At 44.9% G+C, this 71838-nt stretch overlaps 2 protein-coding genes across 4 annotated transcripts; both read right to left on the bottom strand.

Annotated features, from left to right (window-relative positions):
* Positions 1 to 18361: 18361 nt before the first annotated feature.
* Positions 18362 to 22389, bottom strand: RPL37A (ribosomal protein L37a). Its single transcript, XM_054829559.1, has 4 exons — positions 22256 to 22389; positions 21058 to 21186; positions 19760 to 19842; positions 18362 to 18508 (listed from the first exon to the last, which is right to left on the bottom strand). Exons 1-4 carry the CDS (start codon positions 22256 to 22258, stop codon positions 18445 to 18447), a joined length of 279 nt encoding a protein of 92 aa, XP_054685534.1. The 5' UTR covers positions 22259 to 22389; the 3' UTR covers positions 18362 to 18444.
* SMARCAL1 (SWI/SNF related, matrix associated, actin dependent regulator of chromatin, subfamily a like 1) lies at positions 21058 to 66743 on the bottom strand. Of its 3 annotated transcripts, XM_054829555.1 has the most exons (18): positions 66668 to 66743; positions 64790 to 65748; positions 64054 to 64104; positions 61080 to 61340; positions 59870 to 59920; positions 55867 to 56047; positions 54819 to 54969; positions 51443 to 51601; positions 49588 to 49653; positions 40046 to 40186; positions 34378 to 34596; positions 33523 to 33593; positions 31240 to 31342; positions 29961 to 30143; positions 29351 to 29451; positions 27723 to 27819; positions 22186 to 27355; positions 21058 to 21186 (listed from the first exon to the last, which is right to left on the bottom strand). In XM_054829555.1, the coding sequence occupies exons 2-17, from the start codon at positions 65658 to 65660 to the stop codon at positions 27155 to 27157; spliced, it is 2907 nt and encodes a 968-aa protein (XP_054685530.1). In that variant the 5' UTR covers positions 65661 to 65748; positions 66668 to 66743; the 3' UTR covers positions 21058 to 21186; positions 22186 to 27154. The 3 variants fall into 3 exon arrangements, with proteins under 3 accessions (XP_054685530.1, XP_054685532.1, XP_054685533.1); XM_054829557.1 differs by lacking the exons at positions 21058 to 21186; positions 29961 to 30143 and having other exon boundaries at positions 26819 to 27355; XM_054829558.1 differs by lacking the exons at positions 21058 to 21186; positions 29351 to 29451; positions 29961 to 30143; positions 31240 to 31342 and having other exon boundaries at positions 26819 to 27355.
* Between the last annotated feature and the right edge of the window lie 5095 nt (positions 66744 to 71838).

Here is a 71838-nt window from a genome sequence, read left to right as displayed (position 1 = left end):
AAGCCCTGGAGGCCCATGCATGGGACTGCTGGCCTCCATCCCTGGCTCGCTGCAGCCCGGGCACCCCTTTTACCCTTTCCATCCCTCTGAAACTAACAGAGAAAACCCGGCGGTGGCAGGGTGACCTGGCTCATGATGTTTGTGGAAGCGGGAATTACCTGTGCATGGGTGCATCTAACATTCTTGCTTCTTCACTGATAACCCAAAACGTCATGGCAGCAGTGAGGCCAGGCACAACACCAGCTCAGCTAGCCACATCCAACACTTGTGAAGCTTTACTGCAAGACCTGAAAGGCAGAGAGATCAGGCTATTTTGTCCAATAAATGAAGGGATAAATGCAGCTTTTGACACAATTCTAATTATTTAAAGATGGCCACAGGCCCAAATGGAGCTTTGTCTTTAAGTTCTAAAAGAGGAAAGACCTAAGAGTCTTTTTCACGGGACTTGTCTGGATCTTTCTTTGTGGAAACTGTTTGGTCCAAGGGTGAGAGACACACTGCAAGCAGAGCCAGAGATAGCAAACCCAAGACCATGTGCTCAACAAAAACCAAGCCCTGATAAGTGGGCATGGCAATGACCTTCTCCTTCTATAGGAGCAAGATGCACAGAGCAGATGAGGACCAGAATCCAGTCCCTGCTCCATGCGCACCTGGTGACTTCCTTGCCCATCTCCCAGGACAGCCATCCCCACCCCCTTTCCCTTAGAAGTACAGAAAAACTGGAACTCAAGTGCAACCTGGGGTTTCTCACCCCTGTGTACATGAATCTCACTGGGGCCAAAACCCCGAGGCTTGGGTCACAGGAGCTGGCATCTAAACGGGTCGGGCTGGTCAGCTTGGACTGGCAAGGTTTTGGCACCATCACCAGGCTCTTTGAGAGGAACCTTCCAGGCAGCTGGGTCTGGTGCCACCTAAGCTTGGAGGTTTTGTTCCTCTTTAAGGATTTTAACAGTGGCTTAATGAAAAATTAGCCAAGCTGGTCAGGAAGAAAGGTTGTTAAAATGTTGTTGCTTTTCCCTGCTAAAAAATGTCATTATCCTTGACCTCTTTTTAACATGTTTCTCAGGTTCAGGATGAAGAAATAAAACCTCCAAGGCTTTCAGCAAAGGCCCATAAATCTATTTTAAAAGCAAATAACCTCAGAGTTAGGGTTATTTGGTCAGTTTCCCATGAAGAATCTAGGAAAAAAATTCTCAGAGAGATGTGCCCTGTTGAAGTGCTCAGTTTCACAAAAAAAGACTGGTTTTCATCATAGAAAAACAATTTCTGTAAGAAAATTAGAAGCATGACTGATGAGATAGTTCATACAGGTTTGGTTCAATAGGAGCTAGTGGATCTGGTATTCTTATGTTTTTACCCTGTCACATTCTTTTTGAAACCATCAGTAAAGAAACCTGCATCCTATAACCAGGTAACTAAACAAGATTGACACGTCTTTGCTCTTTTCATTATAGACAGGGATTTGTTGTTCTTGAAGGCCTTAATTTGCAGCATTCAACAGCTTAACAATTTCCCCATGCCTTCTGCTCATTAATTGAATCAAAGAAAGGAATGTGTTTGATTTATATCTATCTACGTCAAAAACCATCATGAGTGATTATTCCTTTTTAATAGGAATAATGTATTCAGCAATAAGAGAAATGTCACAGTGCTTTCCAGGATGACAATTAACTTATAGATCTTGGAGTTTTTAAAGCAGGGATAATTATTATTTGGATTGTTCCTCCTGGTGCCAAGTCTGAAGCTGATGCCTTGCCAAATCTACTACGGAAGTGCAAGTTGGTGAGGAAAAGCAATAAAAGATATGAATTTGTCACTTACTTTCCTGTTGCTCCACTTTCTCCAAAACAGCTGGCTCTATGGCATACACATCCTACCCAAAGAGAAAGTCTTCCATGATGGTCCAGCTGAACACCCCTTTTTTCCTCAGCTCCCTTCAAGGGAGCGAGTATGAGTCTCTCCTGAGCCTGAGCTGCAGGTGATGACTTCAAGGACCTTACCTATGGGTAGGAGAGCAAGGAAGGAGGAACTGGAAAGGATATTGACACTTCTGCAGGCCCACTGAAACCTTTCACAAGGCCAGAGGTGCAGATAAAGTGACTTACTGCTATCCAAAATGTACAGCACCCCACATTTGAGGAAGGGACCAGAGGTTGCATTAGGCAAACAACGTCTGGTTCAAAAGAACTATCTGACCATGCTTTTACCTCTTAGCAAGCCCACAAGATAGCCAGATCTGCTTGCCTTTCTTCCCAGAAATATTGTTGTGCAGGTCTGATCACTGCAAACAGTTCCACACTGGTGGCCCTGGAAACTTCATCCATTTGTGCCTAGAGAAGAAGCTAGCCAGCTGAGCCAGCACAAGCTTCAGTCCAGCCAGGAACGGAGAAAGAGGAGCCTGTCTTTTACCAGTGCCCTCTGCAGACATGTTTGTTGAGCTGAGTTTTGGAGCTGAAATACATGGGCAAGAAAATGACTGACAACAAAAGATGGAGGGGGAGGACAGGGTCAGAGATGTAACTTCAAATCTGAAAGTGTGACATGAACCAGTCAGCCCGTCAATGACACAATCCCAGTTGTTGAGGCAATAATTATGCACATGGAGAAAAGAACAGATAGATGGGGACTCTGCAGCCCGACAGACTGCACCATAACGCAATCCATGGTGTAGCAGCAAAACTGGCCAAATTCAGCCTAGAAATAAGCTTGGCTTCTCCATTACTGATAGTTAAGAACAGCAGATGGATATTTCCCTGTGACATATGCTCTTGCAGTCCTGAAAACTTCTAGCACAAGGGCTATTCAGGAGACTGGATGATCAATGTCCCCTTCATCTTACCTGAGCCGCTGCTCAGCCAGCTGCTGTGGACCACTTGAGATGACCAAGACAATCAGTTCATCAAAATGAACTGATGACCTACATTTCAATGAAGGACTCTCTGTTTCAGCACCAGTCTCCTGAACAATGCAGCTCGCTGGCCAGGTAATTTCTCTCCCTCTGCCTAACCCATGAGCTCAGAAACCAGCCAGAAGAGACAAAACGATCGCTCAGTCCGAACTCTTGCACAAAACAGACCACAGAACCCGCCCCAGTAATTCCTGCATGAATACACTGCAGTCCTCTGGAGCCACTGGGAATACAGGGCTGGAAACAATAGCTTCGAAAGGGAAAAAATCTAACAACTTATAAAACAAAAATAAAAGGGGGGAGAGGGCAATAAAAGTCATGATGAGTCAAGGAGGTAATTATGTGTGATAGCAGGGTTTCTTTGGCTGGGGACCAGCAAGAGACACTGACTCCAGCCCTCAGGATGAGCATGACAGAGCAGTTCGTGCTGCAGAGAAGTAAAAAGTCTTCAGACAGGAGAAAGGTGAGGGAAAAGGCAGCAATCTGAGATGGGGGTGGGCCTAACTCAGACACGCACAAGTCATTAAGCTAATGTCTCTTGGCTAATTGCACACACAGAGACATATCCTGCAAGGAAAACAGCCTGAGAAACAGCCTCATGGAACGGGCATTAAACAAACGCATTAAGCAGGGGAACAGTAATCCTTTCTCGATGCCAGCAGGGTGTGAGGCATTTCTCATCCACAGGACCACAGCCATTCAGTCACACTCAGCCCACGGGAATCCCACAGAAGCAAGAAACTGCAAGAAGCTACAGGCCCCCCATCATTGCTTCATGTACAAAGGCTCAGGGCAAAGAGGAAGAGATCTGGCTGATGATACGTCATGATGTTAAACATACCTCCCCAGGTTTAGATTTAGTAATAAAATCATGAAATGAGAGCGGAGGAAGGAGGCCAAGACTTCTGGGTATTGTTTGCAGCTCTGCTCATGTTTGCTCAGTGATTCAACGCAGCGTTATTGGGTCTTTTAGAAACAGGCCATGAGTCATCCACACCATTGGTTCCTTCCCTCTCTAGAAAACCCCCAACCCAGGAGGGTGAACATGGGGAAACAGAGTTTTTCTTGATGAAACCACTCAGGTTCCCCTATCTTTTCTGATGCCAGGTATCTGTAAGCCTCAAGCTCCTCCAAGCAGAAACGGAGGATGCATAGCCTGATGCCCTCAGATGTCAGTGCTTGAAAAGTAGGACCTGTTGTTTTTTAAAGCCAAAGCCAGAAGGCTCAGGAGCACAGTCTGCTTTCACTCCTCCAAACAGTGCCAGCTCTACCCAAGCCACTTCTGACAAGCATTTGACTAATCTCCAACTTGAAACTTCCAGAGATGACATTACTATCACCTCACTTCATCACTACATGGCCTTCCTTATTGTGGGGAAGTTGTTTCTATCACAGAATTGTAGAATTTTGAAGCTGGAGAGGACTTCTGGAGGTGTCTTCTCCAACCCCTACGCAAAGTAAGGCCAGCAGATCAACTTGCCTCGATGCCGGCCACCAACATCTAACCTGTATCTCTCTTGCTGCAGTTTCAACCATCACTTCTTGTCAGGTCTGCCATGGACACAGAAAACCAACGAGGCTCTTTCACCTTACAGCAAACTCTTTTTTTGTAGTGAAAAAAAAGTTTTCAAAAAGCCTTTCCTTCTTCAGATCCTTCAGCCATTTCTCATAGGTCGTGGTTTTGAGACTGCTGATCTTTTATGCCTGCCTCCCACAGACAATTGCTAGTCTCCAGCCACACAGATCCTGGAGCTGCCAACCTCATGAAGGCTACTGCAGCTGTAAATGAGAAGAGTTAGAAGCACATGCCTCTACAGTCTTCCTCCGTGAAGAGGAGAAGACAGAAGAAAGGCAGGCAAAGCAGAAACAGCTCATCAGATGCTCTGAACACCAGCCTTCCTTCGGGCCCCTTCTCCTCACATCTCTGACAACCTTAGGCACGAAGCAGCATAAAAAGCCCAAGCGCTCAGTTCAGCTGTTGATAGCTGTGGTACTTCTTACTACGCCAACAATGTTGCATGCCCCAGCTCTTCCCCGGGCTAGCAGCATAAAAGAGTGGAAAACCTAACTCATGAGACATTGCTATTATTGTTTTCTAACAGGGCCGCGCTAAAAAACCCTCCACCCAGAGGAAAGCCCTTTTGTGCCACGAACAGGCCAAACACAGTCCAACTGCTGACCAGCAGGAGGAGAGACACATGGCAAGATGTGTTCCTCAAGATCCAGAAAAGTTAGGACCAGGTCTCCCTTGACTGTAAGCCCACTCTTGGATATCCTCTGCTGTGCAAATCACTTAGCTGCATCACCCCATCATCTTCCTGGCCCTGTTGTGGGAGCTCTGCTTCACCATCCTTCCTTGCCTGTTGTCCCCATCCCCCAGAGCATTTGTCCCCTCCCCAATCACAAGAAAACCCCTCATTCAACTTCTCTTCAACCTGCCCTAGTCCTGCATTCTCCCCACGTCCTCCCCCTCCCCAAACACATGTGCATTTTAGCGCTGAGAAACTCCAGTCAAACAGGAGGTGCTTTAGGAGAGCAGAGCTTTGAAGAGAAAGGTCCTTGCCATGTTAACTAGAGGCGCCTGCCAGCCAACAGCCCAGCCCCTGAACATGCAAGGAATTTTGACCTCACATAGTGAAATTTCCTAGAACTTTAAACCTTTGTTGTTGTTGTTGTTGTTGTTGTCACTGTTTCTTTGGCTCTCTCTTGCTTTTCAATTTTCCACTTGGCAACCGCATTGAAATGATGCAAGGAAGTAGTCGCTGCTTAACTGCAAATTATTAATTAGATGCCAAGGAGTCTGTGCATGACTGCACGCAGGGCAAGGGGGGCTGTGTCCTACATTACAAAATCAACGGACTGGCTTGGTGTCGCTTTTCTGCCCTGAGATACGATTTAGTGGCAAGTCTCTGTTTGCTGCAGAACTGATTCCTAAAAGAGAAGGCACTTGCACTTTTGCACTTGCACTTATTGAGGGTGAGAAGGGGAGGGAAAAACAAAAAACCCACCACCCCTGGTGACCAAGGGCTGATCCTTTAGCTGTTGAAACTCTTTCCTAAGAGCCTGAATTGGTGTTAAAACAAATACTAATTGTTCTTAGCTAGGGGCTGGCTAGAAATAGTCTGACTGAAGACATTCTGCTGTGAAATACCAATCCAATGAAATTGAGAAAGACTTCAAGCACTCAGGGCTACCCAGCTCTCCAGGTTTTCCTAAGACTGACTGCCACCCCAGCAGGAGATGACACCCCTCTGCTGAGACAGCGTGTCTGGCCACACGCGTCCTTCACAGACTGCTGCAGTGCAACTGAAAGTAGGTTTGCACAAGCCACGGCTGAAGGCGCTGCGGTTTTCGGTGCTGTACGTACACTTTGCCCTAGAGATGTCTCTGCTCAGAGGACCTCATAGTTTAAATACTCAAGACCAACAAACATCCCAGGGGGGAACTGTTCCAATGGGTAATTACCCTCATTGTTAAAAATTAACAAGAAAACAATAATAGTAGACAGCTGGGCCTTTCGTGCCTTTTATAGCAACATTCCCACAGCTCCACAAGAGACATTGTTTGGGATTCACAAATAAATTTTCACCCCAATTCAGGATAAATCCTTAGTCAACTGTTTCAGATGCTTTCCCAAGAGGGAATGGCCACTTCCCATGTGGCTCAGCCATGGTGTATCTTCCTGGCATGCATATCCCAGGCAGCAGGGCTGGGGGGGCTTCAATGCTTGTAGGAGCCGAACTCCAGATTGTGCTTGTGCACCCAGAATTGCTGCAACCCTCATTTTCTGCGTGTTTTAACTCACAGCATTGCCTGGCCTTGGCACTGACAGAGACTTGGGAGCCTTTGGTTGCCTCCTCCCCTCCAAGAGGTTGGCTGGCGGCAGATGGCCCAGGGCAAAGGGATGCTCAAGGAGAAGCACAAGCACGTAAAAGCTGTGGCCAGCTCATCTTCAAGGGAGTAGGCAGAGGTAACCAGGAGATGGACTTAAACTGAGCAGAGAAACAACCCCAGCTCCTGCAAGCTAAGCTGATAACCTAGGTTAAGACTGGCAGAGGCCTGACGGGAAGGGTGGAGGGAAGCTGGCCAGCTGTGATGAGGTTCATCCTACAGAGCCAAAAGAGCATGCTTGGCTTGGAGTTCTCTGAGTGCCAAATCCTGAGTGGTCTTGGGACTGCCATGTGAAGGCAGATTTCAGCTGCACCCTGCTCATCTCAGGCTCGAGTGTCCCCTCCCTTTACCACCTGTAACAATTCATAATTCCGTATGCCAGGAAGTGCTAACTGAGATCAAGGCTTGCAAGTGGCAAGAAAAACCTTCTGCGCTTCCCCTAGACACTGCAGCTGATCGCTGCCGCTCTGCAGCCTGACACAAAAGCGGAGCAGGATGATGTAAATCATCACATAGACCCTGTCAGGGTTAGTAGGAACAGCTAGTGCTCAGTCCCAGCCTTGAGAATCAGAAAGTCTCGGTAGTCCAGACCAAGAAACATCCCTGGGGAATCTGCTCCACTGGTTAATCACCATCGCCCTTAAAAATTAATAACAAAACAATAATAGTAGACAGCTGTGCCTTCCCTGCCTTTTATAGCAACGTTCCCATAGCACAGTAAGGGACATTGTTTTGGGTTCACAAACAGCTTTTGGGCCATGTTCATGCCTTCATCTCTTTTTCTGTGGTCTACCTCTCACCTGCTGGACTCCGCTCACCAGAAGGCAGCCAGGCTGCCACTTCCGCTGCAATAAAACCAACCAGTCAGCAGAAAAGCACACAAACGCACACAAGCTTGGTCCTAGCCTGGGAGAAGCTTAGCATTCCTTCACATTCTGGGTTGTGGAAAGAGTTGTTCAAACCAGGCTCATAGCAACCTTTTAGACGTCGCACTCAGAGTTATGTAAAATATTTTCCCTGCTTTGGTAGTTGGCAAACTTTGTTTTAAGACAAGTGGAATTTATTAATGCAAAATATTTATCAAGTCTTTGTATTTTTTTTCCAAGGGAGTAGAGAAGTTGACCAGGAGTCTTTCATCTTTGTTGGCTTCTGAATGTTAAAAATGCAGCTGATTTAGAGCAAGACCACACGCCAGAGTCTCTCTCATTTCCATGCAACCCCTTTTTCTGCAAGTGATGTCAAGTTCTCCCTTTGACAAAGGTACCACCTTCCTGCAGCGATGGCAGGGAATGTTCCTGAAACGTAGTCTCAAAAGTTTGGGTGATCTCCATCCTACAGATGAACAACAGAGGTAAAAGGCAGAGGGCAGGGTCCTCTGTGCTCAGCTCTCCACAGATAGGCAAAGCAAAAAGATATTCCATGCCTCAAGGATCTCACATGCTCCAGGAAGGTGCAGATAAGGTGAGAACACACAGAAAAAGGAAACAGTGGAAAGGGGGAGGACAGTACATTGGCCAAATGAAGTAGTCTGATCTCCACCCTTTGGAAATAAAAGAAGTAACACAACCAGCAGCTCTACCACCATGTCTAACACCTTGGATTCTCCAAGTGAGCAATGTGAAATGACTTACCATGGCTTAAGGTCCTCACTGTAAAAACCATCACTGTCTTAAGCTGCCAAGCACTAACTTGGTATAATAATCCAAATCAAAGCTTTTGGCAACAGCCAAGCTGCTGATGGGCTCAGATCATAAACCAGCTTCTTTAGGCTTCCATACCTGTCTGATTGTTTATCATCTCCTACCTTTTCCTTTGACTGTTTTCTTCTTTGTTTAGATAGGTACCAGCACAGTCGTCTTCTGAGGTTCATATGGACTATCATGGCATACACAACATTTTTGTCAGAGGTTGACCTCCTTTGGAATAAACACTTCTGCTTGCTACAGGAAGTTACATTTATTTCTTTTTTTATTCTTCATGTACAATGAAGAATACATTTTCAGCTGACTAAGGTTAGAAATCAGTTGTTTAATGCCTGGATTATTTATTTGTTCCCCTTCTTCCCTTGCATGACTTGAGACTACTCTGCATTTAAGGGTTTTTAAGCACTCCCTTTACAGATTTGCCTTTTAATCTCAAATCCAATCCATTAAAGTAACAACAGTTTCACATCCAACAGCTTAAATGGAAACAGACATGACTGATAGAGACTAAGATCCTATCTTCAAGGAATCAATTTGGCGTCACAGCCAGGGTATTGGAGACAATCTTGTTCTGCATCAAAACTTCTCCCTTCAAATATGAGGCCCAGTAGTAGGTGGTGACTTGGGAGAACTTTATTCAGTGAAAAAGGCAAGTGCGCTCTTGGTTCACCACTTAGCATATCTCATGAAATAATATTTTTTTGGAGGAATTGGGTCCTCTCCACACTTTCAAAGAACTGGAGCTATTCCAGAACTGCCTGAAGGGGAGAGCAAAGCATCAACTTGCAGGACATTTGTCTCAGGGTGGGAAAGGGCTGCAGAATAAAATGTTCCTCTTACAAGATGAGATTTAATCAAAGAAATGGAGAGGGCTCACAGAGCAAATTCCTGAAATAAAACTCATGAGTTATAAATAAATACTCCCTGATGTGGACAGAGGTCCCTTTGGAAAAGCCCACTGAATCAAGGCTGAAAATATTCCATTTTGGTGAATAAAACCAAAAAAAAGTCATCATTAACAGGAGAGCTACAAGATCCATGAGGAGCAGTTCCCCACTGTCCAGGTTAACAGACCCCTTTCACGTGAGCGGGCCAAAGTCACAACACTCCAAGCAGAGAGAGCATGAACAAGAAGCACCTTAGGGAAAAAGTAAGGAGTCATCACACAGCCTGGACTACCCTTCCAGTTGTCTCAAGTATGTCTTCTTCCGTGCGAATGTCTACCCTTGGCTTTCCAGCCCTCTGCTCGTCCCAGGCTGTAACGCGATGAACGCAGGCTCTCTGGCCCCACAACTCAATTTCCTCTGCAGCAGCTTCCCCGCAACCCCACTGAGCTCTTTCCACGAAGAGCAGGTAGGATTCTGAGCACGGGGTGGGGAATCTAACACCCCAACCCAAACACAAACGCTTGCCCCCAAGATGTGTCCGTCAGATGACTGAAGGCCAGCAGAATACGTTGGAGGCAGAGCAAAGCCGAGGAGATCTTTTACAGAATTCACATTTTAAAAGTGCAGCCCAAAGCCTCAGCTGGTGTAACCTAGCAATATTGTGCTCATAACTGCACACAAATAAGAGACCCGGGCCAGCGCTTCCTCTGCTGCCACAGGGGCAAGGGGCAGCTGTGACCGTGCACACCACGGCAGAGCTGGCGAGGGCAGCTCCAACCTGTTTTGCCTCCTGAGAAATCAGGTGGAGGCATGCCGCCAGCAAGGCCCCAGGCATGCGGACCTGCGGGGCTGGCCGCACGCTGGGAAGCTCGGACACGTTCCCACAGCAACACTGTACGTGCTCTGGGTCAGGAGGTGAGTATGAGAGGACAAGAGAAGAAACAAGAGGTGGGCAAAGGTCGAGGGAAAGCCAGCCCTTTGGCTCTCCAAATGCTTATGCAAGATTGGCTCTGGTGGAGCTCAAGGGAGGTTTGTAGCCTGACACATCCATGGATGCCAGAGTCCCAGGAAAAGGTTTCTTTTAGGGAGACATTGGCGTTTCGGACATGCTGCGCTGGCTTCTCCCTGCTTTCTTTGCGTTGGCCAGAGCAGCAGTGCCCTTTGCCTCGGGCAGAGACAGCCCGGGCCTGGAGCTCTGACCTGCGGGTCTCTGCCCGGCTGTGGGCACCAGGTCCAGGGCTGCTTCTGCACCAGTTTAAGCACTGGGTGGGGAAACAAAAGGGGAGCATGACAGTCTCGTTCACTTGCTAATGGGCTACTGAGAGAGAGACATCAAATCTATGATTGCCATGCAAGGATACAGTTCAACTTGCTAAAAACAGAGGAAAAAGCAAGACAGGGCAAGGCAGGAGAGGAAATGGATTAGGTTTTCCAGGAGCACCCAAACTTCCCAACTCAGTAGGAGCCCCAGGAGGCTGAGCAGGGCAGTGACAGCAAGCTGCTGAACACAAAACAAGCACTTTTTTTCAGCTCTGGTTAGAAAAATCCTTTCTTGCAGAGCTGCCATAGTTCATATGCTCAGAGCAACACCATACAGAAAGGAGAAGGGTTGGGGTTTTTTGGGATGGGGCGCGGAAAAAAAAAAAAAAAGCACAAACCCTGTGCTGGGAAAGCCACACCGATGAGCTTGTTAACATTTGAAGAGACTGCTTGGCGTGATTCCTTACACAGATTCCTGCCAAGAATTTGCAAGAGGAAAGTATATTTAGCAATCCAAGGCATGCCAAAGCCTTGTCAAGAGAAAAAAAACCACTTTGAATATGTGGAATAGCAATTAGACATTTTCTAAGCAGCCATTTTCAAAATGCATCCAGGCATCTAATAAGGGCACCTGAGGCATATCCACAACTCTGCCACACTCCGTGCCTCAAAAGACATCCGCTAAGGACCAAATACTCAGAGGAAGGCTATGTTACTGATGGCAACTGCCCACTTCCAGAGCACTGGGGCTGGTTCCAAACATGCGATTCTCTGTCACCCTGAGCCACTGGAAACATGCAGTCTCATGCCACTGTGCATCACTGTGTAGCATCCTTTGAGGAATCATTTCTCCAGGGAAAACTGTGAGCCATGCTGCATTGCCAGGAAACAGAGAGGTGTTGCCTGCCCAGGGAGGGAGCTGGACCACCAGCTCTGCAATGCTCTGTTTTCCCACAGGGAGCTGCTGAACATCCAGGTGAGATGAACAGCAGGTGGAAGCTGGGACAATATGTAACATCAGATGGTGATCTGATACACATCATACCCCATCACTGGCTGCTTCTCTCATTGTCCAATGCTCTGAGCTGCAAAGCCAGCGATAACGTTAATCACTAAAGCTTCTTCCTTTCTAGGGAGAGACCTAGAAAATTTTGCTAGGACAGGATATATCTGCCCCAGGAAAGTAACTCACCTGCATCGGTCACTCTTGCTTCCAAAGTGCCAGTGGGAATCTCCCTGGGATGGAGCGTGAAGGAACTCAGGAAGGCAATGGGCAGCACTCTGCTGTGTACAAGGTTGAAGGCAGCTGACCATACTGTAGGGCCAAGATGTTTGCTGTTCATCGAAGTTAGAAATCACACTGGGTATGCTCCTTAAAATATGGTGCCCATCACTTATAACTGTCAGGCTCTATTACAGTCAAATCCCTAAGACAGACACAAAGCCAAGAGGGAGTACCTGCACGTGGGCTGAGTTCACCACCTTTAAGTCAGGATGCACAGAAGGGACAGTCAACGCCTGTGGCTGAGGTTTCTCATCCGTTGGAGACCTAAGCCCCAACAGCCTTTAATGTGTGGCATAACACAAAGGGTGCCCCCAAGGCTTAGCATCATGATCCCCTGCAGACAAACAGGCTGGCAGTGAGCAGGAAGGAGGAGGAAGCGCAAATAGGGTAAAGCCAAAGCAATTATTTTCTTTTGGAAACAGGTATATGCTTAACAGAAAAATCAGAATGAGGATAGTTGGCCCAAGTTCTTTCAGTCTTTGTTTTCCAAGTTCCTTCTGGCTCCTGAAACACCTTTGGGCACCTGACACACCACTTTGATCACAGCCACCATCCCCTTGGGTTATATCAATCCTGCAAAATGAAACTCATGGGACTGACAGACTGCTCTGAGAAAGAGGTCCCCTTCCCACCTGCTTTTCAAAAGCAACCAAGATCAAACAACCTGCTCAGCCACATCTACAGAACAGTGAAAAGTCTCCGTTTCCATCAAACCCTCCTCCAATTCCCATAGCTGTAGCACTCCAGATGGGTCAGACACCACCATAAGCTCACATCCTCCAAGACAGGTGCCAGCATTTTTCTGCTTCTACAGCACCTAAGACAACTCTATCCAAGTTCTTGACTGCGGTGGGTTGACCCTGGCTGGGAGCCAGGTGCCCACCAGAGCCGCTCTCTCACTGCCCTCGTTCACTAGACAGGGGAGAAAAGGTATAACAAAAAGCTTATGGGTCGAGATAAGGACAGGGAGAGATCACTCACTAATTATCATCATGAGCAAAACAGACTGAACTTAGAGAGGGAATTCATCTAATTTATTACCAAACAAAACAGAGTAGAGGAATGAGAAATAAAATCAAATCTTAAAAAACCTCCCCCCACCCCTCCCATCTTCCTGGGCTCAACTTCACTCCCGGCTTCAACCTCCTCCCCCCTCAGCAGCACAGGGGGATGGGGAGTGGGGGTTACGGTCAGTTCATCTCACGTTGTTTCTGCCGCTTCTTCATCCTCAGGGAGAGGACTCCTCCCATCGTTCCCCTGCTCCAGCATGGAGTCCCTCTCACGGGGTGCAGACCTTCAGGAGCAAACTGCTCCAGCGTGGGGTCCCCCACGGGGTCACAAGTCCTGCCAGCAAACCTGCCCTGGCGTGGGCTCCTCTCTCCATGGGTCCACAGGTCCTGCCAGGAACTTGCTCCAGCGTGGGCTTTCCACGGGCCACAGCCTCCTTCAGGTGCCTCCACCTGCTCCAGCGTGGGGTCCTCCACGGGCTGCAGGTGGAATCTCTACACCCCCTCATCCTTCCTCCATGGGCTGCAGGGGGACAGCCTGCTTCACCATGGCCTTCACCACGGGCTGCAGGGGGATCTCTGCTCCGGTGCCTGGAGCTCCTCCTCCCCCTCCATCTGCACTGACCTTGGTGTCTGCAGAGTTTCTTACATCTTCTCACTCCTCTCTCTGGCTGCAAAAGCTCTCCCTAACTGTTTGGGGTTTTTTTCCTTCTTAAATATGTTATCACAGAAGCGCTGATTGGCTTGGCCTTGGCCAGCGGAGGGTCCGTCTTGGAGCCGGCTGGCATTGGCTCTGTCAGACACAGGGGAAGCTTCTAGCAGCTTCTCACAGAACCCTCCCCTGTAGCTCCCCCCCCGCTACCAAAACCTTGCCATGCAAACCCAACACATTGACTAAGGGTCATCAACAAGTATACTGAAAGCAGTAAGGAAAATTGCTAAGAATTCCTGGTTTTACCCTAGATTCCCAGAGGAAACAACAAATTTTGAGGGTCACCTGGCCAAATCATATAGCTGTTGATGCAACACATTCTCCAAGGATATATAGAGGGTTTGGACAGAGCAACAACACAAATTCAGCTCTGTTAGAGGTGACAAGTGATCACAATACTCCCATCTCCAACCTCCCTATGCCATTTCTACCTCCTGATCTCTTTTGGCACAGCCCCATTTCAGTCTAAAATCAGTTACAGTCTATTTTAGGGGGAAAGCATGAAACACTGAGCCAAGAAGCTACAGTAGGTGTAGAGGTGAGCAGAGCCTTACTCCTGGAAGGGAAGGGAAGCTGAGAAGATGTAGCCAAGAAGCAGCTTTGCAACACTGAGCAGCAGAGCAGCAGTGTCGCCCGCTGGCCACTCGAAGCATTGCCAGCTGACGGCATCCTGACCATAACATCCTTCACCTTCCCTGTCATCTCCACCTTCCCACCTGCTGTCGCTTTGAGGAAACGTGCCGAATTGGCAGCCCCGAAGGTTCACCACTACAAAATGCCCCTTTCTCAGGAGTGGAAGAAAACAAGCCCAGGAGCTCTGCAGGTGCAGCCCAAGCAGGGATGCAGGTAGGACCACGCGGTCCAGATCAAAAAAAATCATCCCACATCCTTATCTTCTCTTCCTATTTCCACCCTGCCCAGCTTCCACCCTCTGCAAATATTAATCCCAAAGGAAATGATTCCTCAGCAGGAATAGAAGTCACCTTAGATACCTGTGCAATCACCCTGGGATATTAACATGGTGAAGACATATCCTCTGCAGCTGTTAATGAGTGGCTACTTCATAGCAGTTGAGTGGGCTTTTATCAGAAACCTGTACTTTAATTACGACCTCTGCATTAAGGAAGGAAGCACAGAGGTAGAGGTGTGCAGCACACAGTACTGGGAGGGGAGAGAGACATGGAAATGTGACCCAAGCACACTGAGTCATGAACAAAAAGCAAAATGCAGGCAACTCGTTTCCTGAGCAGTGAGAGCTGGTAAGGCACACCTCTACCCAGCAGCTCTCACAGCCAGCTACAAGCCTTCAAGACAGCAGGTAAATCCAAATTTGCCAGGAGTATGCTCACCAGCATTTACATCTGATTTTAGCAGTTCGGGGACTCCAGAAGAGAGCAGGACATACTTAAGCAGGGGACATCTGCAGCTCTTGCAAGAACTGAGCAGTACACCTCTCTGGCAGATCACTGAGGTGTAGCAGTGACTTTCCTGTGGCAGATCAGCCACATCCATGGCTCTCATACCACTGCAGACCCCTGTGAAGTGTTGCTCCAGCAGGAACACCTCATGCAGGTGGTACTGGAGTTTTGGACCTCTTCTGCAGCGCCACTGAAAACAGCATTTCCACCTCCCATCCTCAAGCCCACTGCCCAGGAAGTCGGGCTGCTGTTTCCTAGCTGTCAGGCCTCCCCTGCCTCGACGGCCCACACAGTGCCTCCCTGTAGAAACACGGACCTCCACAGAGCAGCCCAAGCCCCTCAGAGCCCCTTCTAGAGGCAGAGCTGTATGGCCACAGCACCAGAGGAACCTCCACCAAGCATGTTGAGTGTTTTACCAACAAAGGCTTTCGCATGATGAAGTAGCAAGCAAAGTCATCAGTGCTCATGCAGTTTCATAGTTTCCCAACAAAAGGGCTCACAATTTAAATGACATCTTCAGCATAACGGAAGTTGTCTTTATTTTGATGCCGTTTAAGAAGTGTTGCCCTTGCTCAGAAACCTTCTGTGGTGGGTTGACCCTGGCTGGGAGCCAGGTGCCCACCAGAGCCGCTCTCTCACTCCCCTCGTTCACTAGACAGGGGAGAAAAGGTATAACAAAAAGCTTGTGGGTCAAGATAAGGACAGGGAGAGATCACTCACTAATTATCATCATGAGCAAAACAGACTGAACTTAGAGAGGGAATTCATCTAATTTATTACCAAACAAAACAGAGTAGAGGAATGAGAAAATAAAATCAAATCTTAAAAAACCTCCCCCCACCCCTCCCATCTTCCTGGGCTCAACTTCACTCCCGGCTTCAACCTCCTCCCCCCTCAGCAGCACAGGGGGATGGGGAGTGGGGGTTACGGTCAGTTCATCACACGTTGTTTCTGCCGCTACTTCATCCTCAGGGAGAGGACTCCTCTCATCGTTCCCCTGCTCCAGCATGGAGTCCCTCTCACGGGGTGCAGACCTTCAGGAGCAAACTGCTCCAGCGTGGGGTCCCCCACGGGGTCACAAGTCCTGCCAGCAAACCTGCCCTGGCATGGGCTCCTCTCTCCATGGGTCCACAGGTCCTGCCAGGAACTTGCTCCAGCGTGGGCTTCCCACGGGCCGCAGCCTCCTTCAGGTGCCTCCACCTGCTCCGGCGTGGGGTCCTCCATGGGCTGCAGGTGGAATCTCTACACCCCCTCATCCTTCCTCCATGGGCTGCAGGGGGACAGCCTGCTTCACCATGGTCTTCACCAGGGGCTGCAGGGGGATCTCTGCTCCGGTGCCTGGATCACCTCCTCCCCCTCCTTCTGCACTGACCTTGGTGTCTGCAGAGTTTCTCACATCTTCTCACTCCTCTCTCCGGCTGCAAAAGCTCTCTCCAACTGTTTGGGGTTTTTCTTCTTCTTAAATATGTTATCACAGAGGCGCTGATTGGCTTTGGCCTTGGCCAGCGGCGGGTCCGTCTTGGAGCCGGCTGGCATTGGCTCTATCAGACACAGGGGAAGCTTCTAGCAGCTTCTCACAGAAGCCACCCCTGTAGCCCACCCCCCCCCCGCTACCAAAACCTTGCCACACAAACCCAACACACCTTCTCAAAAGCGCTCTCCCAAGGTGATGCACAGATGTGTGGCCAATACCTCCTAAGCTCACTCATCTCCATGTGAGCTGGCCATCGGAGCAGCTCCCCCAATCCACTTCGCCCCTTTTCCTGGAGGTCCAGGCAGGACACAGCTGTTTCTGGACATCCAGTCTATACAGGGTCCCCAACCCTCCCTTCTTGCTGAGGGTTTCCCCAAAGGATGGCTCAGTTACTTGCAAAGCAGCTCCTGGACCACAGCACTTGATAAACCTTTGTGGAAGGTAATCCAGAAGTCAGAGGCAGGCCGGCAGCTGTTTTTCAGACAGCAGTGACATCCTTAGAGCAGCATAAGCCATCCTCACACACCACTCACCCTATCTTCAGTGGGAGCAGCAGCCAACAGGGGAAAAGCTGGCTCCTTGAGCTGTTCCAGGTGTCCAGACACCAAGGGATAGCCACCCCCAAGGGAGCAGAAACATCTTAAATGAAAAAAACAGTTCAAGGCAGCTTGGAAATGGCACCCCGAGAAAGCCAGTTAGCACGAACCAGGACTAGCAACAGCAGTGCCCCGGGCAGCAGTCCAACCAAGCTGGGAGGTCGGACAAGTACTGAGAGAACACTGCTGCGGGCAGGTCATGTAAGAAAAGGAGCAGCAAAAATGAGACAGGAGTTCAGCTAAGTTTCTTGAACCCATGGTTTTCCTTTGTAACCCTGCTAACAGAAGGGATGTGTGCAGAAGGCCATGATGGTGTTCACATACATACACAAACACGAGCCATCACTTCAAGCCTGCGGCACAACTCTCATCCCCACACTACAGACAGAACAAGGTGTGTCAACAGAGGAACTTGCAGCTGTCCCTCCCCAGAAAGCCAAACCTGTGAAGCCCCAGGGAACGACCCTCATCAACTGTGGGGAGGTCACATGAAGGACACGCAAGTTGGTATGAATAACACTGGATACCTGAATAAATGAATTTACTAAGGGAAGTTTTCAGCAGTGAATTAAAAAACAAGTTTAGGAAACAAGTTCAGGGACATTGTAGTCAAACTTCTCAGCCACAGACTTTTCACAGCCTGGGAAAAGGATTGTGTTTAGGTCCAGTTCCGAGTACATCTTTCAAAGATGTCAGGCTCATTAACGACATTATTGCCATAGCTCATCACCACTCAAATCTGCACACAACAGAACACACTATGCAATGGAGGATGATAGCTGCTCTTTTACGATTCCAATCTCTGCCCCCAAGCCTGTCACGATGCCCCTTTTTTCTCTCTCCATCTCGCAGCACATGCACTGCTCTCCTGAGCTCTCCTCAAAGGCAAATGGGAAGAGGCAGAGAGATGTTTCCATGGTCCCTCCTCCCCCCTTACCTCTGCCCATTCCTCCACTCATGAAGCTCTACGCTACTCCTCAAGGCACAGACATGAAGGGCCAGATCAAGATGTGCCAGGCTTCTTCAAGCTATTTAAGCTTTCCTTGGATTCACCTCAAGCAACAAAGTATACAATTAACTGGAAAAGTGTTTTTTAATGGCTTCACCAGTAACAAGAGCCACTCAACTACTGGACAGAACCACTAATGCCTTCATAGTTATAAATACAGTACAGTAAGACAAACAGGACTTCTTGCAGAAAGACGAACATGATTCCACTCCATTATCACCTTTTTATTGTTAAAAGGACAGATCTTGACAGTGGAAAAAAAGGATGTTTCACAAGGAGAACAGGACATAGCTTCTACTGGTCTTTCAATTCCTTCAGTCTTCTGATCGCAGATTTGACTGTCACTGCAGAGGTGGTACTGGAAGAAGAAGCAGAGTCATCTACATGTGGCAGCAGAACAACCCGCGCCAATGTTATTTTTTGGAGAAAGCACTAATCATTTCAAATAGTTACTGCCTGATTGCATTGCCAACAGGCGGCTAATTCCATTTTGATTTTCACGACAACAAAGCGTAGGCCTTCGTCTGCAGAAGCACGTGCAACTTCGCAAGCTACATCTCAACCCAAATTATCCAGTCACGCATCGACTACATGCACAAGCGCGTGGGCTCAAATTCCTAGCGACTGTTATGTGTGGGACAACAGTGTCTTCTACCAGAATTCGGGGGGGGAAGGGAAGTAAAGAAAGGGAGTAAGCAAGGGCACTATCGCAAAAAGGATTATAACAATTCAATGCTTTTAGAACAAAAACTAAAGATGGAAATGATTTTCCAGGTTTAGTCCAAGGTTTTGCCTATTTTATCTGTGTCTCCAAAGTGAAAAGGCTAGGGTAGCCATCACAAAAAAACGCTGCTGAGGTGGTGAAAGAAGAGGTAAGAGTTCCCTTAGACAATTAAAAATTTGTATACAGTCAAAAGAATCACGGAAGGAAAAATAATCCCCAGCTCAGAGGTATAATTTATTAGAAGCTGTTGAAGCTCTTTTTAGAATAGGTCAGAGGCACATCAGTCGGGCGTCACCCATACAGTTGATGCCACCCTGAGACGGCTGGAAGAACCAGCCATCCTCTCTGCTCCTTTTCTTCCAACATCACCCAAAAACCGGGCCAAGCATAATACCTCATACAAGCAACAACTGTAGTTCACATCTGCAGTAAGAAATGCTACTACAGCCAAGGCACAAAAGAGACTAATTAAATAAAAATATTTGTTTCAGCATTTGCAGATGTTTCAATTTCTTTATTTGAAGTTTGGGAAAAGATGGAGAGCTTGCATTTCTGAAGAATACAACAACTGCTTTGATAAAGCCCAGAGAGATAAAGAAATTTAGGAGGGACCCACCAAACCCAGCAGCAGTAATACGATGGATAAGACGCAATATTGTCAGAAGCTTCACAACAGATACTAGAAAGAATAGCAATCAAATCCAATATGATCCATTCCAATCAAATTTTAACAATGCAGGCAAAAAATGCCCACATATCACTAACTCGAGACAGATCTACTTAATGGTTAGTAGATTAAAATTAAAAAAAAAATAAAATGAAAAGTTGTATTATGCCTCAGCTATGTGAGAATAAATGCTGATAGGAGCTTCTTCATTTCCTTACTTGTAAGTCCAGGCACCACCAGCAACTGTCTTCATGCAGGATCCACAGTGCCAGATACCCACGGCCTTCCTCTTCATTTTGGTCTGTAATAAAGGGGGGTGGGGGGCGGAAAAAAAGCACTCTTCATCAGCTGAAAAAGCCAAACAACAAACTCAAGGCAAGGACTTCAGCATCACAGCACAGCATTAACTAAAAGCCTAGTTAAGACAGGCAAGGATCAGGGAATGATTCTTCAGAATTTATTCAGATTCTGAAGAACAGGGGAAGTCCTTCTGAAACACTTTTTCATTCAGATATGAAGCAGGTCATTTTTAAGCGCATCATGAAAACGTCAGCTCTCTTTGAAGGAGAAGAATAGAAGGAGCTGCATCAGCCACAATAACTGGTATTCTCACTGTTTGATGACCAACGTAACACCACTGTTCTTAGTGCTCCCTGCACATCCCAGGATTGCTCTAAACCAGGCCCCCTTTGAATAGTACCTGAAGAGTGAGTGGTGGGTACTGAACGTCTTCACCTGGGCAACCCTCCATCACCTCATGAAGAGGATGGGGAGGTTTGCCTAGACCTATGCTGGATTTAGGCAGCTCTGCAAATGGGGTTTTCAACATTCTCACTTCGCGTGAGAAAGACGCTAAATATAAAACCAGATGGAAATCTTTTTAGATTTCCAGCCACTTAAAGATACCTACTTTACAAATATCAATACAAATTATCTGGGCAAAGCACAAGTTGATGGGCCTCTCTAAACTGTTCAAAAATCACATGTAAGAGTGAATTTTGATTATATACATAAGCAGGTAAGATTTCTTATCAGAAATTCTTCCACATCCAGAGTTACAAAGCACACAAATATGAGTAAGCAACTGCAATCCAAAGTTTTAAGTGTATAAAGTATGCTCCCTTCCTCCTCCAGGTAAGCTGTAAAGTTACTGAAGGAAAAAAAAAGCAAAAGCCACACCTTAATTATCAGGATAACAAGTGTGTTGTTTTAATTCTGTCACGTCTTTTTATTAGATACCTAAAACGTATAGTATGGCAACATTTCTCACTATTTTATGTAATGAAGTATAATTTATGTTTGTTTTCATTTAACTACCACTAAACATACACATGAAACATCTTACTAACTCTTTTTATATTTTTTATTTTATAAGGGATTCTGACAGTAGCCTAAAGCTGTCTCAAAACAAGTCCAGTTATCTTTTCAGCAGAAAAATTACCAAAGCATCAAATTGCATTTCTAGCACCAATAGCAAAGTTATTTTTAAAGACTTTTTCAGGGAAGGAAGTCTTACCTTGCCACAGAAGGAGCAGGTATACTTGGCGTGCTGGCTAATTTCAATTTTCTTCACCATTTTCCTAAGGGATGCACCATAACGGGTACCATATTTACCCACAATCCCAACTTTCTTGGTGCGCTTAGCCTGTTGGGAGGCAAACCAAAATAAGCTTCAACTTTACCGAGATCGGCCGCTGCCCTCTCCTGACATGACAGGAAAGAGCTCAGCACTCAAAAGCGGCGCTGCAGCCGACCAACACCTCTCCCTGGCATTGTAGACAGAGCATTAGTTATGAAAGGGCGAGAGGCTCACGCTGCCGCAGCCTCCCGGCTTCTACTAGGGCACTTCAGGCAGAGAGCTGCAGTCTAACAGCCAAGCTCGAGCAAGGCCACGGCCTTCCTCCAGGGCCAGCCCGCTCTCACATGAAACGCTGCAGCCAGCAGAGCCGCCCACCACGCACCGCCACCCCCTTGCCGCGCAGTCCGCCGTGAACCGGGCCCGTTCTCCTCCTAGAACGCCTATTCGGCCTTCCAGCGTCCCCCCACCGCCCCTCGGCCTGCCATTCCCCTCACTGGGGCCAACCCCCACAGGCCACCCAGGCGGGCGCGAGTCCCTCTCGCAGCCCAGCGCGGGGACTGGGCCTGCTCGGGGGAAGAGCCCACACAGGGCCCCGGCCCGGCACACAGGGCCCCGGCCCGGCACACAGGGCCCCGGCCCGGCACACAGGGCCCCGGCCCGGCACACAGGGCCCCGGCCCGGCACACAGGGCCCCGGCCCGGCACACAGGGCCCCGGCCCGGCACACAGGGCCCCGGCCCGGCACACAGGGCCCCGGCCCGGCACACAGGGCCCCGGCCCGGCACACAGGGCCCCGGCCCGGCACACAGGGCCCCGGCCCGGCACACAGGGCCCCGGCCCGGCACACAGGGCCCCGGCCCGGCACACAGGGCCCCGGCCCGGCACACAGGGCCCCGGCCCGGCACACAGGGCCCCGGCCCGGCACACAGGGCCCCGGCCCGGCACACAGGGCCCCGGCCCGGCACACAGGGCCCCGGCCCGGCACACAGGGCCCCGGCCCGGCACACAGGGCCTCCCGGTCCATGCCCTGCCCGCAGCGGACTCCGCACTGCCACTCGCCGCGTACCCGCAGCCTCAGCGCGGCGGGCCCGGAGGGGATGGCGGCGGATGGGACGCGGCGCCTCAGCCCCACTCACCATCTTCCTGCCCGGCGCCGACGCGGAGAAAGGAAATCCCGCTTGCGCAGGCGCAGTATGAACCGTCGCCGCCGGAAGTGACGAGAGAGGCGACAGAGCCTGGAGCGGAAGGGACTCTGAGTGGGTCCGTCTGCACCGCGATGGTGCGTAGCTCGATGGTCGCGCTGTATATTCTGTACATTTACCCCATGACAACAGGGTTATCTGAAGCCTAAAGCACACAAACCGGAACGCAGCTGCAGCCTGATGTTGGAAGATGCGTCGCTCAGAAAACAGAGTATATCAGTGTGAAACCCAAGCGGTACATCAGCGCCGGCAGCTGCGGCCGGCGAGGCCGGGTTCCCGGAGCGCCGCCCAAGGAGGTCAGGCCGGGAAGGGCGATGGAGCCCTTACGCTCACTCACCTCGCTTTTAAAGAGAATAACTGGGAGGCAGATGTCAGAATTTAAAAAAAAAAAAAAAAAAAAGGAAGAGCAAACCAGACTGGAGCTGCAGAAGGGGTAAAAAAAAAAAAATACTATCTCTGTATGTAAATCAACGAGGATGAATTCTGCTCTTACAGCATACCAGCCCTGAACCCAGAGGTTTCAAGATAACCCAGTCAGGTGCAACCACAGCATCTACCCGATTTCCTTGGGGTCATCCAGTGCTGAGACAACCAGCCGTAAAGCTCCGGTGCCGCCACAGAGGTGGACTGCGGCACCGGCACGTTGCCCCCGGACACCCAAACTGCCTCCACCACCAGCCCCAAAGCACAGGGCTGGGACACAGGAGGGCTCCTGCACTGTTCGGACCCCGCACAGGCGAGTGAAACACGTACCGATGCAGCTGAGCTGCAGTGCTAGTAACGGGATTAACCACCCGTTAACCTCTAACAGGCAGAGCTGGCTGCAGCTCATCCCCTCCCCCCTGGAGGGAGACGGGGCTGCCCAGCCCACCCAGAGAAAAGCAGGTGCTTTTCCTGCCCTGACAGCTCCATACCCACCCCAGCTGCCTCGACCCATGACAATCCTCCTCATTTGCAGTCTACACAATTAACAGCAAATTAACTAGAGCATACCCTGCCACTGCATTGGCCTTTCCCTGGCTGGGGCCCATACTTTCAGAGATACTCATGGATAGACGCTGTCTCCCCTCCTGGCTCTTGCTTTGAATGCTCACATTTTTAATTCCCTCTGTCGTGCCAGGCTCCCTGTTCCCCAATAATCCCTGCAAGCTCTCCTCACGTCCCAGCAAGTCCTCCCAGGAGCCAGTGGGACAGGGCTCAGCAGGGCTTCAGGCAATGGTATTTATACCTCCCCTCTGTTGAGTCAAAATCATTTGATATATCCTAGGAATATATTTGCCCTTTTCAGATCCTCATTATAATGATGACTCATAGGACACATCTTTGATACCAATATATTAAAAGAAAAAAAGAAAATAAAAAGTTCCTTTGGCTGCTTTGTGACTATTTGGTTAAAAATATAAAATTTTCAGCCAACACATCCAGGACAGAGGATCTACTGCTATTCTCCAGTCTGTATCAACAGAGTCAAAGTTCACTGTGACACTACAGCATGCGGTCATACCCCTCATCTACCAGTATTACAGACAGCTCTCCCAGCAACCAAACCCAACCCCCTCAGATGACTGCCATTCCCAGACTGCCAAAATAAACATACACTTCCAAGTGACCAAGAAGATGGATGGATGCAGACAGGCCAGTCCAGCTCCAAAAGCTTTGCCTCAAGAGTCCACCACCTTGAACTCTTCTGCAGGCCCCAGGCTGGCCAGCTTCATGTGCTGCAGATGTAGTTTGAACTGCTCCGTTTTATTGTTCGGGTATTTTTAGCTGTTGTTCCTGGTTTGGCATCCTTCCTGAAAACATGCCTTTCTCTAGCACAGTTGAGAGTACAGACGCAGGTGTACAAGCAGGCGTCCAGTCACAGGAAGATGCTCCAAGATCCAGTAAGATGGGTCCTTCCCTTTACTGGGATTTAGATAATGCCAAAAAGTTACAGCTATGCCATCTTCAACGGGCAGGTGTAAGAGTCCCCAAGAGCATGTTCCTGGGCCTGCCTGTGGGTCTCATTAGCAACCCGCACACCACCTTGTACAAATTTTCATCAGCAAGCCTTGGAGATCCTCTCTGAGCCTGCTGGCAGCTTCCCAGCCATCTCCTCATCACATCAATGACAGACTAATGGTGTAATTGGGCTAAGGCCTGCACAGTCTTTCCAATCCCTTGATGCAATGACTAAAAGCACTCTCCTGCAAGATTCTTCTCCCCTTTTTCATCTAAGTAAAGATGAAGTGAACCTCAAGTGTACTTCAAGAGCCTTTGTAACTCTGCAGCAAACCAGCTAAGGTTTTATGGGTCCTAACAAAGAAAGAGTACACCTAGCATTCCTCTAACAGGGCTGGGATTCATCGACGTATAGTAAGATAAACTGAGTTTATGAGAAGCAGAATTCTCCAAGGGTACTTTCAGCAGATTTCAGAAAAATAGCTTTGAAGTAGCTGTAGCTTTACAAAGAGGAAGAGAATTACTCCTATAGATGATGACAATATGGATATACAAATAATGTCTTCCCTATTTTTTTCAGCAGGCAGACAGCAACATTTCTCACCCCTTACTCGGAACAACCCTCTCTGCAAGTAGAAAGATCACATGTCCTAGAAACAGATGAAATACTCTGTATTCAAGAAGACAGACATTTAAAAATGTCAAAAAGTGTGTATTTATCTCTTGGCCAGATGTTGGAGCAAGAGAAATGATGTTTAGCTCTCGGTCTCAAATCCAGAGATAAAGCATTTCCTCCAGTTGGGCAGTCCACGATCCTTGGTCGTACTCCTCTCCACTTGCACACAGACACCAAAGCATCTTCCACAGTCACGAATGAAAATGTGCTTCCACCCAGCACAACCGCATACACAGCCTCTAGCGCATTTCTATGATGACACTTGCTGAAAATTGGATAATCAAACCCTTCAATGCAGGAAAAGATATCCCAGTTATTATCAGGTTGATCTTGTAACACAAACTTTTTCCTCCTCGACTGTGTAAGAGAGGTCTTTTTGTCAGTGTCTGGTACCTGCACCAGCAGATAATATGCACAGCACATTAGCTCCTGGCCTCCAGAAGCTAAATGTAAGCCTTCGGTTTGCTTTTCCCCAACCCTTCTCTACAGATGATGGCTGTAAAACATAGCTAACTGGTACCTCCATGAAATTACATCTTTTCCTGCGCTCCCTGGTCACATTTGCTTAACACTAGCCCATTTCCAAGTATCTTCTAGTACTAAGACCAGAAGCATAAAAGACATTAATTTGGGATCACATTACACTGCACTGGCAAAAATACAGAAAAAAAAATTAAAGACAACCTTGCCAAGATGCCTGAAAAGACCAGTTGTGATGAACAGAACCATTTGCCTTTACATCAAGCCCACATCAAAAGTGGCCTCTATGGAGTTTTTGGAAGTGGAATCAGGCCACGCCCAAGGGACAGCAACTCTGTCACAAGCTCCTGAAAGGAACCAAAGAGTGGGTTTGCTCAGGCAGTACCCAGGCTGGAAGCTCAGGTCTCCTAGTTCACAGGGCTGAGAGTATGACAGATATGATCACAAATCAAAACCAGGCATTTTAATCATTGCGACAAGCAAGAATGCTGCTTTTGGCATTCTCAGTGTAACCTGCACAGAGCTGTAATGGGAGCAAATAACACATCCCAGGGTACCAGCCTAAATGTCTTATGGAATTAGCTGTTGATTCATCTATAAGCACAGTGTCATGGGAGTTTCCCTCCTGAAAGTTGATGAGTTTTAAAAAGCACAAAAGGAAGTATCCCCCAAAAGACCTGTATTTCAGCCATTGTAAATATATTTAAAAACCACTAATATTTCCACTGCATCACATATTTCTCAAACTTAAGGTCCAAATGAGAGATGAAATTCTAAAATAGAAAAAGTACCAAAAGCTTAGGAAGCACAATTTAAAACAACTTTTTATTTAAACAGCTCAGTCCAGAATCAGTTTCTTACAAGAGCAAAAGTCTGCACATGTCCCCCTCTCCTCACTCATCTGTGGAAATCAGTCTCAAGTCTTGAACGCGCACACACACACACACCCTTCCTAAGCAGCCATGCTTAATCCCTGGCAGTCAGCACAAGCTTCACCCTCCACTGACAAAAGCAGCACATGCCATGGAGCAGGTCCTCAAGACTTAGCAGATGAGGCCAGAGATCAGCGTGCTCAGGCAGATATGTGCCTAACAGGCAATACACACTTCCTGGCATACGGTTACACTTCTTAGTTTCAAGGTACTGACTGCTCTGCACAGACAAAAATCTGGGGCTCTCCCTCCTCTCCACCACATCCACAAAACATCAAGATCTGTCTGGATCTTTTCTCCTCACTACCAAACTGAATACCAGAGAGCCTGTTTGTGAGTGACCCAAGTAAGGGCCAAATTTTGCCAGTGTACTGACTCCTATAAATACAGACTAAAATTCTTGGAGATGGAAGACTGACTGTTAAAAGCACTCTGCGGCTGCTGAGAAGTTAGTTTTTGGAACAGTTCTGCCTTGTGGACAGACAACTATTATCTGCTTTTTAAACAAAACAACTGTGGAAGCTGATGTGCTGAAACAAAGCAGCATGCTACTTGCCCATGGCCACTCAGTGATCAGCAAAACCAGGACTGCAAAACCTGCAGGCTGCCAAGGGTGCACTGCTCATCTGTCACGCTGTCAGATTGCCTTCTAATCCTTTGAGATGAAACGCACTAGAGATACAGAAAACTTAACATCTTTTATTTTTGAAAACTCAAAAAATAATACTTGATTGTTTTTGTTTTCTCTTTTTTAATTTAAAAAAATCTCTCAACCACCACCTCTTTTGCTGTCTTCATTACACTTTAAAAAAAATCCTCAATACGGCGCTTTTTTGGGGGACTCACTGAACATGTCTCTCCTTCGGTATCTTGCAGGGCACTGCCAGAGTCAAACTCACAGCAAGCATCAGCTGCCTCCAAAAGCAAAACTTCGTCAGCGTCATCTCTGCTTTCAGAGAAGGTCCTCTGGAAAAGGTCGTAGATGGTCTTCTGCTTTGGATCTGGCTGAGGAATTGGAACAGACAGAATCTGTACACACATTGTCATATAAAACCAAAGTGAGCAACAATCAGAGGGCCATGCCCCTCAGACACTGCACATGTACGTATATATCATATGATATATATCGCACATACATATATATACACATATATGCTATGGAGGCTATCATGTCTCCTTGCATGCAGCAGGGTTGGGAACTCTCTGTGGAGAGTCCAAGTCAAGGCATGGATCCTGGAGAATCTGGTCTGTGGCATTAAAGGCAGAACAGGTGTAAGGTCAGCCTGCCAGTCACCTGCCCATCCAGATGTACACAAGCCAAAGCCCATTCAGCCTCTCCCAAGGACCATCGATATTCTTTCAGGTCAATTACCTTAGGGCAGTAATTAGTGGATTCAGCGGTTTCAGAGAAATTGGTTTCTGAAAGACCAGCTTCCCCCAGCACTTTGATTTTCTCTTGAATCATTGGCCTAGAGAAAGAAACAGAAATTACTGAAAGGAAGAAATTATCATGCAAGGACACTGTGTCATTTATTATGTGTAGATGAAAGAAAGATGTAACGGGTATAAAGATGGCTTTTCTACCAAAGTTTGTTAGCTCCTTAACCTGTCCTGCTCTTGTTCACGGCCACTGTATGCTGTCCTGGAATATCAATCAATCCAATTTAAATAAGTAACAAGAGGAGGATTTCAGGCTATAAATATTTGGAGAACACACATATCCAACAGGGAAATTAGCTGACTGAGGCAACACCAATGGTATGAAGTCAGAAGCAGATGCAGCTAAAGAGAGTCCCAACAGCCTGTGTGTTCTGTCTCCAAGGCAAGCAACAGCAAGCCCATCAACAGAAACATCAGCATTTCTAGGGAATCTCCTGATCTGCTGCAAGAGGAAGAATCCATCACTGGCCCAAGAGACCAAGAGGTCCCAACCACACCTGCAGACTGGACACTTTGAAAGAGGCAAAGGCCATAGCATGATTAATGCATTTACCAAATAGCCTTGTTGTCCTGTTCTTTTTCTTGCCTCTAAAAAGGATGCCACTGTCCTTCTTTGAAGAGCCATATTTCCTTTCCATTAAGCGTTAATGACTGCACGGACAGCATTTCACAAATAAAGACAGAATTACTGTCATTATCTTTCCATGAAACGTGGGCGATGCATCAGTTTCCAGATCCCTGCATTGTAGGGTTGTAATTATTTGCCATCATGATATTCTGGGAACTGCACAAGTTCACATAGTTCATTTGTTTCTTTAAACAAGGTAATAAAGATGTAATTTTGGACTTTAAGCGAACCAGCTGGTGGATAATTTCTTTTCATCATTTGCAGGTCAGTTCCCTTGCAGCACTAAGGATTCCTCAGATCCCCCCCTTCCCCAGCATGTTAGATTCCCCAGCCCTAAGGACCAGTGTCCACTGCTAGCTCTCACTGCAGCCAAAAAGGCTCACACCACAACTCTTCAGAGATGGGTCAGTAGCACTTCTTTAATCCGTCCATAAAGGGCTCCCTGAAAAGCAAGAGCAAAGCAACAGTGCAGTTGTCCTCTGCATCTCCCTGTCCAAGCACTCAGCAGCCAGATTGCTCCTCAGACCTGATCCACAATACATTGAACCATCTCCAGTGTCTGTTGACTTTGCTTGAAAGTACTCAGCACTTTACAGTACCTCAGCACACAAATGCTCTGGGTTTTCTAAGACAATTTCCCCTTCTTATACAGAGGCTGTGAAGGTTTTAGATGCATCAGCTCTCCCAGAATTTCTCTCAACAGCCCTTTCTTTGACAGATAACTACTTTTATTCCTCCTGCTTGTCATCCGCTTCGTTATGTTCATTGTGGCCAAGCCATGTCACCAGTTCACAGCAGCCCTGATTGGCAGTTACTGCTCCCCCCTCACATGCTGTAGAAATCAGCACTAACATAAATCACCTTACATCACATATGTGACAGACAGTGCAAATAGGTAGCAGGAGAACCAAAGTGTCTTTCTGACTTCCTACCATAAGTAGTCATCCGCTGTGCCTTTAGCCACCAGGTAGTGAACATTAACGGAGCTGGTCTGTCCAATTCTATGTGCCCGATCTTCTGCTTGGATCAAAACCTTTATGTAAGAACATGACAAAGAAAATGAAAGTGAGACCTGTAACGTCTAAGAAATAGTGTAAGCACCAGAGAACAAGCACATTTCTTGTGCTTAGCGACTATTTCTCATCTGGATCTTGTTAACACCTGCATCCTCAAATACAGACTAAGCCAAGAAGTAATCTGGTACACCAGGTTCCCAAAAGGCTCTGAGCATTTTTCAGAAGTAGAGGGTCAGCACTGATGATGGACCTTTTCAGGTCTTGGCTGGACAAGCTGTTGAGAGCTCTGTCAAGTTAAGAAACAAGAGCATGTTTCCCTTTCGTACCATCTTCTCCAGCCAGCAAGCTGTGCAACCAGCCTCACTGGTTCAAGCCCAGGCACCTGGAGGTGCACAGACAAGTAGCCATCAGAGAAAGAAAGATAACAACCCTAGAGAAAGCCCCCTGCCCGTTACATCTCTTCCTAAGCACCAATGTTTCTGCTCTCCAGGGAGCACCCAATCCTTGTTCCCTCCAGGATGCATACACCCGGATTCCAGAAGAGCTCCGCAAACACCACCAGATCTGCAGCAGACAACGTCAGGCCCATGTTTGCAGCAGTGAGGGACAGGACGGCCACAACCTGCTTCTTTGAGAACTGGAACTTCTGGCACAGAGACTGCCGCTCTGCTGAAGGTGTGGAGCCATCAATGCGAATGTATTCTACATGCTGTGAAAAGGCAGATGATGATACTTTTTAGAGGCCTTGCGTCCACTTTCCCATATCCTCCTTCCATCTTTTAGTAGATTCTGTTTCCCTTCCCCATGGCAGAACCAAGAAAGTAAAAAGGTACTGGTTGCATTTAAGACCGTTCCTCATCTTTAAGGCAGAGGCACTGTAGCTCAGCGTATAATGTACCTCCCCTCTGTTCACAATGCATGACTTGCTCTTATGTCCATTGCTCTCCCACCAGTCCTGTACAACAGGAAGGACAGCAACAAGCTGGCAACTCAGGTACAGTGGAAAGGCAACTGGCATAATACAAAGCTGAACACTGTCTGTGTATTGATGTTACAGCTGCTACAACCTTCCCAAGCTCCCTAAGTCTTCCTCTGTTTGGGAGCAGATGGGATCCTACGCACCTCAGTTGATCTGTGGTAGGCTCAGGAGATGCAGGACAAACTTGGGTGATGCAGGACCATAACTTTTCAGTGTCCAACCTCCTTGCTCTACTGGAGGATGCTGCCACAGAAGCAGCAAAGTCACCACTGCCACTGTGGTTTATAGTTTGGAATATTAAACTTGCCCCAGCATGACCCAGAACTCTTTAGGGGGGTCCATGGAAGTCTCACATGAATAATTAGCCAAATGCTTCTGAAGTCAGAGAGATGATTGGCAGGTCTAGCAAGTCTCCCTACAGTATCCCAGTTCAAAAATGTAAGAGCAGCAGAGAGATAAAGGCAGCCAGCCATAACTGGACTTGGGTTGTTACATTCTCCCTCTCTGAGGAAAGCCTGGAGGACAAAGCAGAGATGGCCACACAGGGTAACATTCCTCCAAGGATTCACAAGCTTCAGGGCAGACGACGGAGATTAAAAAACATTAAATACAACAAAAGCCATTCAGCTCATACAAAGTGCATCCTGTGAGGCACTCACCCTGACAGCTCAGCTTCCTCGGTGAAGGGCACATTCAGAAGCACAGCAAGTAGAAATTATCTCTGCTACTAACTTTCATAAACTATCTGACCAGCCATAACTCTGGGGAGCTCTTGAACAGCTTTGAAACTGGAATAGTGATAAAGACAACTCAGTCAATTACTTACTTTCTTCTCCAGCTCTGCAACTATTGCATCCAGCACTATCTTGTGATGAGCAAACACCAGGAATTTATCATTCCCACTTTCCAGTAACTCCAGGATGTATTCTCTACATGAAAGAGGAAAAAAACCCAAAACTCTAAATTATGTGCTGAGAGAATGCAGGCTTTGCTCACAACAAATTTTAAAGATATTGCTTATCTATATACAGAAACTAGGAAGTAAACTAGCATTAAAAAGTTGCAGTAAAATGCAAGTCACCAGTCAAGCCACCTACAGATTAAAAAAGGCATTGCAGGAAAATCCACTTACTATTCTTCACCACAGCTGGACAGCTGCCTACATTTATACTTGTGTATCAATCAATTTATTATATTCTACTTGAAATATGACATCCCAGACCAATCAAATGGAGGTTATCTATACTTACTTGACAATCTCATTCACCCCTCTGTATTTTTAACTTTTGCACAATCATGATACACTCAGCTAATCTGTATACAATTACCCTTTCTATGTATACTTAGGATTTTTATTTTAGAAGAAAAAGTCTCTAAATGCATGCATCAGAGTATCCTAAAAGTAGCTTCTCTTGCAAGGGTTCACACTGACAACTTACTACAGCTTAGCAATCTAAATACATCAGCTATTTCTAGGAATTATCCACATGCATATAGGCTAATGACCAATGAAAGGTAACGAGACTCCTTTTAAATACAGTTAAACAGTCTTAATTAAATGAAAACATCTGGCTTTTGCCATGGACTAATAGCTGAGCTACAGAACTCATTGCTGTGTAGTAACTTGTAATACAATCAGGTCAACTGGAGCCTGAAAAACACCTAGAAGCCTAACATTTGTAACTAAGTATAGCAACAGCTATCAGAACAGATGATACAAATGTCATCTTTTGTTTGGAATGACAAAGTTGCTGCGAAGATCAGGAATACCAAGTTCTTTGCTAAAGACAATACCGCTTAGGCCAGCAGCAACTGTCAGAAAACACCAAGCGGGATTTCCAGTGCTATATTAAAATGTATCAGTGCTTTGCAGAGAGCTCCCAGGGTTCTGTGACGTTCAGATCTCAATTACGTGACTATCATTTAACAAAGAAATCTGGGAGAGAAGTGGGATTCCTGGATTTTAAAGCAAAACAAATACCAAAGTGAACATTCAGTGTAGTAAGCAGATGTCAACACAATTATTTTATATCTCATTCCCATATTGCATTTAACAAATGGCCAGGCATTTCAATGGAAACAATGGAAGATACTGTCATCGAGGGTAAGGCATGGGAGGTGCTGATGATCATAGCACAGTACCATTAGCAGCTTATAATAAGTGGTATTTTAATGCTACTAAGCCCCAGAAAAAAACTGGACCAGTTTCTACCAGAGAGTCAAGTAAACAGCACTTCATAGTTTTATATTCAGTTCACAGTTGCAACTGAATATAAAAGGAAGAAAGTCTTCTAACTGTTCACTAACATAAAAGGAAGAAACTCTTCTACAGAAATGAGCGCTGGGACTCTGAAGTGCAGTTCTGTGCCAAACACGTGGATTCTGCAGCAAGGTCTGAGACTGTGAAGTCACACAGTGCACATCAGCTGGTCCTTACGTTCAGACGGCTGTGGAAAAGTAAACTGTTTTCATGTTATTAGCATACTACTTATTATGACCTAAAGCAAATCCTTTTGCAGTCCCAGCAAAAGGCTAAGGATGAAACGGCACGGGAAGTCACAGAAGGAAATTATTCCTAGGGAAGACAGAGTTAAAAGAACACCTATGATAGAAAACTTTTGCTGCTGAGGTCCCATGTGAGGTCTGTGGAAGGGCCAAGAATTTCAGTAAGGGCAGTGACACCCTTAGAGCATGCTACAACTAAAGCTCAGTCCATCTCATAAGTTTTTTGGCTCGGCTTTCCTGCTGCAGCATTTGTTTTCTCAAATTCTGTTAGTACTTTTAGTTTCATTATTCCCCCCATCCCCCCCTAAATTGAAATGGGGTCCAGACCAGGAAACTTGATCCAAGTCCCAAACACCAGGTAATTTTAGATGCTTCAAATGACAGTTTAGATACATATCTGGAATGAAATCAGAATACTTATTCAGCCTAGGAACTCCAAGAGAAGAAAATGTTTAGTGCATTGTAATTAAAATCATTTTTTTCTAAGCTGGCTTGAGGCTATGCTTCATGTCCCTGCGCTGTTATCTCTAAGGCACCATTCTCCTGTTCTCAGCGGAAAAACACATTTTACTAGGCAAGAATGAAGCAATGACATGCAGCTTACACAACTGAATGGATTTTAGCTTCTGCCGTTCTGTTGTAGAAGAGGAGAAGTGCTTCCTTCTCCTGTTGTTTCTGCAGAGAGAAAGATAAATAAGTGTGAGTCTCGGAAATGCCTTTTCTCCTTCTTGCTTACAGATTTGGGATGTCTGAGGCTGCCAATAAACACTTTACTAGGAAAAAATCAGCCTAAAAATGCACAGCAAAAGGGGACTGCAGGGGGAATTCTCCTACTTGCCACTGGGCATGGCAGATACACACTCCTACTTCTGACACCTCCCTTCCTACCTCCTACTCAATTCCTACAAGTTGGATGACAAGCACATCATAAACGTAGTTTTAGTTGAGAAAGCATTCCCCAACTAAAAGGGCAAGGAAAAACTCCTAAGTTCTTACAGAACTGTATTAGACAACCTAAGAGCCTAGAACATGCATTTGCCATCCATACAAGAAAAACAAACAAAAAAAGCAAAAATACACTCTTCACATTTTTGGCTACTGCTGCGTTCACAACGCAGCTTCAACAAGGCAGTGTTTGTAGGGTGAATGGGATTACAAGGCAAGACAGAAGAGTAAGTACAGAGTCAGGAGGTACGAAAGACAATTAGAAAGGACTAACAAGACAGGAAAAAAAGAGAGAGGAAATGGTATTTCACACGAAGGGACAAAGTAGACCACATAAAAGGAAAAAAAGCTGAGCTGTTTTGATTGTGTTTTACATTCATTTAAAACCGTGCCTTCAACACAAGGTGTGGTTCTGACCTTCCCTGGAATGCATGGTACTGTTTTTCCACTAACGTTTTTAAATAAAGGTACCTGAAATACCAGTGGCTCATCATGAAAATAGTTTCTGACTTACACTTTCATATCCTTTGGCCATCATCTTTGCTTCAGCTGCCAAGACAGCTTTGGTCTTTGCACTAATGCCTTCAGGAGCCACCACAACCATTTTGCGTTGCTTTGCTGGAAGCTGGGAAAGCACATCTGATTTCAGACGTCGGATCATGATGGACTCTTCCAGCAAAATTTTCAGTTCAGTTAAGTTGGATGATCCAGAGTAGTCCCAACCCCACGGCACCTGGGAAAGATCAAAGCAGTTATCAGTGTCAAACTTACAAGAAACTGGTCTGCAGGTGATCCAAGAGTAGAATAAATTTCCAAGGAAACTGGACAAGAACTTAATGGTCAGTAGGAAGAGAGATTTGACAAAAATTGCAGTAAGATAGAAGTGTACAAACTAATCCACCCAACATGAGAAGGTTACTTATAAGCTTCCCTTTTTCCTATCTACAAGTGCTCAGGGAAGCGCAGGGAAGACTACTACGCACAGCACTGTGTCCTGATGCTCATCCTCGCACAGCAAGGTGTTTCTGCTCTCCACTTGCAGTTTTGGGTAGGCTGACAGAACTCAGTGCAGTTCTGTGCACACACATTTACCTCGGCTTTAAGCAGACACACACACAAAAATCTTCTCTAACAGCACAAGGACAAACATCCTTAACCCAAATGCCTTCACAGAGATGTTAGACTTGTCTGACATGCCTAGTAAATGCTAGGTCAAAATTGCCTGTTTTCCACTGTGACCTGTCTCTTGATCCGCTTCCTGACATACTCTGTTTCTGCCATTACCATGTTTGGCTCAGACTCAAGCAAACCATAAATAAATTGTGGCCCAAAATACATCACTCCAAGCATTGTCTCTTCAAAGCATCATCACTTCAAAGCTCCTCTGAGCAAACCCTTCATTTAGTCCTCCTTGAAGCACTCATCTCTGAACCTGCCCTGTCCTCCAAGATCCTGTGTGCAGACAATGTATATCTGTTCAATTAATCTCAGCTCATCACTTCTACTAGTAACCGCACAGCCTATCATTTGTTCTCCGGGAAAGAACAACTAAGCTGACAAATGGTGGCATCGAAATCAGTACATTCCCCAAAAGAAACATCTTTAAACAACTTTCTTTTGGAGAGGAGACCAATAAGGTTTTTATGCTGAAGGATAAAGAGAAACCTTTTGCTGAAGTTTCACAAATAAGTATATGAAATACAGCTACAGCACTACTGAAAACCAAGGCAGAGGGGAGGTGAAATCCTCCTCACATCTCTACTTCCAAGTCTTACTGGCAGTGTCACCAGAAAAAGCCAAAAATACAACCTCTGGTCTTGGAACAACAACCTAAAGTAACCTCCTACATACGTACATCCTCCTGAAATGCATATAATGGAGATGTGAGGAGCCTCAGCACCAACGCCTTTGATCTGCTGCTCCACTCTCATTACGCCACATTAATTGCTAAAATAGATTTAACCTTAAAAATGTATGCATCTTTGCCTTCCTCAATAGAAACCTGCTGCAACACAGAAATGGAAGTAAAATAGGAAAAAGCTCCAAAGTATTCACTGCACCCTCCATCATCCTGTAGAATGCATGAGACAAAAAACCATGAGGTTAGTCGCATTACTGACTGTATTAATGGATGGTGCGTTGATGGAACAGGGATGAGAACATGCTATGAGACAGAAAGAGGAGGAATCAAACAGCTGATAGGCAGTTAAGACCTCTCTGATACCTGGAAGTGAACATTCCTACTTCAGGTTGAGATTTAACAGGGCAATCTGTGATTCTATTGCCACGTACTGATGTGAACCATTAACTTACTTCAGATTCTGGCACTTGTGGCCATCATTAAAACTCATTTGACTTAATCTATTCCTACATAATCATGATACCACCGACTATCTATAGTTGGTTCATTAAAGCAGGAAACAACTCAAACCCTAGAAACAAAGCCAGTTTGGATCCTGTAGAGTTAAAACTCTGGCTCTGACAACAGCACAGTTGGCATACAGCTAGAGGTAATAAGCCCACCTGGATCTAAGCTAAGCCCTCAAAAAACCAACATGGGTATTACTGCTCTGCTTCCCTGAAACCAGGAGTGCAATGCAGATACATCCCTCAGTTCTGTGAAAAGCTAGCTGAAGTCTAGCTGGGTTTATTAGGTTTAGGCACACTGCATGAAAGCTGACAGTGCTGAGCCCCAGCCTTTGTGCCTTCTTTCTGCATTTCTTCAGGCTCTGTGGACCCAGCAGAGCAGATGTACAGAACCAAGAAGGTTCCACCTGATGCTGCACCTAGCCCCTTAAGCCCTCTGCCCACACTGCTCAGTGCACTGGTAGCTGAGTAGCAGCAAGACCTGCTACAGGGCCTGGTCACTCTCCCCAGGCTACCTCATTCTACTCATGCAGCCCACATTTTTCCACTTTCCAATTCTATAACAAGTAATACATATGTTTTGTGTCCACAAAGCGCAATTCATTTCAGAAGAGTAACATCATCATAACTGAAAGAACAGAGCCAATATACTATCCGCTGTCATATTAAAAAGCAGAATCCCTACAGTATGTTCAGACGACTAGATTTCCTTCACGGTGACTGTTGCTGGAATAATTTGCAAACAAGGAAACATGCTAGTTCTGTGCTGCACCTCGCTAATGATAAAAATATGATTATTTTTGGAATTATTAAAATATAGTTTAATATCTCTTATTGTGGAAAAGAAGAGAGAGAAAAAAAAGTGACATTTATTTTGCCAAAATACACATCTGGCTTTGATCCATAACATTCCAGAACAAATGCTTCCAACTGTGATTTTCTTACCAAAGTGTTACAGCATCTTACATGAGTCAGTAAACTTATTACAGTGTTAGTAGAAGCTGCCAAACTCTTACAAATTCAAAGCATGTGCTCAGATAGAAGTTATTTAATATTTGCCAACATCACCCAGTTTGAAAAATGAATTCACAGCATGTATTTTGGGAAACAGACTTCAGATATTTTGTAAATAAGCAGGTGACATTTCACTTGCTGCATTTTTAAGAGTACAGATGCTGGGAGGTTGAATTACAAAATGATAAACTTACTTTATATCATTTCTAATCACATCTGCCAAATATTCACAATTTTCTGTCATAAAAATCTATTATCTTCAATCAGAAACTAGTTGGGTTTTAGTTTTAAATGGTTCAGGTTTGTCAATTTTTCTTTAATCTTATAATGCAATCGGATTTATTAATACCAAAACATTTTTAGATAACACCTTTCATCCTGACAGATCTTCAGAAGCCTTGCAAAACCCTTCTGGTTCTGTGCAATTCCATCCCCACTCATAATGCTGCCACTTTCAGGACAGAAAGAACAACCTATTTAAGTAATGACAGCAAAAGTACCACAACACTTCTTCAGAGAGGATGTAACTCCTAACACAATCTCAGGTTAGAGCTGCAAAAAAGAACATGAGTGACATACTAGAGTCATGAGGGAACAACTACAATCATCAAAACGCCGTTTAATTTACTCATTGTTGAGTGGATCTATGGCAACCCAGTATTCAGCAGTCCCATTTTTTTCCTCTAATACTATCCACATCTCTTCATTTCTGGCAGCCCTACTTCTTCTCTAACTAACCAATTTTTTTCTAGGTTCACTCTATCACTTACTGACATTAACTGCAACAAAATGTCCCATGCGAGCACTGAGAAGACCAGGAATGTTCAACTGTCTAGTAGAGGCAGGGCAAACAGGGAAACAAAATTGTACTAGAAACCCTGCAGAGGTTTTGAAGGGGAGTCAATACTGACTGTGACCTCCGTGCTGAGTTTCATTGTAGGTTGAAAACTCATTTACACAGAATATACCATTACAACTTGGATTGTGTAAAACAATTTTATTTCCTTTATCCAATTCAACATCTTACCTGAGGTCCATATGCCTCATAATTGAAGCAAGAGCTAGTCATGCAGAACTTTACCCTCAAAGGGTCTAGGAAACTCCAAACCTATTTAGACTCACATGTTGCAATTCAACTTTCCTTTTTACTGCAGAAAACCAACAAGATTAAACTGCATCTTTTCATTTCCCTCTAGGAAGCATTCTGGACACTGCTCAGACAGGAATCTTTCAACAAAGATAATGAAGCACAGCAGAAGACACAGCCCTCTCCCTCTATATGATTCCTACTATGGATAAGAAACAGTAAGTTTATCCTCTGCCAGGAAAGCAGTGCTTTGCTAACATGAATGCTGTCATCTTCCAGAACTGGAATGTTCTGTACCTGTGATTCTGCATGCTAAATGGCCTTACTTTAATCAATGCATCAGCACATGATTACCTACGCAAATCAATTGCTCATCTAGCTTGCACATTCGGACGTACATAGAGCAGCACTACACTAGCTATGACAGTAAAAGTGCACGTTCAGATCTAAGAAAAAGGGGACTTGAGAACTTTATATGAGACTGAATATGAATCTTCTTGATGGAAACTTGGCATATGTTAGCTACCCCAGAGAAAAGAAAACAAACACAAAAACCCTACAAATAGCTATAGCTATTTTTATGCATACACTGATGATATTCAGTTCTTCTGTAAATATTTGAGCATTGAAACGGTCATTTGGTGTTTCCAACCACTCTGCTGAAAGTTATTGCCCAGTCTTACAGTAAATGAGGCACAAGTGAAATGGAGAACAAAGCAGAGCAGGCAAGTTCATGCACTACAGGTCCATGCTCATACTGCCAACCCATTCTGTGCCACATAGTAACTGCTACACGCTTGTCCTTGAGGAACTGGAGGGCAAACCAGAGTAGAGGACTCTTATTCCAATTCAAAACTCAGGGGAACTTTGGTTCCCCTTTTTGTGTCTATGCAACCAACACAGAAGATCCTAGAGCCTCCTTGTACAACAGCCAGCAGCAAGAGCTCTTCTCTTAGCAGCGTGTGTTCCAACACACACAGCAGCCCTAGAGATGGCAAATCCAAGCACAGCTGAGTTGCCCATACATTGAGAGCAAGGCAGACCTGTTGTCACGGGTGCAAATGCTGGCTTCCTGCAAAGCCAAGATCTTGCAGTAGTTGGACTCAATGACTCTGCTGAAACCACTGCTGAGCAGCTGGCACAGATAAGAGAATTTATTTTCAAGATATGCTGAGGATCACATCCATTTCCTGAATTAGAAGAGGGTGGAATACAAAGTCTTCATTTTTTACTTACCTGGAGGTATAAAATCCAAAATCCCAAGCAACTGAGGCCTTGCTTTGTTAAACAGTCACTACAGCAGACTAGAAACTGGTTTTTGGAGGTTTTTTTAATTTATTAGTCGAAACCTGCAGCTGTTTAAAGGCCCCATAGTTAATCTACCCAGTTAAAACACTCTGGAGGCAAGTTCTTATCAGAATATGGCCTTTTTTTAATATTTTTTTTTCTTTAGCTTTTCACTTCCATGGCTTTCAGGGCAGATTTTGACAAGCAGCATTACTGCCTTTATGTCTCAGGCTCACCATTACAGCATCTAGAGCTTTTCAGGTTGACAGCTTTCAAAGCATTACTCTGCAGTTAGACTTTCTCAAAACAGATTTAACATCAGATGGATGGATGGAAGGAAGGAAGGAAGAAGCCTCCACATTTTGAAAAAAATAAAGTAACATGCTGTTTGCAGAGTCCAAGTTTGCCACTTCCCCCACTGAAGTACCTTCCTGGCATCACAGTAGCGTAGCCCAAAGGAGTGGAACAGCGGGAAGAAGGCTGGCTGGACAGCCGCAATCTGCGTGTAGAGCTCTGCGGGTCGTGACATGGCAGGGGTTCCTGAAAGCAAGATCACTCTCCTGGCAGCCTGGGAAAGCAAAATAAAGCATCGTTATCATACAGCTTACAATATAAGCAGAACCTGCAAAGAAGTCATCTAGAGTCCTGAAATAAAATCCCAGAGCCATTGTCCAAGCACCCTAAATGGAAAAGTACCTCACCTTCCACAGATACTTTCAGCCTTTGCTGCCTGAAGACACTGAAGGACAGTGCTTAAAACTTCTAGGAAGTAGGACACTTCAACATTTCATTTGGCATCAGATGTCACAGGAAAATGACACACCCTCTCAGGTACATCCTCTCCTCCAAAATAAATTCTCTTGTAATAAACCTGTCACAGCAAGCCATAAACAGGCTGTCTTCCTGTATGGGGTCTGGCTGAGACAGAGTTAATTTTCCCCACAGCAGCTCTCATAGCTCTGTGCATTGGTAGCTAGAAAGGTGTTGGTAACGCACCAGTGTTGTGGCTACTGCTGAGCAGAGCTGGCACAGCACCAAGGCTGTCTCTCCAACATTCCCCCTCACCAGTAGGCTGGGGGTGGGCAAGATCTTGGGAGGGGACACAGCCAGGACAGCTGACCCGAACTAACCAAAGGGATATTCCATACCATGATGTCTGCTGAGCAATAAAAGCTAAGAGAAGGGAGGAGCATTTGTTATTTATGACATTTGTCTTCCAGAGCAACTGCTATGCATACTGAAGCCCTGCTTCCCAGGAAGTGGCTGGACATTGCCTGCTAATGGGAAGTAGAGAATAAATCTTTGGGGTTTCCTTTGCTTCCACACATAGCCTTTTGCTTTATTAAATTGCCTTTATCTTGACCCATGAGAGTTTTTTTCCGTATTATTTTTCTTCCCTCCTTGTCCAGCTGAGGAGGGAAGTGATAGAGTGGCTTGGTAGGCACCTGGCATCTAGTCAAGGGCAACCCACCACACTTCCCCACAAAAGCAAAAGAGATCCAGAGAAGCAGAATTTTTTTTCTTATTTTTTTGTTCATTTTTTTCTTTTTGAATTCTACTAGCAAGGAGAGAAGGATGAAGCTGCCTGAAACAGGAGCAGAAGATGCCCACCTGACAGCCATGATGAGTCTAGACACAGCTAAATGGATGCTAGAACAGGAGTTAATAAATATGAATCATATAAGAAAACTGTAAAACAGGTGTTGTAGGGGAGACAGGAAGGGGATGGGGTGGGAACCCTGTATCTGAAGTAGGTGCTCCTAAAAAGCGGTGAAAAAAAAATTACACTATAGACATAAAAGCCTCCATGATGCATTTCTACCCTCATACCTCCATTATTATCTAATTCTATTATTAGATGAGAGCTATGAATTTCTATTGCTGTAAATTCACATATAGTAGTTAAATTACAAATGCCTTGTAATTTCCTGCATGGTTTAATGCAGGTTCATTAAAATAACAAAGAGATTCTTGAGTGACATCTGTACCAACAGCTCATTCACATTTAAATGAAAAAGAAAATGAAATTCTTTTATCATTTCACTGAGATCCACCAGTCACCCAAATCTATTCAGCTGATTCATCCACTCACCAATCAAATCTGGTGGAAAAAGAGTTCACAGAGCAGCTACCGGAAATTAATTTCAGGACTTTTTATCAGATATTTATAAATAGGTTGTAATCAAGGTGGGACTTGCCTTCTCCCTCCATCCCTATTAAACAGATGAGAAGGAAATGTCATCACCACCAGGATCAGACAATTCCCATAAACATTTAAAAAAGCAGGATATTTATTGAACTAAATAAGAGGAGAGGCCAAACCTTTGGACACGTCAGAGGGTGAGAGTTAGTTTGCACAAGACAGAGATGCCTACGCTACTCAAAAGAGGGAGGAGTCACAGAGATCAAAGCTATCAGATCCCATGAGCAAACAAAGTGATAAAGCAGAAATTAGGTCAGTTTTTAAAATTAAGGTAACAGTGGAGGACAACTGAGCAGAACCTAGACAATATCTGATACCTTTGAGGAGTAAACTGACACCACCCTGAGAAATCTGCTGAAACACAAGACAAGTCAGTCCCACATGTGATAAGAAACCTCCAAATTTAACTTTTTCCTCCTGGACTAACAGAAGGCCACTGCTAGGAAAAAGACAACGTGGAGGTCATGCAATTACAGATAGCTCATTTCAAATAACTCTGGATCAAGCTAAAGCAAGAGAAGTTCACTCAAAACAGACCAGGAATATACTAAAAGCAACATAAAACCGTGTTGGAAAGGTTTTATGTCATTCTCAAGGCTTCTCCTCTTTGGAGGGTGTTCCCCAGAGGCTACATGAGATGAGGTAGGAACACTAATTCCTCAGAAGTCAAAACAATTAGTCGGGCTCTTTCCCCAATCCCTAAATAGGTATCAAAAGACAGAATCATTAAGTTACAGTTTATTTGAATTCTAAAGTTGTCCAGCTGCTGCTTGGCTGCATGAAACTTATTTCTGAACAGATAAGGTATCTAACCACTGCAAGCACTTACCAAGGGCTGTAATACATCTTCTGTAATTAACAATTTTAAACAAATCAAGAAGTAAAAAACAATGACAAAAAACCCCAACAAAACTACAGAAGACACTAGCTCTAAAAGAGATGTGAATAACAAAGAGATTAATTTCAGAAAATTGTGTGGAACATGGGTGGTCTAACTCACTATCCCAAGGGTCCCTTTCAGTTTTAAAATCCATGACAGAAGGAGTCCAAGAAAGAAGAGAAGAAAAAAAAATCCTAAGATGACAAGTTTCCAAGTGTTGAAGGCTTACTTAAATTCTGGATGAAAGAAATGGCTTTGATTCACATTTCTTTTTCTAGTGGCAACTCATTTTGAATAGATGCCAATAAAGATTTGCTCCTGCAGAGAAGTCTCTACTGATCACTGCTTAATTCTTGTTTCCTGCTGAACCTTCTGTGGTGTCAAGAGTGAGAGATTACCCTCTTTCTTCTGAGGTCTATAAGAATAATATGGAACATCACCACAGAAAAGAAGATTGCAGTGACCAGCTAGGACTTTCTAACAAAATCAGATCCGTAATCAATTGATAGATATTTTCACACAGGAAAGCTAACATTAGCTGCTCGTTAGCATTTAGGCATGAAGTTTAATCTTCCCCCAGAAGCACTCCTCCTCTCTCATGTGTCCTTGTGAGTGTTCTTACAACTACTTTCTTGTGACATTGCTTAAGGGAACTCTGACAGTGACTTGACTAGCGGAGACCTGTTCTGTAGCGCTCATTTACTAAGTAACGTAAGACAATTGTGGCTTTTTAGCATTACACTTCCACACACACAATACACCAGGAGGAATTAATTCCACAGCTGTGACAAGATTTACAAAAGTCACTTTTGAAAGTCAAAGAATGATTTATGAAATGATAACCCCTGATGGCAATTACTTTAGAGGTCAAAACCCAGCACCCAACTGATTCAAAGGGGAGTAAGTGAGGAGGGGAGGTTATGCCACAAAGAAATAATTGAACATGCAAACAGCCTCATTAACATACAATGACTATCTCTGTTTTAAATGAATTTCACAGCAGGAGCTCTGCCATATGCTAACAGACTGACACACTTTTTAAAATATGTGTGGCTGGTTCTGGCTGTACACTCGTGTCCCCAGTTTTTGCTGACTCTGTCATTTTGAACTGCTTAGCATAAGAATACCTTTTGTGAAATGAAAAATCTGAGAGGCCATAATATAATAGAGATAATCACAATCACCTGATGAAATAGAAGACTTGATAAAGGGAAAGGGTTGCAGCTGTTTTGAGGAGTCTGTTTCTGTACTTGGGTAAGATAGATGGGGCTCTGCATTTCATAAGATGATCCTACAGGGGTTGCTCCAAAAAATATAAATGCCTTTCCCTATTCTTAAGTGACATCTAGACAGAGAATGTGTGTCAAATGGCAGTGATCAGCTGTGACCGAAGCAAATTATACTACCTCTCCACTTCGAGAAGGAAGGGAAATTGGAAGGTAAGAGCAGATCTGAAGATGCAGCCTTGAGGGCCCACAGCTTCTCCAATTTAAAGATGAAGTTCCTTCTCTCAGCAGGTGACAACAAGCAAAGGCTTATTTATCCAATCCATGTGGATTTGTAATGCTTAAAGACAGCTGCTATTCATTTCCTACTGGAAAAGGAGATTTTTGTGTTCCCTCCTCACCTTCTACCTTCAGCACTGACCTATTTCCCCTCTATTATTTTTAAGCATCTCTTTATTAAAACAAGCAGAAAGAGTATTAGATTCCAGCCACACAATGTATTTGGACTTCCATAATAGAAACAAAGACCTTTAACCCTGCAAACATCAGGATGTGCATCATACTATTAACCTGAACAGCAGCTCAATAGGAACAATCACATTAGTAATATTACCCAAATGTTGTGGAACAAAGCCTATAGGGAGCACAACAGGAATAAGAACATTTTATGCCACTGGAATCTTTTGATTAGATAGTATTTTTTATTTCTCAGTTTCTAACTCAGTTCTTCACTAAAAACTTACTGTCATGCTTCCGAAAAACTCATCCATATTCCATTGGGACCTTCCCCAGTGTCCTGGTTTCAGCTGGGATACAGTTAATTTTCTTCCTTGCAGCTGGTATAGGGCTGTGTTTAGATTTAGGATGAGAATAATGTTGATAACACACTGATATTTTAGTTGTTGCCAAGCAGTCAAGGACTTTTGAGCCTCTCATAGTGGCCTGCCAGCGAGAAGTCTGGGGGCAACCAAGAAGCTGGGAGGGGACACAGCCAGGACAGCTGACGAAAAGGATATTCCATACCATATGATGTCATGCTCTGTATGTAACTGGGGAGTTGGCCAGGAGGTGGTGTGGCTCAGGAACTAACTGAGCATTGGCTCCGGGTGTATGCAATTGTGCTGTACATCACTCATTTTGTATATTTTTATCATTATTTTTTATTATTATTTTCCTTTTCTGTCCTATTAAACTGTCTTTATCTCAACCCATGAGTTTTACCTTTTTCTTTCCAGTTCTCTGCCCCATCCCACTAGGCAGGGAGAGTGAGCCAACAGCTGTGTGGTTGTTTTAGCTGCCTGCCAGGTTAAACAATGAGACCTAGTTTCCACTGCCTTGCAATACTTCATGCAATTACAGGAGAACAAAGATCATGCAGCACTTCAGCTGGTCAAAGGATGTAGAATCCTTTTTACTCCTGTCTCCGTGAGATCCCACCACAGATCAGTGAAAAAACTTATGTTTTGTTGTTTCTTCATCTACACCCATGGGGCTTTGCTGTTTTATGGATATTGGTAGCATGTATACTCCCTCTCCTTGTTCACGTCTCTGGGCCAGTCTAATCTTGGAAGGGAAAAACAAAATGCTTACAAAAGGTGTAACACCATGACACTTTCTGCCTCTGAGGGAGGCAGATGCAGGACAGAGGCAAAGGGAACAACCAGTATTGTCAGTACACCCAGGAGAACTTAGTCCCAATCGTGAGACTAAAGAAAACAGCAAGATGACAAGTCAGTCCTACTACTGATTGCCACAGCTCTGGATTAGGGGCAGGGACAAGCCAGGCCTAACAATGGTGACTCAACCAAAGCCCAACAGTATGAGGCTATTCTCACTTTGATGTGCATGGAAACAAGACAAAAAGACCACTTTCAACACAGGAACTTCTAGTTCTCTCGAGTACCGTAAGAGATGCTGAAGCTGGGGACATACCTCACACAGCTGCTGGCACAGACTGGCCAGTGTGAAAGCTGGCTGAGCTTCAAAGCAGGATTTTTGCCACATGACAAAACATCAAAGGACTGTTTTCTACTATGGCTTTCAATCCATCCGCCTCCATAATATTGCAGGGATGCACACAGACTGTGTACAAACTCTGCCACCTGGTTCCACGTAGGTGGATGAAGCATTCTCCCCCATGCACAAGTCTGCACACCCACAAGTTTGCACATCCACTGGGAACATTAAGAGAATAAGAAAACTGGCCTAAACATTTTGCTGCTACTATTTCAGCTCACCCTATCTTACTGTTTTTATAATTACTGTGTAATTATAAGCTCCTCTCAAAGTTCTGTCCAATAACAATAAATTGGGCACAACATGTCTATATAATTAAACTAATGACAACCTGGGGCAAGCTACCAGGTAGCAAGTGTGGTCATTGCATACATCCAGCCATTATAAAAGTACATTAAAAAGTCTTTCTGGTCATACTTCCCACTGTTCCAAGCAAAACTTTCCTAAATCTCTGTCAGGGTAGCAGCTAAGTATGTCATAAAAGATACTGAATACTACACACACCAAATACTGTGCGCACACACACAGACTTTGTGGGTTTTTTTAATATTAAAAAAATATCTAGAAGTTCCCAACTGACAAACTTAGGCCACATGTTTAATACATGGTTTTGCTTGACAATTCTATACAACACTTGCTCTGCAATATATACAAGACAGCAGGAAAAGATGAATTATTACTGAGTGGCTAAGAATACCACTTCATTTTGAAAACTGGTCAATGTCAAATATTAAAACTAAAATGAGGTTTTAAATGCTGTAACCATGGGTTAAATATTTTAGAGGTGGAGATTCAGCTTGGCTGTCTAACAAAGCAGATTCAAAATTAATATCCAAGGTAAGCCATCTTTATTATGAATGTATTGATTTAATCTGATTATTGTGCAGTTCTGTCTAAACACTTGCAATGATTTTTATATTTTACTTATTATTCAAATGAGGAAGTCACAGGAGCAGATTCTATCAAGATAAAAAGAATCCATTAAGTATGAATGGAAGTGACAGAAACATTTCAGGCTCAGAAACATTTTAACTTAGATCTGTCCAGTGCCATTATGGACTCATAAATCTTTGCAACATGTAAGGACCGAGGATCACTTTTCTTAAGTGTTTGGTTTTGGGGTTTTTTCTGTCCCCAACAGTCAGTTCAAGGCTACGCTTTCATGCTTTAGGATGTTGGGAACCTCATAGGAAATATAAGCAACTACGGCAATTTCAGAAAGTTTAAAGTAGTACAATGCTAACAACAGTTAGAAGAGGCAACACTCAGAAGGCAGACAAGGCACAAGTTGGCTCCAGGGGCTCTGGTTACAGCATTGGCATGGCTTCATACTGTGACCTTAAGATCAGGACTGAGGCACTAGAAACAGTGTACCTATCAAGGGCTTGCCTATGGACACAGCTTATTTTGGTCTCTTTGAAGAGTCCCAGTACTGCTCTAATCCTTTTAACAAAAGCAACAAAGCTGGTGAAGGGTCTAGAGCACAAGTCTTATGAGGAACAGCTGAGGGAACTGGGGTGGTTTAGCCTGGAGGAAAAGGAGGCTGAGGGGAGACCTTATCCCTCTCTACAACTACCTGAAAGGAGGCTGTAGTGAGGTGGGGGGGTCCGTCTCTTCTCCCAAGTAACAAGCAATAGGACAGGAAGAAATGGCCTCAAGTTGTTCCAGGGGAGGTTTAGACTGGATATTAGGAAAAATTTCTTCACCAAAAGGGTTGTCAATCATAGGAACAGGCTGCTCAGGGAAGCAGTTGAGTCACCATCCCTGGAGGTATTTAAAAGACATGTACATGTGGCACGTAGGGACACGGTTTAGTGGTTGGACTTGGCAGTGCTAGGTTAATGGTTGGACTTTATGATCTTAAAGGTTTATTCCCAACCTAAACGATTCTGTGATTCTATAAAGAAGGCAAGAGCAAGAATATTATCCTCAGCAGCATGTTTATCAATGCCTCTTACTCAATAATTAAAAATATCACGTAAAATACTGAAACCACTCCCATTTTTACCCCATTGACTATTTACTATAAAGATGCCACAGTATAGTTGCTAAATCCAGTATTCAAGTGATCAAAACTCCTCATATTTTGGCAGTTCTTTCAAACACAAAAGCATTGCTGTGATGTGCCAGTAGTGACCACAGCATCATTCACTAGTAGAAGACAAAACTGCCAAAGGGGCTAGTTTTAAAGCAAGACGCCCACATTGGAAAGCAAGGAGGGCAGAAGAGTGGCTACTACAGCAAATACTCACTTCAGAAGTTATAGCCAGCAAGCATGAGAATAAAATTTACCTGAACATCTAACAATAAACATCTGGTACTGTATGCTGTTTGCAGGTGAGGTAATGCATGATATAAACATGAAACACTAAATGCTTTCAGAAGACTGAAATTCAGTTTCAGAAGCACCAGTTCTCAATTCTCTAAGAACAGTGATGTGACAGCGTAAAACTGTAAATTTTCAGTAAGTTCACACAGGCAATTAACCTCTGCTTAACAGCTACCATCTTTCACTCTCATATCTTGTAGCCTGCAAATAATTTTGACAAGCTGATCCTTACAAAGCTACAAGTAGGAAAGGATGAGACTGCTTTTCGAGCATTTTGCAATGAGGTAAATTTGTTATTTTCCACCATTTTCAGACATACACCCTAGTTATTGTACTTCAAACTGCTCATAAAATTGAACCTCCTACTTAGTTTCCAAACATTAAAAACCTGAAGTGATCTGAAAGCCAAGAGAAGACAAAACTCAGGCCTTTAAGGAGAACAATGAAGTTTTTCAAGGACAATCACCTTCCACTTGCCATTAAGAATCTCGCATATAAAAGTTGGTTGCTATAAAGCCATCACAGATCGAATCTTCTCTTTACACACACTTGCTGATAATTGCTGAAGAGGAACTGCATTTACCTTGTTCTAATGCACACTCTGCAGTGTCTAAAAACTACTCATAATTTTAATCTGCTAGAGGCTACCAGGGAGAGTTTGAGTCTTTGATCCCAGGACAACGGGTAGACATTAAAATTTACATTTCTCCTGCTGTCACATACTTGAATATTGCCTCCCTTCTGTGGGCAGCTTGCCTTGCTAACCTCACATTCTGCCACTTCCTACTAGTTCTCTACATTTAACCAGCAGGAGTGGCCCTGAACCCCAGCCACACAAATACATTGGAAGCTTGCAGTAGCAGAGTAGAACCCAAAACCAAAGCCAAGGAAGGGACCTAGGTAATGTCATTTTGATATACAGCAGCAATTTGTGTGCCAAGAAGTAACTGATAATGATTATTTCCATTAAACAAGCTATGTTGACACTACTATATTCTTTCTACTCTCTCTGAATACATTCAGTAAGTTTTGACATTCCCTTTCTCCCATCACCATAAAACTCATCAGTGGCAGTACCACAACTAGATCAAGGGAGCTTATTAAGTTCTTTTGTTAGGTCTTAAGATCTAACATTTGTATGGAAACAAGTGGCTAAGCTAGAGACAAATTTTGCTCTTGGATCTACAACGTTACCTGGATTTCCACTTGCACAACAACAGAATTCAGCTGCTGGCTCCTAAACCTGGTATATGGAGCAACACTGCTTTGGCAGCCTGACCTTAGCTGCTGGAGGTTTGGCACCCAGTATACACACCTTGAGTAGAGGCATGGCAGCTCGGCATCGTGCAGTTTTTATGTTCTTTAGGAAATGAGATTCATCCTGAAACAAAACAAGCATGAAAGTGAAGACAGTTCTGATCAATAGTTCAACTGCAGGTTACAGAACAAATTCCCAGTATTCTTGGCTATCTAATATTACAAGCCTATCATCCCAGAAGATATCTGAAGCACTGGGATAGTCACATCAAATTCTAAACAAAAAGACAGCATGGAGAGTAGCAGGCTTCCTACATTCAAACCCGCAGCTGCAAGCAAATGGAACAGAAATCAAGCCTTAAAGCCATGAATCTCAAATGACCACAAACAAGTGAGCAGAGGGAGGTGGAGAGGGAAGGAGAAAGAGGAACATTTTTTCCACCACTGATACTCATTTGCCCCTACGTGTCCTTTAAATGCAGCAAACATAGGAGGCCTATACAGTGCCACTTCCCTAAATAAGGGGTTAATGAAAACGATAAGGAAAAAAAGAAATCTAATTAGGATCCAACTGTTCTGCTGATAGGGCTCACCAGGTGGATAATAGACTCCTACCTGAGACATCACCCTCAAACAGGCTTCATTTCTACTGCTGTAGCAAGGTAGAACTTAGACAAAAAAAGTAATCAGCACCCTCCAAGGGTACATTCTCGTCTTTCCACATGTGGATGAGCAAGCAACCAAGCATGCAAAGACAACACAACTGCTTAGCCTCTCAGGCACAGCCTTCTCCCTCCTGATTAACAAATAAGCTACATTAATGTTCCCAGCCATCAAAAGAAGATTGGAAGAAAAGGCAGGGAAGCTCAGCACTCTGTAGGACTACTTTCATCTGTAAAAACATATACAGGGTTCAAATCTGAACGTATAAACACACAGAAAGAACACCTGCCAGCTCAGGGCTGGTAAAAGGTTCCAGGGTAGCCCTAGAGCCCAAGTCCCTTTACCCCAAGCACCAGCACACAAAAGTAACAATCTGCATTTCCACCCTGACAGAATGTCTTGCCAGGGAGAGGACAGGGGAAAAAAAATAAAAATGAAAAAAAAAAAAAATCAATTCCCCCATGAGCAGTTTGGTCTCCAAAGAACCCCATCTATTCCCACATTCCCATATGATGCTAAGAAACAAAAGGACTATTATGTTCCAATTGTCACGATCTTAGGGACAGGTGCATATGTGTGCTGAAAACTAGACTGAGAACATCAAACACTCATCGTAAGCTACCTAGACACTTTTGGTCTCTATTGATCCAAGCTGGATTTGAAACACTAGATGTTTTGAATTTTTAGTAACTGAAATCTAGACAAATGCCTTTTACCACGGCTCTGTAAAAGCTTAAAAAATGGATTTCAAAATAATTTACAAAAGAAATGATACAAGTGATCAAAGAAGGCTTAATGCAGATTGTCAGTGGAACACAAGGAAAGGGAGATTTTTTGATGCTTTACCCACATGCTTGATGTTGAGAGGTTATCTGGTTTACTGGATAAACACTAACAGCAATCTTAAAAAGATACAATTCCAAGATCACTGTATTGACATGCCACATTAAACACCTTGCTCTCCAGCAGAGGACATGCCCAACCACAATGAAATCAGAGAGGCACCATAACCAGTAAAAGAGAAAACACAGCCTCAGGAATCAAAAAGGAATTAAACTCTACTAGTTATCTCAAAAGGTTTCATAGAAACCTCCTGCTTCTACTCATGAAGAGAGCTGCGATCACAGCCACAATCACAAGATAGTTTCTGTCCTAAATGAGGCCCACTTCAAACTTCTCTGCTGTACAACACAAAGGTTACCCCGTCTGCAGCATACAATCAACTTCAAAAATTGTAGTGTACCACTTACAATAATAACTACTTGGAAAGTGCTCTTAAGTTGCTTGTCCATCTTGCTGAGGAGGTCAAAGCTAATGATGTTGATCAAGCTTGCTGTTAGATTGTCTTTGCCAGTCACTATGACATTGGTGCTACCTGGACTTAAGGATGGAAGCCACCTGTGAAATGCCTGGAGGAGGAGAAAAGCGATTAATTGCATTCTGATGCTTATGTCCTCTGTCAGAGCCCCAAAGCACTTCACAGAGCATCCTCATGAATGCTTAGAATATGGAGCCACCCCACCCACCACTAGACATCAGCTGGGAGTACAGTAAGGGTAAGCAGCCTTCCAAAGACAACAGCCCTAGGTAATGGGAAGATCAAGAACAGAACTCAGGCTATAAGGCCTAGCTAGGAAGGCTCAAACATGGTCTATTCTTGCTTCTTAATGAAAAAAATTAAATAAAATAATCTTATCTGTAGTAGAAATGTGCATAACTTCCTGACAATGTTTTTTGCTATGTTCAGAGCCAGAGAATACAGTGACCACTACTGACAGGGAAATTTAGTTTTCCCACTCAACAGGAAACCTCAGGCTATGAAACACAGACTTCTAAGCAGTAAACATCTCTCACTATAGCAATGTTTACTCCACAGTAAGGATGAAGTACAACTCATCCAGATCAACAAAAACTCTTCTACTACCTCTCCTTCTTAAAATGTCTACCAAAAAAAAAATCCCCACAAACAAAATTAAAAGATCAAGTTGACAACACACCAGCTGCTCTATGACAGCAGCTGAAATACATGTGGTGATAGTCATTCAAATCAACCTCCTGAAATGCTCTACACACTAGAGCAAGATATCCTCCCCCAAACCCATCTGTTAGCTACTGAGCACCCACCATTTCCCTTGTAATTGTGTCCCCAGTGACACCAACCTCTCTGCAACATTTGAGTTCTGCTGATGTTGCTCTGCAGAGAACTGGCTGGGGCGTATCAATCAGGATCTGGTCCTTACAGAAATGTATCCAAGGAGTGGCAATGAGAAATGGCATCTCTGTCTCTAGACCCTTCACTTGTGGAAATCCCCCAAGCGCCATTCCTCTCCTCTGTTCAGCAACCACATGCAGTAGCCTAAGGAGTTAAGTGTGAGCTTCTCACATTTCTCAGTATGCAAGAAACTAACAATTAACTATCATTCACCACTTATAGTAAGCACTACAACCAAAATGAGCCAACATTCAGGCAAGGTTAGATCCCAACCAAAAAATGTATGGCTGACACTAAGCCAAAACTTAGACAAAGGTGGCAGCAGTTCGAAAGCATCTGGAAGCTCCTAGCTGTACTGCCCTCTCCTTTTATCGAGGGCACATAACTAATTCACACTGTAAAAACGATCCTATATTTCTCACTTGATGCTGATCTTTGTCCACTAGAAGGGCTTTGAAACTGCCCTGACCATTAATTATTTAAGTTTCAATGCTGAACTACAGCAAAGAGCGGAGTAGAGGGGGAGAATCACCTCCCTCGACCTGCTGGTCACGCTTCTTTTGATGCGGCCCAGGACACCGTTGGCTTTCTGGGCTGCAGGCGCACATTGCTGGGTCACGTTGAGCTTCTCATCAGTCAATACTCCCAAGTCCTTCTCCTCAGGGCTGCTCTCAATCCATTCCTCGCCCAGCCTGTAGCTGTGCTTAGGATTGCGCAGACCCACGTGCAGGACCTTGCACTTGGCCTTGTTGAACTTCATGCGGTTCACACGGGCCCACCTCTCAAGCCTGTCAAGGTCCCTCTGGATGGCATCCCTTCCCTCCAGCGTGTCGACCACACCACACAGCTTGGTGTCGTCAGCAAACTTGCTGAGGGTGCGCTTGACCCTGCTGTCCATGTTGCCAACAAAGATGTTAAACAGGCATCATTCCACTAGCTTCCTATGGCACCTTGAATATAAAGGCACTCAGTGATCTGAGCACAGAAAGGCAAAACAAGATGCCAACAACTCTGAGATTAAGACAATTTCTGGCAATTCAGTTCTGGAGACACCACAAAAACTTCTACCATTACAGTAAAACACATCTGTGCAAGAATGAATTGAATAGATTACAGCCCGTAATAAACTCCATCTTCTTCCACTGTCTGTGACACATTTATTTTTTTTTTTTTAGACCTGCATCCTTCACATACCCACAAAGCAACGCAGATCATTCTAAAGCAAGTGTCCTAACAAAACATCTCCCACAACAGCCTCCTGGGGAATGGCAAGTAGGGGAAGGAAGAGGAAATCAAGCACTCTAGGGAAAAAACCGAACCAACCAAAAACCCACAACTCATATTGCTTAAATCTCTTGAAGCAGGGTATAGGAGTTTAACTGCAGGTGCCCAGCAGTTCAGGAAACCAGGCCCCAAATTGTTCCCAGTAGGTATCCCACAGAAGACATGGATTCAGGTTAGGTGCTGACCCAGAGGTCTACAGGCCTTTGAAATACCAGACATGATGAGCATCCCTCCTTTGTTCAGTAAACAATATTCTTTCCTTGTCACCCAACATTTTGTTGCACTACTGGATGTGAAAACACAAACCAAGATGCTCTAACAACCTGCTTACAGCACAAAACCAGCAAATCCCAACCAATACACTTCTCATCAATGCAACATTCCAGGGAACGCTAAACTCCCATCCTCTCCTGCTCAGGCATGTAATTACTGACCTAAAACCTCTGGCTTACCTTTTTCTCCCACAGTGAACATTTCACTAGCCTTTGGCAACCCAACAGCCTCAGGGCACAAGCCATAACAGTGATTTCAGTGATTTAGTTCAAGATACGTTTCCCAACCATACAAGCTTTCTTGGGCTTCTGATCAACATTAATAAAGGACTCAGAGGAGTCAGCAGCATGCAGTGGACAGGCCAAAAGATGTATTATGACAAATGTTAATGATTATAATGGGGCCTCTTGAACAGAGCAGAGAATCCCAGCATCTGGATTTCTATTCCAGCTAAGGACTGGCAAATACTGCTATGAAGAGCTTAAATACAACAGACAATTGCTTCAATGCAAGTATTGTCTTTGATGCTGATGAGTAACACACCCCTTGGAGCCAGCTGACTTGCAGGAACAAAGTTAACAGAGGGTCAGAGGAGATATTTTCTCTAGATTTCCCTCCTTTCAACAGATCAGCTGGACCACAGGAAGAAAAACAGCCAATAAAAGAAAACAGGCATATATCATACAGTCAATGCCAAGCAATTTCCCCCCCTTCAAGGTTCTAAATGAGTACAAATTTTAGTTTCTTCCCCTTAATACACATCTTTTTAAAGTTTTAACTTTGTACAGAGTGCAACACAGCATAACCATCACACATGTCCTCTAGTGGCCACCTGCACTCGCTCAAGCTCACAGTACCTCTGCCCATGTGAACCTCACAGAAGAAGGAGTCACCACCAGCAAGGGCCACTCCTTTCGGTAATATGCAGCAATGCAGATCGCCTGGATGGTCTTGCCCAAGCCCATGTCATCCGCAAGAAGTAAACGTCCATTTCTTAAAATTCCAAAACTGGGAAAAATACAGAGGAGAAACAAGCAACAGTCAAGAAATGGGTTACTATCTGTCCTGGCAGCCAAGATGAGCACAACTCATCACCAAGCCTATAATGTGGGTCACCTGGAAATGATCTGGGTTCTTCAGTAAACCTGGATCTTCTCCCTTAGTCTTAACACAAGTGAGCAACTCCCAAATCCCTCAAAGCTTGGAAGCTCCTGAACAGAGTGGTTCAGCCCAGTCCTTAGAGACTTTGATATCATATGAGGAGTAGTCTCAAGACCTTACAATTATTTAAAGCACATTTTTTCCATATTATTCACATTCTGTCCCAGAGTTCATCCTGGCTGACCTAAGAAAATATTATTAAAAATAATGCCACTTTAACACCAGTAAGTACAGACTAACGACTATATGTGATGGGGACAGTGACATTTAAAAGTTTATCTCTACATATAGTTAGTCATGGGTCCCACTTCCTGGCACTTTTCCGCGTGTAGTTAATGTTTAAAAAACAACAACATCAAAAGAGATGCACTTCGGAAAAAAAAAAGATGACCTTACAAAATAAAAAAATCATATGACAATTTGGCACATACTGAATCACAAGAGGGAGATCAGAGATGTATCATTTGAACAATTTTATGAGACTAGCAAAAAGCTACTTTCCTCCTGACTCACGATGAAGAATTCTAGCTAGAAACAGATATGTCACTCAAAAAATCCACAAAAAACACCCCAACAAACCAAACCATACCAAACAACCAAGACCCCAGAGTGCCAGAGTGTAACAGCCCAAGGCTCCGGAGAAATGTGGAGCCTTCCATGGAAGAGAATGCAGCCAGGGCATCAATATAAAGTACAGAATTCTAGGCAAGGACTAGCTTTTAACAGCACGCAAAAAGGACATACTTCACACCTTCCCGCTGAAAGGGCATGAGGCTCGTCACAATTTTGGAGTCCACTACTGAAAGGTCAGCATCAGGAATGTCTGTCTGTGACGTAGATCTCTGTATTTGAGCAGCAAAGGTTTGTATTACTGCCTCAGGCAGTGGCTCCACTTCTACTGACACAAGGCTCTGTAACACTTCCACTGCAAAGAACAGAGCAGTTTATTATCAGAAGGGGAAACATACACACAACTTACATTATGGATGTCAGGGCACAACCCTCGACCTATCAACAATATTATTTCCTATCCTGAAACAACTCAAGAAAGCACTGCATCATGCACGGGTGTTGGCCTGGCCTCTTCCCTGAAGTCTATTTCAGAACCCCATGATGAATCACATCTCCTCCCCTCATATTTAGACTTGGTTATAAAAAACTGAAAGTCTGATGCCATCATTCAGAGATGATTGCTACTAATACAGCTGGAGCTGGATTATTCACACTGAGGGCAGCTTAGGGCACACTTTACTCAGAAATAAAAGTACGGATTTGAACAAAAGAGCTCCTGAAGACAGAAGGCAGGGGCATCTTTATCTTGACCTTGGGATTCTGCATTAAACACCTCTGAGGACTCCACCATCCCCGAGTGATCAGGAGTGACCTGAGACACTGTTAACTAAAGAATATCATATATCTTCAGCTTTGAAAACTCTCTTCTCATCCTGTTCCCCAATTTCAGACAGGTTTGGCTCTGTCTCCACTTTAATCACCCCTCATTTACCACCTTTGGATAAGATAACAGACAGCACCTCAAGACTCAGAGAAAGTGCTCTTACACCACCATCAGTAGCACTCTGATAGCCATCCTTCAGTGACATGGTACCAACAGCAACTCCCTGCTCAGCTGGTATCCACTGCCGCTCTCCTGGACAGAAGTAGTTTGCAGACCAGAATCAGTCCACAGGCAGCCACTTGAGTCCCTCACCACTACTGTTGTTTCTCCTATGAAGCCTCTCAACTTCATCTGCAGCATAAAATCTTCCCAGTTGAACCAAAGGGATCCCTAGCCTCCATTATGCAAAGACCTCGGGGCCTTCATCTTTTCAACCCATGCATCACAAAAAGCACAGTGGCAGGGCTACCCTCCTCCTAGATAATCATATTTCAGTCCCCTCCAGCAGCCTCTCTATCGCATCCCAAAAAGATTAAAGTATTTCTCTCAATCCAACAGTAAATTTCTATGAAAACAAACACCAGTTTAAAACAGGTAGTGAGCTGGGACCAGGAAAAACATGTTTAATAATCAACCCTTGACCACTGACTGAGAAACAAAAGATACCTCTATGCTAGGAACACAAATGCATGTGCACAGATCCTTTATTGCAGGAAGCAACTTCTTTTTTATTTAGTGGGTGGTTTGTATATGAAGTCAGGAAGACATAAAACAACTCTGCAAAATAACAGAAATAAGAACTCACTATACCAGCAGTAAATGCACCTCCAGAATGCATTTAGGTATTTTTATTCCAGTTATCTCCAAGAGGAAAGCAGTAGGATGGACCCCTGCCATATGAAGGGGGAAAGCAATTCCAAGAAATATACATATGAAAAGATTTCCATTTGTGGTTGGGCAATGACCAAACTTTTTAAACTCTCCAGTTTAATTTATACTTCTTCAATAGCAGGAACTCTTTCCACCCGAAGTACAGCACAAGCTTGTTATTACACTCACAGACTGAGCTATGTGTTAGCATAATTGCTACAATTTGCTCACTGATAATTCTGTTGCTATTGTTCTGTACATGAGCTGGGAGAGTGATTAAGATATATCTGCCACCAGCATGATTCATCCAACAGACATTTTTTACTGAAGTGACCTTTATATAAAGATGACTGAGCAACTAGGCAAAGAGACATTAACCTCTACAAACAGCAAACTATCTCTGTTGGAAATGGCAACCAGCCTTTTAAAATCCTATTCTTTTTTTTTATTTTGACGTAGGTAAATGAACATGCACAAAGCAAATGCTGTTCCTCAAAAAGGCACGTGCTAGAAGCCTCAAATGCCCTCACAAATTACCTTCTGCAAGCACATTTATGGAAATTTTTTTTTTGCTTTCCTCAAATCTGTGGGATTCTGAATACTTCATGTGATGTATACAACTGCCAGCCAGCATGGCCAAAAGAGTGACAGACTGGGAGATGATGTGTTTGCTCAGACTGCTGAGCACATGCTACAGGATCAGGCCCCTTGCACGTACAAAAGGCCCTTTTAGCAAATTTTGAGAGCTCATCAGCTCTTACTGAAATCAGGGTCTGTCAACATCCCAATCCTGGAGTTTCATGATAGTCTCCACCAAGACAAGTTTGCAAGATATGGCATTCCTACAAGGCCCCACCAATTGGCTTTCAGCCCTACAACCATTACTAATGTTATTAAGACATGCATCATAGCAGCATGCAGATACTCAATTATTAAATGTGCTTTGGTATCCCTTGGAAGCAGGAGCTCATGCTCGAGAAAAACTACTCCGAGCAACAGCATTTCAGCTCTGAAACACTCAGTCACACTTTCTAAGGACGTGTGTAGAGCACCTTGCTTATCATCTTTCTGAAGCTTACCCCAATCAAATTCCACAGCCTCACACAAGTACCAAGGTAAACACAGCAGGGGACTAGGATGATAAATAATAATTATAATACTTGTGTAATGCTATTCATCTCAAAGCACTCTATAAACTTAACCAAACATAAAAAAAAAATAAGCAGCAGATGTGCTAGGAGCATGCTGCTGAGACTGGATTATTCTGCAAAGTGGCATCCATTTAAAAAAAAAAAACCAAACCAAACAAAAAACCAGAACCACAGTTCTACATTTCAGTTCAGCGAGTCACAGTTTCACCAGCATTACACACATGCATCAAGGCAAGAGTTTACTGGTCAACTTCTACAATATAAATGAACATTATACCAACGCTGCGTGCTTAGATTCCACTTGCAAGGTAAGATATGATGCTCTCTTAAAAAAGATTTTTTTGCTAAGTTTTCTCTTAAGCATCCATCAACCATTTTAGTAAAGTATGAAATTCATATTCTGCTTCAAGAAGAATGCTTCTGCTTCAGGTAGATCTGCACACTTCTGAAGAGAAACAAGCAACTCTTCTTGTTTGCCTCAAAATCAACTCAGCTATGGAAGCAACCTGAATTCTAACCTGCCTTGTACATCAATTAAAAAACTTAACAGTTGTGTGCTGTCTGTAAATCCATTATTACCAGCAGTAACACATGAGGCTGAACAAAATCAGCTAGACAGCAGACAGACTGTAACTGTGGATGAACTGGTTGCTACAGAAATCCTCAGTTAACTGGAAAACCTAGCGCTCTGACCTGAAAAACAAAATTTGCTGGGTCCTATTTCATTTCACACAACACCATGCACACTGCTTAAAGAATGTGAAGTAAAACAGCCTGATACATGTTTGTTTTCTAAGCAAGGGGTGGTTGTGCCAGTTTATGAATTGAAATACACATGAAGGGGAACAAGGCGGGTTGGCACTGAGGATAAGGGGAGCACAGCTAAAAAGAGTAAGAATTTCTGTAAGGACAGAAAGGCTTGGCAGCCACCATGCCGACCTCTTCAAATCTGGCAAGTGGGAACACAGGAATGCATTCTCCTGCAACTCCTTAGTTCATGTAGAGCTGCTGTACATTACAGCAATAAAAATAACTTTGTGAGAGTAAATACATCCATGTGCTCTAAGAAATGGTAGAGAAAATCAGCACAGAATCTGATAGAACCAGCCTCCCAATGGGCCCCTAAAGGACTGCCATGAATAACACACATTTATAAAGTTCTGAGTCTGGCAAAACAGTGTAAATGTCTGACAAAACAGGAAAACACCTGCTTTGTGGTTCGCCAGCAACTTGTCTCCCCAGAGTGAAAACGCTTAGCCCAAGAAATGAGGTTAGAATTCTATTTGCCTCCCCAGAAAATATCCCTAGCCAGGAAAACACAGCTACTCACTTAGTTTGGGATAGTCCTGCAGCAGGAAATTCCACTTTCTGGTGTTCATATCTGCAATAGTTACAACAAACACTGACATAAGTTTCTTTTTCAAAAGACTGAATGTCCTTAAGAGCATGCTATCGGTCCATATCCTCTGCATTTCAGAACTGCTTTAAAAGAATTCTTACCTTGTCCAGCAATCAATTCTCCTCTGTTTGCTTTCACGTTAAGCAAACAATTTGAAGTATGAGCACACATCTATAAGTGGTGGTATCACCAGAGCAAGCCAAGATTAGCTCCCCCAATGAACCCACCTGCCCAAGAATTTTGGCAAACACTTTCTCTTCACTGCAAGAAGGGATGAAGCATGTGCATGAAAGTTCCTATTTGTTAACCAAACTGACTTCAGTCAGTAACACAATCACTTTCAGTTGTATCTCTGTACCCTACAGACAACATGCTCAGGACAGTACAGAGGAAACTCATCAATACCCAAAACGTAACATGAATGCCAGACTTATCTGGCACGTTTATCCCTGGGTAGCACCTGCCTACAACTTGCAGGGAAGGGAGAGTGAATTCAGAGTCAGCTGAAGTGACAGTAAGCCAGGTGGGGCCCTTCCCAAAGAACAAGAGCCCCAGGATTTGTTCCTCATGCTGTCACTGACCTGCTGTGACACTGCACAGGTCACCTCATCACTCTGTGCCTCATTTCCCACATTACAGGTGGGATATTTACCACTGAAATCTGAATGCCAACATTAAAAGTGCTCTACAGTTCCACTTGCCTCAAAAACATCAGTAAAGCTGCTGGTAAACTCAATCTGCTCAGGCAGTTGCAGTCATTATACAATGCAGTAAAGCAGGAGAAATATGAGAATGTCCAACTGCATTTGATAATACAGACAAGAAATTATGCATGTTCTCCGTACTGCTGGCAAATTATCAGCACATCCCACCTCAACAGTAAACGTAATCATACTGAGTCCTGAAATATCACTTTAGCTTACAGGCCCAGAAGAGGACATGTTCTGGCACAGAGTCAAAGGCAGGACACGGATACAGCACTATCTCAGAACTACAGGAGCTCTCAAAATTTCACCAAAGCACACCCTCATCCTCTTTCAGAGGGATGTACTCTCACAATCTCTCCCCTCTGAAGCATTCACAGCACTCCAAGAGCAGCCCCAACATCACTAGAATAAAGCAGAAACAACCAGAGACTCACCATAATTTCTGGAATCCATCTGTTTGAACACTCCAATCACTTCCGCAGAATATCCAATATCAACCTCAAACCGCAAGCGAGAGATCAGCACACACTTCCCTTTGACAAGGGCTGAGGGTTTCTTCCAGTTCTTACACATCTTCAAGAGGGATTTCAAATTAACCCTACTGCCAACGAAATGAGAGCCTAATGCCAAGCCAACTGCATTTTCTCCTTCCAGTGGTGCCAGAATTACTGACGAAAGTTGATTTGCTGCTTCCACTAGTGAGAAAAGCATGAGATACAAACAAATTAATAACACAGAACACAGATAAGCAATGCACAGGACACTTTGGGAAAAGAAGGGACAAAAGGATGACGAACAAACCATGCACCTTCAAGTTTAAAAGGAACGGTGATTTCTTGCCTTCACTCACAGGGACAAAGAATAGAGAGAGTAATAGCCTGGAGGAACAAGGTGGTGGGATTTTCCACAGAGAATACAGCAGGGGCAAAGGGAACATGTGGCGGTAGGTGAACAAGGGCCTGTCCAGCATTGTCACTGCATTAGGCTTCCTCTCTGTCAGCAGTCCCAAAACATGGCTCACTAGGCCAGGACAATCTGCAGTAATTCAGCAGTAAATTGCACACAGCCACACAGCATTTTCATTTACAAAGTTGCAGGGACAGGGGCATGGTGATCAATAGTATGTGCCTGAAAAGATGGAAAGGTGCTTCTGCAAACAGCAAAGGAGAAGGATCTAAAAATAACTGCCTCCTGCCTCATGTCAATATCTGATATGCAATCTCATCTAGGAGAAATGCTGTATATTCACAATACTGTAGGAAGGATATCAGGAAGGAATATAGTCCAAACCCCTAAATCTCCTTTGTTGTAACTGAAGTCCATCACCCTTTATTCTACTGTCTTACAGTTAGACTGGCACTACCCCCCAGCCATCTGCACTCCTACCTTACTCATCGCTAACAACCACCTGTGTCATGATGCCAGGGCATGGGGAGAGAAGTGAACAGCATTTTACAGCTGTTAGCCTGAGACCACAGCTATCCACACTAATAAACATTCCACTTTTCCCTGTATGTCTCTGCCAATCTATACCCATATGTTGTCTTTATTATTACAGCTGAACTGTGATCGTTAAGGAACAAGAACCATTTTTTCTTCTATTTTTATAGCACCAAAATAGTGAACTTCATCCTTAAGACTCCAACTCACGGATACTACATTAATACAGATTCATGAACATCTCCAGCATCCATGAGACTCAAGAGCAGGGGACCACTAAAAACATTCCACCTCCATGTATTTGTAGAGAGAGGCAACCTCCCCTATCCAGTAGCTGTTTAGAGTAGCTCCAGGTGAATCCAGTCCTTTGAGCATTGAGCTGCACATCATGATCCACTCTGCTTCTTTTTAAATAGTCCAGCTTACTGATATGCAACAAAAACATACAAAATTTAAGTTGAGCAGTTAAGATTGGAAAAGGGAAGAAAAGGGAGAGAGAAAGAAAGAAACAAATTCAGACACTTTCTTCCTAACCAGTTAATAAACCAACCATTCGGATTTCATCCAACTTTAAAATAAGTGACTTCCAGAATAAATACAAGCATTTGGGATTTCTACTCCAAAGAAAAAGTTTAAGACCCTCAAGTGAAAGTAATTTTTAAAGTAGAGGATTAGGAAACCACCAATTTAGACTTTCTCCTCCCAATGCACCAAGCGAAAAATTTTAGATGCTATTGTTTTAGCATTGCATAGTTAGATCTCACCTCTACAACTAATACGGAAAGAAATCAGAAAAAAACCCAACCCATATTTTACTTTTATTTCAACATCTGTTTCTAGGCTTGACTGCACGTTTCATGTATAGTGCAAGGGAAGAAATGTCATACAGGACAACATTATTCAGAAGAACAAAATTAACAGTGAGAATTTTAAAAATAATTGGTTTTACACTTACAAGACCTCAAACCAAGGCCCTTTTAAGACAGTTCCCTTTGCTCAGGGTATTTTTTCTCCCTGATATTGTTGCCCAATGTTGATCACATATTGTCTTCGCCTGTCAACAGGAACTTTTCACAGAGAACTCATATTTGTTAGCTTTAAGGAGAAAAAAAAAAAGCCTGATTTCTAAAAAAACCCATCCTCTTCATTTGCAAACTCCTTGGTGCAGAGACTCTGCTCTCATCTGTACTTGATACACGTCAAGCAAACCAGAAGCATTTAAATTATAAATGTGTGGCAACCCACATGGGAAGCTAAAATACCAGTACTCAACTGTGGGTTTTTCAAAGTGCTCAACACAGGCCTAATTCTGTTCCCACTGAAATCAATAGTGATTTATCACTTGCTTCAAAACAATGTGCTTTTGAAAAGCTTACCTGAAGTGTTTGCCTCTATCATCCCTCAATCTTTCCAGAACAAAATGACAGGAGAGGGAAAAAAAAAAAAAAAAAAAGGTAAAACGATCCTCGTTATGCCAAAAAAAGGCAAATTCATTTTCAGCCTCACTCAAAGCCCTACAGAATTATCCTTTTTCCTTTTCTGACACCCAAAATTAATAGGAAAAATGTAAAAACAAAACCAAAAGCACTGTTTAGAAAGAAAATACATGAATGGACCTAGAAATTAAGCATTAGCCAGTGGAACACACTCAGTTCTCAATACAGATTCATATGAAATACCTGCGCAGCAGGTATTTTTCTTATGATCAGTCTTGTTGGTTGCTGAAAAAATCAGCAATGGCAGAAAAAGTTAAACCTATGCTTGGCATTTAGATTACGTGAAAAATTGTTATTTCTAATCGACTACAAAGTGTCAGAAAAACGTTATGAGCTAGATGCCTAAAAGACTGGTGTTGAGTATCACTACTTTTATTACTCCAGAAAATAACAAATCTAAATAATAGTTATGGAAGGCAGAAGAAAGGGGTCAAGATTTGGATCTTTTTTTATCATTCAACAACTCACTTACTGAAACTGCTGTAATCTTCCAGGCTGAAATCCCATTTTTTTGTAGCAGGATCTAAAATAGGGCAGAATACAAATCATTTGGGGTAGAAAAAAAGTGGTGCTGTGAAACGTTCATGCAAGGCAAGACAGAATTCATTCTACTCATGCAAACTTTTCAACACACATCTGAAAAACAGTATGCCCAGGTTTACAGCTACATGACACCAAAAAAGCTACAGGGCACATCAATACTAAGACAAGAAGAATGTAGCAGCCATTCACAGGAAGCAGCAACACCTGGGGGGAAACAAAAGTAGAATATAACAAATAAAGGCAGGGACAAAAGATCAGAAGCAAGCCAAAAGGTGGAGACTTTACTGCTATCAGTAACCCAGTGAACAGAATCAGTTCATCAGCTCTGAACTGCAGCTGAAGTGACCCATTTTTCCATACCAATTTATGAATAACTTCTCTTCACTCCCAAAAGACTCTGACCAGCTGCTATCACTAAACTTCTTAGAGCACTGTTCATAAAGTAGGGCTTCTGATTTCTTGGCTAAATCCAAGCTCAAGCTATTTATGCCCAGAATTTCTTTCCAATTTCAGCTGTCTTTACTCTTCCAGTTCCCCATTAATACCATATATTCCACTCCAGCAACAGTTGCACTCCTAAGAGCATATAGAAACTACAGTTCCAGCAGACACTGAAACTTCGATTCAACGTGAAACAGAGATAACAGCAAACAATCAATTCTTACCATAGCTTTTGCTTGGTATCTTCTTAAACACGGCAATGAGATCAGCATTATACCCTATTTCAACCTGGAATCGGTCTTCCCCATATTTCACACATTTTCCTTTTGTAACACTATTTGCTTTCTTGCAAGAGGCAGCTTCAAAGGTAGAGCCTGCACCAGCAGAGCTAGTCAGCTTCTGCATCCTACCACTGGCCTGAGAGGCACCACCTCTCTCCTCTCTTTCCGTTGGTCTGCTTGTCTTTATCAGCATTTCTGAATCACTCGGGGTAGCGCTGCTTGGCGGTGAAACGTATTTTATGGCACATTTGTTCTGACCTTGTAAATCTTTAGTATCATCAGGGTGCCCGTTATCAATTAATCTAGGATGTGATAGTTCTGTAGGGTTTTTGAAAGCTGGGTAGCATTTGGGCTGCTGGAATGTACCAAGATTAATTAAAGCTTGTTGTCCATGTTCCTGACCACCACCATCCAAGTAATGTTTATGTGAATAACTCAGAGAATTTGGGATCGTTGTGGGGAACTGCTTAATGCCACTAGCTTGTTCCGAGTCCTCTGAACAATTCTTTTGTTGCTCTCCATGTGAACCAGCCATCTGTTGGTTTGCAGTGTAATGATTATAATCTTTCTGAAGATAGCTCTTCTGCTCCACAGGACTGTTTGGATTCTGTTGGTGCTGGCTAATGAACCTGACATGATTGTTTTCTTGCTTCAAGTTTCCCTGACTGCCTGGACTCTGCTCTTTCACCTGAGGTCCAGTGATCCCTACCTGCCCACCTCTCTGGGCTGCTAGCCTCTCTGCTCTCCTAGCCAAAGCCTTCTGGCGGTTCTCTTCAATTCTTCTCTTTTGTTCCTCTGTAAGGCCTGATGACATCTTCAACAATTTAAACAATAAATCTGAATCAAAACTGCATTGGGAATTAATCACAGACACCTGCTTCTTTACAGGAATGAAGGCCAGTCTACAAAAAAAAAAAAGGCAAAAAGAGACAGGAAGTTTCAACTCTGTTCAGCCAACAAATGCTTATTGTATTGATAACTCAGTATTATTAGTGACTGAGTATTAATGTAACTGTTCTTACACGAAATCCTAGTTGTACAGCAAAGCTGTCAGAACAATGCTGAGCCATTATCACCAAGTAGATGCTGACCACTGCTGGGGCTTTGCATATCAGTCCCACATACATAAAGCATATGGAAAAAGGAGAAAAACGCCATTCCATTACAGTTTTGAACACTCTTCTCTGCAAATCCTAGCAAAACTGATAAAATAGCCAAGCACAGGGACACCCTGCAGTGCAGAACCAGCCCTGCAAAGGCAAATGCAGGCACAGCAATACATTTCTGCACAGTTTTGTGTCACTGTTTGATATTTCTGGTACCTAACAGCAAAGATGGGACAACACTCCATCTTTCCTGATCACCTTCCAGTTCTTGGGCATCTCACAGCACGTAGCAGATACATACTCAACTCCAAAGGGCAGAGTCAGTTCCTGCCTTGAGAAAGGTCCACTCACAGGTCAAGGCCGTTCTGAGGAGAGCAAGGACCTGGCTCCCACCACACCTCCCAGGAGCTGCCTCACCACTGCCTCGTCCAGCGCTCAGTGACCTACCTTCCTCACCACCCTGTAAGAGCTGAGGCTCACTCCTCGCCCCGCTCCTCGCCCAGGGACCAGGCTCCCCTGTCCCAAACTCCACTGAGGGCCCAGCCCCCATCCCGCGGGCTGGCGTCCCCCCGCCAGCCCCACCCGCTACCCGCCAGGGGCCCAGCACTACCGCACCCCACTGAGGCCCAGGGGCCATGCCGCAGGCCGCGGTCCCTTCCCGCCCTGGGCTCAGCCCCGAACCAGCCGCGTCGCCCCCCCAAGCCCGGACACCCACCGGCTGGCAGAGGCCAGGTACGCCGCCGAAGGCCGCGCAGCCGCACTGACTACAACTCCCAGCAGCCCCCGCTCTGCCGCCGGGTGACACCAAGCGCCCAGCAGCGCCCCGCATGCCGGGAACTAAATAACGGCGCGCGGAGCGCTCGGCACGCTGGGAAGTGTAGTCTTCCCCTTATGGCGCCATCTTAGGGGCGCTGAGAGCTGCCTAGTCTTGCTGTGGGAGTCGCAGGGCTGGAGACCGCCCTCGTCGCCCTCTCGCAGGGGTTTAGGTCAGGTCCACATGCAGGGTGCGGGGACCCTGCTGCTAGCCACGGGCTGAGGCTTTGCCCCAGACAGCACCCAGTGCTGCCTGGCTGTGGCAGGGCTCCCTCAACAGCTGCTTCTAGGATGTGGGGCCTGGCAGGACAAGGTGTGTGGCTTTTAAATGGGTGACCATGAGTGGGGAATAAAAAATGGAGGTAATGTACAAGAAAGGGTGAAAACACTGTTGTCAGCAGTGAGGGGGGGAATCTGCCTCACGGTGTTAAGAGCAGTGGCTGACACTGGTGCAGGGCCGCCGTCTGTAATCTTTGAAGAGTGATAGAGATAAAGGGATGTCCCTGGTGAGTGAAAGAGGGCAAACCTCAGAGCTATCTACAAGAAGGGCTCAAAAGAGGACCCAGGAAACTACAAGCTGTTAGTCTTACTCCAGTCCTGGGAAAGTAGCAGAGTGAGTCTTCCTAGAAACTATCACAAACCAAATGAAGCAGGTGATTGGGAAAAGCCAGCAGGGATTTACCAAATGCAAATCATGCCAGACTAACCTGATCACCTTCTACAACAAAATAACACTTTCTGTCTACATGGGGAGAGCAGTGAATGTTGTGTACCTGGAGTTCAGGGAAGTGTTTGACCCTGTTTCCCACAGCTGCCTCCTAGACAAACTGGCCGGATACAGACTGGAGGGGTGGTCTGTGAGATGGGCAGGAAACTGGCTCACAGGCACTCACAGAAGATGCGATCGATGGGTTTTGCCTAGGCTGGCATCCTGTCACAAGTGGGGTCCTTCAGGATCAATATTGGGCCCCATGCTGTCCAACAAGTTGCACTGGAAGAGGTTTTGTCTTGATATAAGAAAGATTTTTTTTTACATTGAGAACAACCTGTCACTGGAACAACCTCCCCAGGGACGTGGTGGGGTACCTCCATCACTGGAGGTTTTCAAGATGAGATTGGACAGGGTGCTAGGTAATCTCATCTAGGCTTCCTTTCCCACAAAAGGTTGGACCAGATGATCTTTTGAGGTCCCTTCCAACCTGGGTTGTTCTATGATTCTGTGAACACCTTCATAATAAGGTAATTACTCATATTCGCATCAAAGTTCTGAATAAAAGGGTCTCCCAGGGGCTTAATTATACATGAGGCCTGTTTATACACATCAAGCCGCCCTTCCTGGACAGTCGTGATCCCCATGTGCGTGACCGGAGTGATACTGGGGAGAAAGCAGAGAAAAGGCCCTGGGGAGCACCATAAAAATGTTTAGGTTGGAAAAGACCTTTAAGATCATAAAGTCCAACTGTTAACCTAGCACTACCATGGTTAACTAAGCCATATCCCTAAGCACCGCATCTACATGTCTTTTACATACCTCCAGGGATTGGTGACTCAACCACTGCCCTGGGCAGCCTGTTCCAATGCTTGACAACCCTTTCGGTGAAGAAATTTTTTCTAATATCCAATCTAAACCTCCCCTGGTGCAACTTGAGGCCATTTCCTGTTGTCCTCTCACTTGTTACTTGGGAGAAGAGGCCAACACCCACCTGGCGACAACCTCCTTTCAGGTAGTTGTAGAGAGCAAGAAGGTCTCCCTTCAGCCTCCTTTTCTCCAGGCTAAACAACCCCAGTTCCCTCAGCCGTTCCACGTAAGACTTGTGCTCTAGACCCTTCACCAGCTCCGTTGTCCTTCTCTGGACACACTCCACCACCTCAGTGTCCTTCTTGTAGTGAGGGGCCCAAAACTGAACACAGTACTCAAGGTGTAGCCTCACCAGTGCCGAGTGCAGGGGGACGATCACTTCCCTAGTCCTGCTGGCCACACTATTTCTGATACAAGCCAGGATGCTGTTGGCCTTCTTGGCCACCTGGGCACACTGCTGGCTTGTATTCAGCTGCTGTCGACCAACACCCGCAGGACCTTTTCCACTGGGCAGCTTTCCAGCTTATCCCCAAGCCTGTAGTGTTGGGTGGGGTTGCTGTGACCCAAGTGCAGGACCCAGGCCATAACCCCTGACATAACATCGCTGAAGTTCAGTACCCTGCCCACTGGCAGGTCTGGAGCCACCATCCTTGTCCCCAGATGCCATTTTCTCCCACTTGACAGACCCTTTGGCTGGGGACACCGAAGCCAGCTGGCTGTTTCACAGTTTATTCGTTCTTCTCTCTGCTGGTTAATTAGAAAAGGTTATCCTTAAATTGCTTCCTGATTAAGCAGCAGTGACTGCCATTAGTCAGGAGCTCGTCAGCCTGAGAAAAACAAGGCAGGCAGCAAGAACGAGGTGCGACTCGACACACAGCACAACCCTGGGAGTGCTGTTACTCACCTGGGAATCACACACGTACAGACGTGAGCACGCCATGTGCACACAGGCGCTTGCAAACATGCCACTTTTAAAGAAAACCATCAGGTTGAGGAGAGGTCCAGGGTTTTGTCCCAGCTTCTCTTAAGAAAAAAAGTCGAACCTTTTTCCAGATTCCAGGCCCCCTCACTGCAGAGCAGGTTTGCTAGGAAAGGATGCTCAACCCCGTGGTCTCTGTTCAGATCCTCTGCCATTGCCCTTTCTTCCCCTGCAAGCCAGCAGACTCCATCTGGCTATGCCGCACAGAGAGAACGGAACGGGTGAGAGACCTTTTTTTTTCTCCTTCTTGTCACACTTTTAACTGCCCAAAGCTAAACCAGATCCCAGTGTCACATATGGAGGAGAGAGAGAGAGAGAGAGAACATGCAGAGCATAACCCTGCAACTGTTTCCAGCCACCATTTCTCCCCCAGCAGCTATCCAGTTCCAAGTCTCTGGTGATGGCTCCTTATGCTTTGATAGATCTGGCGGGAAAAAAAATAAACTTGGGAAAAGTGGAAGAAAGCCCCTCTCAGGTACTGTCCCCAGCTCATGAAAATGATGAGAGCAGAGCATCGTTTGCAGAGAGCTCTGGGGTTGCACGGTCAGGCAGACACACAGACAGACGTTGAAGCATTTGCTCCATATGGCACAACTTCAGCGAGGCACAAGGAACAGCCCAGCCATGCAGAGAACAGACCTACAAAATGAGAGGCCGTTTGCGAGCAGTTTGCTGGTAGCACTCCAGGTGTCCTTTCAGTCAGAACATGCTTCCAGCAGTGGCTTGGACTCACCCTCCACGTACTGGGTCAGGGAGCAGAGATGCAGTACGAAAATCCTGGGAGGACTGGGAGGGTTAGCACACCCCTGCTCTGCTGCGGAGGAAATGGTTCACCCACTTCCACAGAAATGCTCCCATTGGTGAAAAAAACATAAGGAAATGGGATTCTTAGTGCTGTTCTTACCAGGATCTTTCCATCACTTGGATCGTGCTCTAAACATCCTCTCATGGTCTGGGCTGGCTGGTCCTGACTGCTGGCTCCCAAATGAGGACAGAACTGCTTTCATTGTACATCTTGTATAAGCAGCAGCTAATATCCGAAATACAAGTGACCCAAGACCCCAGAGCTATTCTGGAATCTCATGGACTGTCATCTGAGGGGTTTTGAGTTGCTCTTTAGGAGATCCTACTGCTGTCATATTGAATGTATTCACCCCACTCCACTGCCTTGCCAACACACCATGGTGGTTCTCCACATGGACAGAGCTGGCTGCCTTCATCCTAGATGTGTGGCCAGCCTGTGCTCTCTGCTGGGGCTGAATTGCATGCGGAGCTGCTGTGTGTAGCAAGGCCTTCCAGCAGACAACTGGATATCAGCCCAGGCTAACGGACCTCAGATGCTTCAGCTTCTTGGAGGGTTTTGGTAGCCTGTACTGAGCTCAGAGACACCATTACCAGAGCCCAAATGTGCCAGTCTTCCACCAGCAGTGAACTTGTAGTTGCACCTTCTAAAATAAATTAATCCCATGCTCATAAGCTTTATCAGTTCCTTCCCAGCTAAAACCAGTGAAGTGGCTGGACTGGGGACATGTGGGTCAGCTTTTCAGAGAAGGTCTTGGGGCAGGAGAGTCAGAGAAGGCCCCTGGACTGGCAGAGCTGCTTCTGGTTGGAGAAACCCTTTCTCATGGGCTGCTAGGGTTTGACCAGAATACTTTTTTCAGCACCTGTCCTCTGCAGGCTGTGGGGTGTGCTTCCTCTGCTCTTGTTTGAGGTCCTCAGCGGGGTCTAAGTTTCCTAATGGGGAACCAGAGCCCTGCTTGGAGGGCCAGGGGGTGCTTGGGTTTGGGGGGCGGGGCATCCAGTTCTCATTGGATTTCTTTTCTTAGACAGCTGCTAATCCCCTCTACTTTCCCTCTGCCATCAAGGCACATCAAGGACTGTGGCCTTCTGGCCCATTTGACAGCCCAGCTACTATGCAAGTTGACTCTGAATCAGGCCCTTTCCCCGAGCATCTATGCAGCACTGAAGAAAAAATTTGGAGTTTGCTGAATCCAGCTGCCCTGGAAACTCTGCTGAAAGAGGACCTGCAGAGGCTTTCCTGTGAGCTTTTCTAGCATGGGAAGGTTGCCCCTCCTCTGACTGCCAGCACAGTGAAGACCACTTCTTCCCTGCTCTGTGGCCACCCGGTGCAAGGAAAATTAGTCACCCTCCACTCTTTTGAAGCAGCCTCTTTTATCTACACAGCTTGCTCTTCCCTGGCACACTGAAGCCTTCCTGCTCTTGTTTATAGTACAACCCCTCCAACAGATTGCAGGGTCTCTTTTCTGCCTTCTGTCCTTCTTGGCTGAATTCCTCTCCACAGCTCCAGTCCAGAGCAATGGTCTGCACAGCACATGGCCTCCGCTTTGCTGCCAGGCCGCTGCCACGCTCGCAGGGCTGCTGCAGAGCTGAGCCGACTCTTGATCTTTTATGCAATGCAGCCCAGGTGTGAGGGGCAGTTCATTGGCACCCAGAACAAAGATTTAAAAGAGAAAAAACCCCACCGCATCCTACATTGAGATGCAGTGTTTCCAAA

Source organism: Grus americana, chromosome 6 (genome assembly GCF_028858705.1).
Source record: "Grus americana isolate bGruAme1 chromosome 6, bGruAme1.mat, whole genome shotgun sequence".
In the NCBI taxonomy this organism is placed as follows: domain Eukaryota; kingdom Metazoa; phylum Chordata; class Aves; order Gruiformes; family Gruidae; genus Grus; species Grus americana.
This window is presented reverse-complemented; position numbering and strand designations above follow the sequence as displayed.

Bases quoted from the DNA above. Each gene is read 5' to 3' on its own strand.
- RPL37A (XM_054829559.1), bottom strand. The intron at 19,843-21,057 runs GTAAGACTTCCT...CCTTTATTACAG, and splicing joins CCTGCTCCTTCTGTGGCAAG to ACCAAAATGAAGAGGAAGGC. The intron at 18,509-19,759 runs GTAAGGAAATGA...TTCTTCTTCCAG, and splicing joins GGTGGTGCCTGGACTTACAA to TACCACCTCTGCAGTGACAG.
- SMARCAL1 (XM_054829555.1), bottom strand. From the start codon at position 65,660: ATGTCATCAGGCCTTACAGAGGAACAAAAGAGAAGAATTGAAGAGAAC. The intron at 56,048-59,869 runs GTGAGTAGCTGT...TGTTCTTTGCAG, and splicing joins GCAGGACTATCCCAAACTAA to TGGAAGTGTTACAGAGCCTT. The intron at 49,654-51,442 runs GTAAGTGGTACA...GTTTTGTTTCAG, and splicing joins CTTTCCAAGTAGTTATTATT to GATGAATCTCATTTCCTAAA.